General features: G+C 40.5%; 1 pseudogene; it reads right to left on the bottom strand.

The window, feature by feature from the left end:
- Positions 1–16,255: 16,255 nt before the first annotated feature.
- Positions 16,256–36,639, bottom strand: LOC114228180 (mitochondrial import receptor subunit TOM22 homolog; annotated as a pseudogene).
- Between the last annotated feature and the right edge of the window lie 35,450 nt (positions 36,640–72,089).

A 72,089-nucleotide genomic window follows, 5' to 3' on the forward strand; every position in this document is an offset into this window, starting at 1 on the left:
GTGTACATGGTGGTCAATTCTGAACAGTTTCAGTGAAAAGGCAAACAAATATTGTGAATTGTCTTTTACTTTTAAACATGTTGAGCAATATGCTGAAATCTCCAAAATGGGGAGGCTTATTCTGAAAGGCCCAATAAAGCTCTCTGCTGTGGACACCCAAGTCTGGAGCATGTCAGAGATGCAGGTGCGCCCACCACAGCGCACGCCTCGGAGAGACACAGTGGACCAGCCGAGGGGAGCACAGCGTCACTCTGAACTGCTGTCCCTGCTCAGAAGCAGGCTGCCTCTGTGGTGGTACAAGCACATGCAGTGGGTGGACTAGGGCTAAGCAGCTACAGATTTCACTAACCTGAGTGGACATAAACAAAGATTAACATACACAAACACTCATGCCATCGAGACTTACACAGTCAGCCACGGAGACATTCTTATTACCTCAAAGAGAAAAAGAACATATGGACACATGACCCCTACAAGATCCTACATACCAAAAATCACCAGAAAGTTATCTGAAACATAGTAAAATTCAAGTTGTCTATCTCACCAGCTCATATCCCAAGTGTTTCCTGATTCTCCAGGAAATAGCTGTTTTGCGAAGCACATGTTCCACTCAATGATGAGTAAGATAAGTGGGCCAGAGTGAAGTCTATAGTTATAAATTACAGGAAAACAAAGAGAGAAATATAACAGTCAAGGCAAAAAAAAAAGGGTATAAGTCAAAAGAAGAATCATAGTATGATGTTGCTATAAAAGAAACATTTCTGTATTATGTCAAATAAAGTATTTCAAATAAAATACAGCTGAATAATATAATAGAAAAATATAAATAGCAATTGATGCAAACCAGGAAAGAATTAATTTTTTAAAAAATCAATCCATTGATATAAATATTCACCTTACAAACAAAAATGTATGAAGCCACTGCTGAAACAGCATTAGGGATATGGAGGTGGGGAAGGAGTCTTGTTAACACCTAGCAGAATAACATAGAAAAAAATAGAGTGCTAAAAACAAGAGGAGAAAAATTAATAGATATTAAAAACTAAAGATGTTAATTCAACATATGTTATCTCTAAAATGGAGGATGCAAAAAAATAAAACAGAACTATTTTAAGTATAGTACAGGAAAACTTTTTGAAAAAAAGATACTTGAATCTGTAGATAGAAAATATGTGGCATTTTAGAGAAAACATTGATAAAGGACAATAAGATATAACCATTTGAAGCTACAAAAATTATTATAAAAAGTGGACATTTTTTTCTCAATCCAATTGAATAACATAGAAGAGAGAACAATTCAGGTTAGCTAAATACTTCCCAGCAACAACAGAAAACAATAAGAGAAATTCCACAAAATCTTCATGGGAAGAAAGTGTGTGCCAAGAATTTGAGCTTACAGCTTTGCTCAAATGTGAAGGAAAAAGGAACCTTGTCCATACGTTCAAGAATTGTTAAAAAATGCAAGAATTGAAGATACACAGCATGCATGATTTTTTTAAATTTCTTTTTCTGAAATCTAGATAATTATATTTGTTTCTAAAATAGTGTGTTGAAAATTTTATGAATTTACACGTATAATCAAAGCACAATAAAAAGCTGTGGGAATTATGTTGGGAGAAAACAATGTATTTTTTTAATACTAGTCAAACTCAGAAGTAAAAATGACAGAAGATGGGCTTCAAATAAGTTTGTTTATTTCCTCATATTTTATTCCAAAATCAGTAAATAAATCAAAGAAGATATGCTTATGCATATAGTACTGAAGGTTTTAAAATAATCAACTTAAAAAAGGAAAAATAAACTGTAAATCTTCCAAAGTATAAAAATTATAACAAAATGTAAAAAGCAAAAATTAGGTAGATTATAAACAAAAAATATTGAATATATGAAAGAAAATAAGACAAGATAATTATGCAAATACATACAAGTGTGCCTTTTGATTCAAGTGCAGAGTGGGACAATTGTTACAGACACCATATGGCCTGAGAGCCTAAAATATTTACTGTCTGGCACCTTAGAGAAAGTGTTGGCCACTGCTTTGGAGCAGCACAAAATAACCATTAAAGATATAAATACCATGAATCTTTATTCTTCATGTTTCATTATATCAAAATGTATAAATAAAAACACTAATAAATTAAAGTTAAAATAGTCAAAAATGCAATTCTATAATGCGTAATTAGCCTGCCTATCTAACTTCAGGTGGATCAAGTAGCAAAGCATAAATAAGCATAAGTAACACAACTCACAGAATAAATAAAACAGCCCAAACTAAAACAGGATGTGGATACAGGGGCATATTTGTGTAGGCTCAGTAGAGGGCAATCCATTTCTTTCATGTGATGCAGAAATTTGTCTACAAAAAATGTCTTTTGAAGCATTGCTCATGACAGAAAATAAACAAACAAAAATTCAAAAACAAAAGTAGAAATAACCTAAATGTTAACCAAGAAAAGAATAGTTAACATATAAATTTGGTGATAGATATAATGCAGTCATTAAAACTGAGAATTTATTTTCTTCAGAAAAACCCCTACAAAAACGCTAAGTGAAAATATAAGCAAGAAGAAAAATAAAATTATCAACAAACATATATATATATATCTATATAATTAAAGCCCAGCAATGGTTACAGTGGAATGATCAGAATGACTGGTCGCTATGATGCGTACTGGCCACCGGGGGCAGACGCTCAATGCGGGAGCTGCATCCTGGTGGTCAGTGCGCTCCCACAGCAGGAGCGCTGCTCAGCCAGAAGCCAGGCTCACTGCTGGCGAGTGCAGCAGCGGTGGCTGTAGCCTCTCCTGCCTCTGCGGCAGCACTAAGGAGTGGTGAGCCAAGTGGTAAGGAGCAAGCAGGCGGGAGGTTAGGAGCAAGGGGTCCCAGATTGAGAGACGGATATCTGACTGCTGGTTTAGGCCGGAAAAGGGCTAAGCCAGCAGGCAGACCTTCCTGAGGGGTCCTGGTCTGTGAGAGGGCACACGCAGGGCTGAGGGGACCCCCCCGCCCCAGTGCACAAACATATGTATGAAAAATTTCTAAGAGATTACATTAAAAATATTTAAAATTTTTATCTTTTAGAATTAAATTTAGGGATGAGGGTTGGAGGAGGCTGATTATTTAAGTTTTTTTTTTCCCTTATACATTGACAATAAATTCATAATAATAAAAAACGTATTTAACATTTAAATAACATGTGTCCCAAGTAAGTAGGAGTATTGTGCTGGACTTTCCATGTCAGATAAACATGGAAAGTATTAGAACCTAGAGAACAGCTGAGTTTTTTCCTACGATTTCACACTTTAAGCTTGGATGTGGTCTCCCATCCTAAGCTTCTCAGGATCCTGGAGAGACCGCCATGGTGACATCAGTGTAAAGGAAATTAATCATGGCTTCTCTGAGAAAACTTGTTTGAATATAGTTGAAGGCTTCAATTTCCTGCTTTGCTCCTGGGATATCGTGACCAAGAACCAGAACCAGCTGCTTGTATAATTTTGTAATATCCCAATAGCTCACATCCAGAGGCAGCGGGCTGCAGGCCTTCACTTTCCCTCATTTCCCTGTAATGAGATACCCAATTTGGATATCTCATTTCACACTTATTTTGTCTCACTGCAGGTGATGTGGTTGGTGCTCACCACACGCTTATATCCCTAAATGTAAACACATCAGCATCTACAGACTATTCTTATACCATATTATCTGAGTACCGATTTAACAAGAGTTTTTCTTCTTTATGTGTTGTAGAATTTCTCCTTTTTCTCTTAGATAATCTCAACTCTGAGATTCAGTTTTCTGGGGTTTTATGTTTGTTTTGTTTTTATCTTAAGGAAACCTATAATTAGGGGGAAATGCTTATACTTTAAGACCTAATGAAGAAGATATTTATGTAATTTACATTAAAAAGCAAACTACAGCTTGTGTTTTATATCTTTTGACATGTATGGAAACTCAACATTTAGAAATTATAATTTTGATAGGTTTCTGTATCTCCCCACATCAGATTTCAGTACGAAAATGCTTGTAGGTGACGGGTAAGATGCCTTCCATCACATGTGAGCAGCAAGAACGACATGGGAGGTTAGCACTCAAGAGGACTTGTACTACTTCCTGTCTCATTTGGCAGAGGTGAGCAGGTAATGGGCCAATTGCCTTTCACATATGTTCTTTGCCACCTAACTCAAACTTCTCAAGCAAAGTGCTGATCTTCCAGAAGAATGACATTTTATAATTTCTCATCTCCCAAAACCAGGATGGGCTTCTGAGTTAACTACATCTAATGAGATTTTATGTTTAGGACACTTGGAATTGGTACACTGAGGTTGGGGTCAGTAGGCGGTTGGCTTGAAGCAGTAAGACACTACAGTTCTGGAACTGTGAAGTGATTTTCTAACATGTGCATAAAAGCAGAGGGAAATGAAGGAAGTGGGTGTGCAGAAAGAAAGGCAAGGCAGAGACGGTCTACCTGAGGAATGCCAGAGAGGATTCTTCATGGCTTTTTAGTCCAATCCTACTTGCCTCTGAATTATTTATAAGTGTAGAAAAGTTAACGACTTTGATCTTTCTCAAGCCAAAGTGGGAATTGCTATTCATGGGATTAAAATATCAGTGGGAGCTTCAGCTAAGGTTTGATCTAGAAGCCAAATATTTTTCCAGCACCTGATTTTTTTTTATTTTTCCATTCCTTGACCCCACTTCCTTAAAACTTATTTCTCCATCCTTAGACAATCTCATCCCCTACAGCGTGAAAATGGTTGCAAGTATTTCTTGTTGATAAATGCAGGTGAAAATACAGAAGGGGAGAGAAAAAATATCTCTTTTTTACAAAAGTCCATTAAAATTCTTCTTATGCCTTCCTAGCTCAAACTGAGTACTTGAACACAAATTTGAATCTGGCATTGTTATGGACTGAATTTTGCTCCCCCAAATTCATATGTTTAAGCTCTAACCCCAAGTGTGACTTTATTTGGAGACTTGGCCTTTAGGGAGTAAAGGTGAAATGAGGGATCTCTCTATCTCTATCTCTATCTCTATCTCTATCTCTATCTCTATCTCTATCTCTATCTCTATCTCTATCTCTATCTCTATCTCTATCTCTATCTATCTCTATCTATCTATCTGTCTATCTATCTGTCTATCTATCTATCTATCTATCTATCTATCTATCTCTATCTATCTATATCTCTCTATCTCTCTCTTTCTCTCTCCCCCACCCCCACACACAGAAGAAAGTGCATGTGAAGAGAGAGAGAGAAGGAGGCCATACACAAGCTATGAGTAGAGGTTTTAAACCACCCCTGATGACACTTTGATTTTTCACTTCTAGCTTGCAGAATGGCGAGAAAATGGGTTTCTTTGGTTTCAGACGTCAGTCTGCGGTATTTTGTCATGGCTGCCTGAGCAAACTCAGACAGGTTATTAGCGGCGCCAACAGAACTAAGGCTGGTTTGTGTGTTTCATAAAGCATCACTGGATGAGTTTCAGCATTTCACGAACTCCTGAATATTAAATGTAAACAGTTTATTTTCTGAAGTATCTTGACCATGTCCACAATAAAGGGGCATAGCTTTCTTCAAATATTCAAAATATCTGTGACCCACAAACAAAATTTGTGTCCGTTCTCGTATTTCAAGGTGTTATCAGAATCTTCTGGAGGCATATCAAAGCACAGGTTGCTAGGCTCCATCCACTCAGAATCTCTGAGGCAGTTATTGTGGGCTGGGCCCAGTAACCCAGGTGCTGCTGGTCCAGTCACCACAAATCAAGAGACACTGGTTTATATATAATTTTTACTCTCTCTGAACAAACTAAACTTTTCCAGTAATTTCTGACTTACCAAAGACTCGTGGTTTTCAAACATAGCTCTTCCATCAGCTCCTTATTCTTAGAATAAAGTCTGGCTTCTGAATAACTATTTAGATATCCCAAAGGAACCAAAAACATTGCAATAAGCATTCCCCTAACAACTTCCTTTCTCACATATACTCCTTTATGTCCACCTTCCCACCCAACTCCCACACCTGGATTCTGGAAAACACCTTTGAGATCCTTCCGAGGTGAAATCATCGTGCCCCGTCAGTACGTTCTGCTTAAACTGAGATATTTCTTATCGTCTCTGATGCTGTTTGCATGCGGGCACTCACCTGTTTCACCTGTGAGACTGTAAGCTGTGGAAGCTACTCTCCAATCAGCCAGCACTAAGCTGTCGGAGACATCGACTGTCATTCTCCTACTGATTCCGTGCTGCTCACACATGCAGATCCCTAATGTGCAAGCCCATCCCTTCACGATAGTCTCCACTGGCCTTTTGTTTTCTGCTTCGACTCACTTCATATTCTATACGCTACAAAGCTGAGTATGTCCTTCAATTCAGGCCCATTCTCCAGAGCTGATTTCAAGTGGGACTTCTTTCTGAGGCTTCTTTGGCTCAGATCCCACAGGGCTGAGGAGTCAGGCCTCTGCTTTCTGCACCTACTGCAGCATCCAAGTTGTCTTTGGCCTGATTGGTCTCCCCCACTGATGGTACATTCTGGAGACCATGGGTCATCTAGTTGTTGTTAACTTTTGTATCCATCCATAGTACCCGGCATAGTAAATGGCACAAGGTGGGGCTCAGTAAAGAGAGCTTCTTCCCCCTGAATGCTCCCTGTGATAAGGAAGTAATAGCCACGCCCCGAAGCTTTGCTGCCTGTTGACTGATGTCCTGCAGCCTCCTCCCATTCCCGAGGATCAAGGCCTGTTGACCCGTTCACATGCCCTCTTGGTCAGTCTCTCCAGCTTGTCTTTAGAGATCTCAAGGTTAGCTGCGGAAGATTAAATGTCTTGCTCAAGTTTAGACACACCTTTTGAAGAGAATCCACCTGAATGCTCTTCTGAAGATCTTTTACTGTAATAATATAGGATGTTTTGCAACACGTGCATATTAATGATTTCCAAATGATAAAAAAAGTAACCTGAATTTATGCATACTTAGTTCAATTACAGCAGCTTATTCCTGTGGCTACTTTAGGAGGGAAGATAATCATCTGTAGACAAATGCAATTTTGCCACGAATAAGTCTCTTAAGATTAGAGAATTAAGACTGACACTAATTATACATAAGTTATTATTGTATTTATCTCCTTGGTTAGAGAGGAAAATACATATGTAATGATGGTTAAATTACCAGTATTCATTCAGGTTGCAGTTAGAAATCTCCTTTCTCACATCTTGGAGGAATACCATCTGGCTTGAAATATTGAAAATTGCTAAATGCTCTATAATAACAAGAGTACATTGAATTGATTTGAAGAAATTTTTTTTTTTTTTTTGTCTTTTCAGAGAGCAGGAATTCCTTGAGTAATTTCTGTAACTCTAATAATTATATTTCATTTTTGTAAAGGGATAGTTTTCTTTCAATTCCCTCTCTTTTCTATGAGAATACATATTCCAACCAAAGCAGACATCTGGTATTGACTATCTGAATTATCTTTTGCCTGCCAATTTTGTTTTAATGTTTCTGACACTTTGTCATATTGGATGTTGACTCATTGATATACCTCAATCATTCTAAAAACTCCACATAATTATATGGGTAAAAATTCAATTTCTCTTGCTCTCTCTGGAATTGTTTATGGTGATATGGCAGAGTGGAAAAGGGCTGAGTTAAGAAAGAGAAAGGTGCCCTGGCCAGATTGCTCAGTTGCTTGGAACATTGTCCCATACACCAAAAAATTGTGGGTTTGATTCCCGGTCAGTGTACTACTTAAGTTTTGCTTTTAATCCACAGTCAGGGGGTGTACAGGAGGTAACCAGTAGATACTTCTCTCTCATACTGATGTTCCTCTCTCTCTCCTTCCGACTCTCTAAGAAATAAATAAAAACATATCATCAGGTGAGGATTAAAAAGCAAAACAAGAAGAAAGTCTTGCTTCACATTTGTGAAGCCATTGGTAAGTCCCTGAATCTCCAAATAGCTGAACTTCCTCATTAGCTTCCTCCCCAAACAAACAAACAAAAAAACTCTCCATTGCTTTTCATGGAAATTTATAAACTTTGGGAAATATATGACATTACATGGAGTATCTTGGTTTTCCTTCCAAGAACTTGCAACAGTTTTAATTTTTATATATTATGTCTATTTCATATACATCTGCCCCACCTGTTACATATGAATTCCAAGACAGTGCACACACATCCACTTTGTGTGGTAGCTCAAAATCTTGCAGAATGCCTGGAACATGGTGTAGCTCAGCCAATATGTATTTGTTAAATAGTTAAAAAATAAAATTATGTTTTAATCAGCAGCCATAGACTGATATTGTGCTTCATCAGTGGGTGGAGAAGTTACTCTTAAATCTTTTCTGTTTATAGAAAGTGGGAGAAAGTATGGTTAAGTATGTGTTCAGCATTTCTAGCTTTCATGATACACAAAAAACATTAGGAAATTTACAATGAAAAATAATCATTATTTCCACCCAGAGATCATTACATTCTGGAAACTCCTTGCCTTGAAACTATCAGGGAATGTTGGAACCAGAACTTCCATTTGGATTGCCCCACACTATCGTCTCTGCAGTACTGGGATATCAGGCATTTTTAAGAAGGTGAATTTGGGAAGTTATGTAGCTAAACCTTCTCCTTTCAGAGAGATTGGGTACCTGAAGTCCCACTACATGCAGAGACTTGCCTTTCACAAAGGTGTCATTAGGTGGTGGGCATACAGTGTAATATACAGATCATTTATTATAGAAAGCTACACTTAAAACCGATGTAATTGTGTTACCAGTGTCACCTCAATACATTTAATAAAAAGAAAGAAAGAAAGGAAGAAAAAAGAAATAAAGAAATAAGAAAGAAAAAGAAAGAAAGAGAAAGAAAGATTCTTAATTGAAAACAGAACAAAGCAAATATGTCTTTGAAACAGGTGGTGGTCATCTTAGAGAGTTAAATGTCTCCCAAGATCGCTCTCCGGAAGAGTATCAGTCAATTTACATAATGTTGGAGGCAGAGGAAATATATTGGAATAAGTTGCTGTGCAGCCAGATTGGTAGAATAAGTTTCATATCTGACATTTGAAAGGTGAATGGAAGGTATTAACTTCTTTCACATTATGGATTCAAATTTGACACCTTAACCTTAAATATCCAGCAATTTCCCCCCACCTCTCCTTTAAATAAAAATAAAGAGATTCTTCTTGGCTCCACAGACCTTTATGAAAACCTCCGACCCAGGACCCAGCACATAATGTTGATATTTGCATTTGGATGTTGAATTATTCTAACACTGCTAAAAGGTTCCATAGCCCCTTTGGCTTATCTTTGCACCTTTCTCAAAGCCGACTGGCCATATCTGTCAGGGCTTTTCTTTCTCTGTTCATTTTCATCTGCATGTCCATCTCCTCACAGGCACCTTGATATATTGATTGCTTTACTTTGACACGAAGCTTTAAAATCATGCAGTATAATTGTGCCAGTTTTATTCTTTGTCAAAATTTGTTTAGCTACTCTATTTGTTTTGCCTAAATTGTAGAAACCACTTGTCTATATCTATAATATTTTTTTCTGAGATTTTGGTTAGAATTGAATTAAATCTATAGATAAATTTGGAGAAAATTAACATCTTTTAAAGACTGAGTCTTTCAATACATGAAAATGATACATCCTCCAAATATTTAGGTCTTCTTTGATTTCTTTCATTAGGCTACTGTAGTTTCTAGCATAACAACCTGAATACTTTTTTTTTTTAATTTATAGCTAAATATAGATTTTAGCTTAGATTAAAAATAATACTTCTTCATCTATTAGAAGAAGAAATTTCTTATTTATTCCAAATTGTTTATTGCTAGTAAATATAAATACAATATATTTTTGTCTGTTGACTTTTAATATTGTAAAATATTTTTGAAAGTTTCATGTACAAGCTATTGTCTATGTACAATCTATTGTCTGTTAGTAGGAACAGTTATTTTAGTTATTGCTCTAATCTATGTGTCACTTATCTTATTTTCTTGGCTTATTGCCCTGAACTGGACTCTTACTATGATGTTAAATAGGATTAGTGAGGGCAAATACCTAGGTCTTATTCTCTGTCATGGTATACAGTAGACTGAAGACATTAAATATTTGCATTCTCCTTCTATGTGTGTGTCAGACTGAAAATCTTTATATTATTTTCTACCCGGACAAACTTGACTGAGTCCTTGGAATCTTCAGTGACTTCCTGTGCCTCCCCAACCTCCCTGGGGCCAAGTCCAAGTCCAAACAACTCTGCCAACTCAAACCCTGTCCCTTGGGAGTTGTCATCAGAGCTTCTTGGAGTCACTCTTGGTTGAAGGAGTGAGGCGGGCTGGCTCTGCATTAATGAAGCAACAAGAAAAGTGAGAAAGGTCTGTTTTGAAGACCTGCTTTTTCATGGACTCTTCTAGAAACTCCTTCTCCAGGTGAGGCAATGGAGGTAGGGAAGACATTGATCCAGAGTCACTTTGAGATGAGAGTGAGAAGAGCAGGTTAGAGAACAGGCAAGTGCAATCAGCATTGAGTAGCCATTGTTCTTACCTCAATTTTTCTAATTTGAATGGCTTCCTCTCCTTCCTTTCTTCAGTTTATTTTAGCTTCCTGCTTTTAGCTTTAGAAAATTCATTCCACTCTCTACTCGAACCAATTCAACCTAGTTTCCTATACATCACTCTCCTTATGAATAAATCAGTAGATAATTACTGCATAGCCACTCAACCCTGGCTGCTACTGGAATCACCTGAGAGTACTGAATCCCATGCACAGATTATGATTTAACTGTTCTCAATGGGTCCCAGGCATTGGTACATGCTAGGATTTTTCCAAATGTGTTTAATATGTAGACTGGATTGAAGAGTATCTAAATCAGTGATGGGCAACCTTTTGAGCTTGGTGTGTCAAACTTCGCCAAAAAACTGAGCATAACTCGGGTAGTGTGTCACTTTGAGGAAAAAAACATTATTTTGCGATATTTTTATAACATAAATGTATAATTGTTATATATAATTGTATTTAATAAACCAAAAACTAAATATTTAACTTACCTGCTTAGTGACTTCTTTGTTCATCTGTCAGTCGGTTTCTTTTGTTGGTCTTGATATTATTTAGCTTGTCTGGGGTGCCGTGAACTAAGATAAGTGAGGGGGAGGGGGAATTCTTTAACTAACCTGCCTATTAGTGACTTTTTTGTTGCTGAATTTCATTGGCTAAATCTTCAATTGAAGGTTGGTATTTTGTACACCTCAGGCCCAAGCAAGTGCTACTAACTTCATCTGTCAATCTGTTTCTTTTGTTGGTTTTGATATTATTTAATGCTGAGAATAAGGCCTCACAAAAGTATGTAGAGGGAAAAATTGTGAGTAAAGCCATTGCTATATTTTTCAGGATGCTAAAAGTGTCTGGTAGTCGATTCCAGGCACTCCAAATTTCCTGTTCGTAGTGGCACTCCTCTTGATCCTCCAAGCAGTACCTTTCCAGATTCTCAAGCTTTGACCTCAAGTCGACAAACACATGAGCCCAGATACTGTCTTGAAATTCTGCAAGTTGCATCTCAAAATCATCAATTTGCATCCATTGGAAACCATTTAACCCTTTGCACTTGCTTGCTTTTTTCTCGATTCCTTTATTCTAACGCTAACCGTGTCGAGTCACACTCGACATCTGAGTGCAAAAGGTTAATTTCAAACTACTGTAGACTACTACATCAGGATACTTAATTATTTTCATGGTCTGTTCTAGACTTCTAAATTGACTAAATCTATCACTAAACTGGTCAAGTAACGAGTCTAAAACATGCTGGTACTTCATATGCAAGAGTTCCATTTCATTTTGTACAGCTGCACTGGCCTTCTCAAAGTACTTTGTTACTCGAGGAAAATACTTATAAGTTTTAGTTTCTACATCTCGCTTGAAAATTTTAACTTTACTTTCAAAAGCTTTTATGTATCCAAACATAACGTCAATACTTTTGCCAAAACCTTGTAACTTTAAGTTCAGTTCATTAATATGAACAGAGAGATCTGAAAAAACATCAAGGTGTTGACCCACTTATCATCATTAAGCTGAGGAAAGTTTCCCTGACCCTTATCATCAAGAAATACCTTAATTTCTTCAAAGCACTCCACAAAGCGCTCAAGAACTTTGCCTCGGCTCAACCATCTTACATTATTGTACATCAGCAGTCCACTGTAGGTGGAATCAACCTCCAGTAAAAGTGCCAAAAATTCTCGCTTGTGAAGGGGGCGACCAGCTATTAAATTAACTATTTTTGTAACAACTGACATTAAGTCGTTTAAGTCGGTGAATCCTGCCTTGGCACATAAAGCCTCCTGATGGATAATTCAATGAAAAGGCACAATCGGATGTCAAATAGCTTCTGTAAACAATTTGACAAATCCGACTTTTTCCCCCACCATATTTGGTGCCCCATCTGTCGTCACTGACACAACTTTAGAGATATCAATGCTTAGGTCACGAAATGTTTGTATAACAACCTTACATATTTTGCTTCCTGATTTACTTGTTGACACTGATACTAACTTTATCAACTCTTCTCTCATTGTGAGACCATCAGAATATCAACCAATAATGGCCAACTGAGCATGTGATGTGACATCAGTAGTTTCATCAAGAGAGATCGAAAAATATTTATACTTCCTTATGTCTCTCTTTAATTGATGTTGTACGTTTGTGTTCAGTCTCATTATTCGGTCTTTTATGATATTTCTACTGAGTGGTAACTCAGATATTCTCTTAATAATTGCATCTTTATTCTGCATATCGTGAAATAGAACTGGTGCACATCTTAGGAGAGTTTCTTTCATAAATTCTCCCTCACTGAGCACTTTTCCATGCTGAGCTATAGAGTGAGCAATGCTCAAACTTGCAGATGTTAAATTTGTAGAGCCTTTCATAAATTTAAGGATGGAATTAGATTGGCTCTTATAAAGGTGTAGCTGCCTGGAAATGTATTCCTTCCTTTCATCCTCACTTTTTTCCAAGAGCTGGGAATGATTAGTTTCAAAATGTCTATTTATATTCCACATTCTGCTTACTACCGTTTCAGTACATAGAATGCAAAATGATCTGCCATTTTTTTCTATAAAGCCATACATCTTGGTCCATGTCTCTTGAAAGGGTCTGCCACTGCTACTACCACTTCTTTTACTTAACCTTAGTTTTTTTTATTTTTTGGGTTCTCCATCAGGGGGGCAGTGACAGAAGATAGAATTATAGATAGCTTGTTAGGCCTGCAGGCAATTAGGGGTTAACTAGCCTAACTAACCACAAAATGGTGCATATAACTGTCTTTTAGGAAAGGGCAGGGTTAATAAGCAGAAATAGGGGTTAATAAGGATGCACAAGAGTAATAGTGGTGAAATGGAGTCTGCACTATGGAGCAAGATGGTGTTCCTTATGTGAATTAAAATGGCTGCCACTATTTCTAATGGCGGGAAACGGCACCAATAGCACGCCACAAACCCTCGCCTCTCCCAGCCTCCCCCTCACTTATTTCAGTAATGATGGATTAGAAATCCATGACACACCAGAACAGTAGATAATGGTTGCTGTGGTTAACTGTTATTTGGTTACTGGTAATGGCAGGGCCCCCAGAGATGCGTCCCCCCGCTGCGTTCCGCTGCTCCCTGCTCTGCGGGTGGAAGTGAGGGCAAAGATCCCGGCTTAACCGGAAGTCCCAGAACTAGACGCTCTGTGCCGGACTTCTGTTGTTTTGGCCTACAGACCTCCGGCACAGAGTGTCTAATAGGGGAAGATGAAACATTTGCGACTAGAGTCTTGGAGTCTAGTCGCAAATGTTTCATCCTCGGCATGCGGCTGCCTCAGTGGCTGTGTGTCATCAGAAATGGCTACGCATGTCAGTGCTGACATGCGTGTCATAGGTTCGCCATCACTGATCTATATCATGCCTGGCAGGGTGTAGGCCTGGAGGAGCAAATGTTGGGAACCTGCTTTAGGCTCTAACAGCCCACTTCAGGATGTTACCAAGTCTGTGGTTGCATAGACACCACAGGAAATGCTTGCTGGATGTCCAGCACAGTGTTCAGATCCCATAAAAATGTCTATATTTGGAGCCAAAGGTTGTTAAGACATGAATGAACCCTGCATGATTGCAGTCTCTTCATTAAATTTCAACTATATTTATAATGAGATGCAAGTGATTTCTTTTACATTCCCAGTGCTTGGAACTACTGATAACTAGCAATGTGATATATCATACCATGTAGTCTAATGGTCCCAAGATAGGCAAGAGGGCTGGGACTGTAACTAATGAGGGAAGGTTTGTTGGAAGAGCTGGGAATGAACTAAGGCTGGAAATTCAGGTAGGCATTTGAGAGGCAGAAAGGACAAGGTTTGCTTTGTACCAGACATATCCCAGGAACAATAACAGAAAACTACTGTTTACCTTCAGGTTCTATAATCTCAGGTTGATATATAAGAAAGGCATTTCTTTATATCTAACATAATGCTTAGAAGTTACAAAGAACAAAAAAGTTCTGTTTTGATTTTTGACATTCTCTCCGAAAATTGGGCACACAAATCTCAGGTACTCCATTATTTTTCTAAATAATACCTTTGAGTATCTTCTTTATGCCAAGGTATTGTTTAATGCTTTAAATTCTTAGATATTTTTAATTGTTTAAAGTATTACATATAGTATTACATATGTCTCCTTTTCCCCCCATTGGCCTCCCCCATCCAACCCCACATCCCAACACATGCCCTCACCCCCCTAGTGTCTGTGTCCATTGGTTTTGCTTATATTCATGCATACAAATACTTTGGTTGATCTCACACCCCACCCCGCCTTCCCACTGAAGTCTGACAGTCTGTTTGATGCTTCTCTGTCTCTGTATCTATTTTTGTTCATCAGTTTATGTTGTTCATTATATTCCACAAATTAGTGAGATCATGTGATATTTATCTTTATCTGACTGGCTTATTTCGCTTAGCATATTGCTCTCCAGGTCCATCAATGCTTTTGCAAATGGTAAGAATTCCTTCTTTTTTTTACAGCAGTGTAGTATTCCATTGTGTAGATGTACCACAGTTTTCTAATCCACTCATCTGCTGATGGGCACTTAGGCTGTTTCCAAACCTTAGCTATGGTGAATTGTGCTGCTATGAACATAGGGGTGCATATATTCCTTCTGATTGGTGTTTCTGTTTTCTTGGGATGTATTCCTAGAAGTTGGATTACTGGGTCAAATGGAAGTTCCATTTTTAATTTTTTGAGGAAACTCCATACTGTTCTCCACAGTGGCTGCACCAGTCTGCATTCCCACCAGCAGTGCACCAGGGTTCCTTTTTCTCCCTATCCTCACCAGCACCTGTCATTTGTTGATTTATTGATAATACTTCTTAGATATTTTTGAGATCTATGAAGTTAATATTCTACATGGAAGAAAACTAGAACTCAGAGAAAATATTTCCTTTAAGTTGAGAATGACCATATCACTTTCAATGTGAATTGTTTGGAGAGCATTTATCCTCTGAGCACTGGAAAAGTATCTTAGATTAATTTAGTAAAATGCAATTATATCAAAAGATATGAATGCACATAAAAGATTTGATGGAGAGATGTGATAAATAATGGCTCAGGAAAAAGGCATAAACAGATTTTGGTCTGGTAGAATTTCACTCCATTTACTCCAAACCTTGAGGCTTAAATGACCAAATGTATGTAATAAAATAATAAAATAAAAGCAAACCAATGGAGTCAACAATAAAAACAAAATTTAAACTAATAATAAAAATAAGCAAACCAGTAACAAAGAAAGAGGGGGAGGCTCTGTGCTGGTACTTCGAGGGTGTGGTGGATGAGATGATGAGCATCACGGGGAGGAGCCAGGCCGCAGCATCAGGGCTGCCACACCCGGCGGCAGAGGCCTAAATGGGAGAACGCAGCAGAGGCCTCTGTTTCCTTTATTTTTATTTACTTTTTGGTCTTTAAAATATATTAAATATATATATATATATATCTTCTTTTTTTACTTGATTCTTATTGTTGACATTATTACAGATGCCTCCTCCCCCCTCCTTTGCCTGCCCCCCTTACCTCTGGCCATCACCACACTGTTGTCTGTGTCTGTGGCTTATGAATATAGCATGTTCTTTGGCTAATCCCTTAATCTTTTTTTTTTTTTTTCATTTTAAATATTTCATTACAAAAGTGAGCACTGACATTTTTTTTTCTCTTTAGACACACACACACATGTCTAATGGCCAAAATGTGCGGAGAAGTGAGCTCCCGCTTGCCCTCCACAGAACCATCCTGCGGTTAAACTGCTGCCGGCCTCCCTCTTTCCCAGCATACATAGCAACTCACAGTGGCTGCTTTCACACCACAGCTGGGATGCACTTTGTATTTCATACAGTGTGCATGTCAAAACAAAACCGTCGTTAATGGTGAGGGAACATCCTTCCCCTGGCATCAGTTCCTACTCCACCAGCAGACACCGAGGAGAGCTTCTGGTTAGGAGTAACTCAGCCAGAGGCGGGATGGCCGCAGCTGGACTGACCAACCTCATCCAGGCACTCTGGTGTCAGAGTGAGGAGAGAAGTCAGTCGGGGAAGCTTGGAGAGCACAGTTGCAAGCTGGGAGTCTCTCCATGAGACAATGAAGGGGAAATTTCCCAACCAGATGGTTTTGGTGTCAAAAAGAAAAAGAAAAAAAAAAAAAAATAGCAGTTCAAACAGTATTGAATTCTCAAACTTCTCCCACCAAGACAGGTCAAATAGAGAAGTAACAATCTAGATCTTTCCAGGAAGTGAAGGGAGAGCCCCTGGCGTTCCTCCTGACAGCCCTGTGTGAGGCCCTGGGAGTATCTGCCGCTAATGCAGCTGCTGCTGTTGCTCCATTTGCAGCTTCTCCTCTCCGAGGCAACAGGAAGAGCCGGGATCATGAGGAAGTTGTCCCATGCACAAGGCTGCCCTGCAAACCTGCACATCTTTTCAGCCACGGAGGGAGAGATCAAAGGTGGCTACGGCCGAGGACAGGATCCTCTCCGGAAACATCTCCGTCAGGCCCCAGAGTCTCCGGCAGGGTCTCATCTGGCTCGTCTTTATCCTCTTCCAGCTCCTCCTGTCTTCTCCGCATCGCCTTGGGGAGCAATTCTTCAGGTGGCAGGGGAGCTCCAGGACCGGGGGCAGCGACAATGGCGGCCCTGGCTGTCGCGGGGGAGGGAGGAAGTGCCCTTAATCATTTTTTATCCAGTCCCCTCCTCCCCCCTTACCCTCTGACAGCTGTCAGTCAGTTCTATGTAGCCATGCTTCTGTTTCTATTTCGTCCCTCAGTTTATTTTGTTCATTGAATTCCATATATAAGTGATATCATATGGAGTCATCCATCAGTAGATGGGTGGATAAAACACTGTGGTACATGCACACAATGGAATACTATGCAGCTATAAAAAGGGAAATCTTACCCTTTGCAATAGCAGGAATGGACCTGGAGATTATTACGCTAAGTGAAATAAGCCAGTCAGAAAAAGACAGATGCCCTTTTAAAATATTAATGCAAGAAATAGAGTAGCACACTTTCCACTTTTTGCTTTTTTTCCCCCTCTAACTCCATGCCTTTAATCTATGTGACCCACCCACTGAAGGTCATTCTTATGGCAACAATAGACTGTCATTTGCTGGCCTTGGCCAGGCTTAAAGTGTAAGAAATTTGGCTCTTATACTTTATATTTTCTCATAAAAAAGAATGCGTGGTCCCAAATATGGCACCCACCACTCAGGATCCAAAACAGATCCAGGCGAGGAAAAGTTACTATAATAATAGTAAGAATGATACGTTTTTAGATTTGTATTACATTCTCAATTAGTCCTTAGTGGTAGGAAGAGCAGATGGGTCAGCTCCATCTGTACTATGAGAAATCTTAGCTATAAAGGACCGATGTTTGGTTACTAAGTGACTCCTAACACTCAATGACCTTCTCCATGGCTAAAGGCTGCTGCGGAAGTTGGAGCCCACACTGGGTGGATTTTGAGGCTTCAATAGAAAAGTGCCTCTCTCACCTTCAACTTATATTCAATCAGAGTTCCTCCATTGGTGACACTGTCGGAAGCTTTATAAAATGACAATTAATTTTACATCCAGAATAGCTCTTTTCTCCCCACAGAATATGTAATTCAATTATAATAGCATGTGTAGCAATAATGCATTACTTTAGGGTGAGATTGTTTTGCCTCATTAATTAGTACATTCTATCAAGACATGCATCTTTTGGCCTCGAGTGCCTTTAGTCTCAGTCTCATGCAGTTTAAAGAAAATCATTCAAGTAGAACCAGCCGTGACACAAGCACCACAAATGAAAGCACGGGGTCAGGTTCGCTGGGCCTGTCAGTATTTGTCACAAATTAAACAATCATTGTGAATACACAGCACAGGTTGACATTCTTTTCTAAATCCATATTCTGTAACTTTGAATTGGAGATTAAAAGTCAGTGAGAAGATTAATTTAACTCCTCTCAGATGTGAACACATGTTCCATCAGTTTGGTCTTCCTAGCTCCTGTGTCCCAGGTTAGGTACACATGAACCAAATCCATGTCATTTTTGGTTTCTGCTTTGCATTTCAGAATACCACAATGCAGAGTCCCAGCAGCAAATCTGACTGAAAGTAAACAATGTTTCAGCAGCCTCCAACCAAGAGACTGGATAACGAATCTCCGGAGCTTTAAGTTCACAATGAGATAGACGTACAGAGGGAATGCAGCGATTTGGGGAAGTAAAAATATTATGCGCGACTTTAAAGAATGTTAAAGTGAATAGATAAAGATAATAAAAGGGTTCCTGCCAATTGAGTGATGGACTTAATCTTTATATATGAACAATAAAACGCTGCTATTAATATATTTATATTGAGAATATCTCTATCAGGACACATTTTCTCATGTCTAATGTTCACTAAGAACCCGCTCTGCCCAGCACTGTGCTGGACACTACAAAGGTAGGGATTCCAAAAACCCACTGAGCATTAAAATCACAAATGCCTTTAGATTTTTTATTTGCTTGCTTGCAAAACAGATATGTCAGCTCCTTTCAGCACTAAAAAGTAAGAATCTGACTTGGGGTTGGGGGCAAAGGTGTAGTTTATCAATATAATAATCTCGGGTCATCCTGCTGACCCCATCGGCCTTGGAAAGTCCTGCTGCCAGGACAGGAGTAGCAGGGTGTCCCAACTCCTCTGTGCCTGGTTCTAGAAGAAGGCTTCATTTATCACCGATGCACTGGGCTCAGTGACACATCCTAGGGGTGAGAAAACTGGGGCCCCTGCTTTTTTATGTCCTAAGAATTAAGAATGTTGTTTACATTTTTATGTGTTTTAACAAAATCAAAAGAAAAACAATATCTCATGAAATTCATAGTGTCTGTAAATAAAATTTTATTGGAACACAGACACAACCATTTGTTTATATATCACCCTCGGCTGTTTTCACACTACAACATGTGAGTTAGTACTTGTAATAGATGCCCTCTGTGAACCACACACAAAGATGAAAATAATTAAAATCCAATCCTTTGCAGAAAAAGTTTACCAGCCTTTCATCCCATATTCTGAACAAAAATTTGAAGCACATGGTTTACCAAAGCATCTTAGTGAGAAATAGGAAGTACAAAACACATAAAAAAGCCAGTATGGATTTTACTTGTCATGAACAGAAACTTGAACACTTGGTCATATGTTTCCAGAATCCACAGCAAGAGGGGTGCCTCCAGGACAGTGGTTTTCCCTGTGTCCCTGGAACAACAGCAGCGTTGCTTGAGAACGTGCCTGAGATATAAATTCTCAGGCTCAACTCAGACCTACACAATCAGGCATTCTGGGTCGAGGCCCAGCAATCACTGTTTTAACAAGCTTTCCAGAGGGTTCTTGGACACATTGACAGCGTGTGGGGACCACTGTTTGGAAATCACTGGGCTAAGAAACAGAAGCAGATCAGAGAACACTTACCAGCAAGTGGATAGACTCCTGTGCGACCGGGTATGCAGGTCCACCTTTCTGCTCACTGCCCGATGTTGGCAGAATAAAGACATTTCCTGACAAACACAAAAGAAAAGAGAATTCTATTCTGTGTGGCAGGACATAAACTTGGAAGTTCTGTATCTGAGATTGTAGGATAACAATGATTCTAAGTTTTATGTTGACATGAGTTTCTTGACTGAGATTAAACACTGTGAAATTGAACATGCTTCTGACATCTTACATAAAAAGCCAATTTATGGCAGGTGAACTTGGCTCATTCTATATGCAAAAATACAGGATATCATTAAGGTAACTGATGCTTTACAATGATTCTCTTATTTCACACTCTCAAGAGATCTAAATAATTTACTGTGAAGTTTCTTACTTCTTCAAAGCACATTTTTAACAGTTATCTTACCTCCCTTTGAGCATTATAATTCTGCAAAAGACTCAAAAGGAAAAAAAAAACATATTGAAAGATAAGCTCATAATACTAAAGAGTCTCTCTATTAGAAACATTCTCAGGCAGTGACAGATCAGGATTCTTGACTATGTTATGTTTTAGCTTCTCATTTAAAAAGACAGCACACATCAAAAACAAAGACACCCACAGATGTGTCTCTTGGTGGTAAAGATACCATGATGGAAATGCATCTCCCATTTATTGAGCTGTCTTTGTGTGCCATGCACTGTTCTAGGAATTTCCCACCGAGTATCACATTCAATCTTAACAGAAATCCAGTGAGGTAGATATTAATGTCTACCTCTTAGAGGTGAGACATGTCAATTGTTTTTGAGCTACTTGGTGTGAGAGGAGATAATCAAGAGAAGGATGAAAGGGTGTGAAGAAATTCTTCTGAGAACAAGAGGCTAAATGTACCGCACAACTGTCTCAGCCCTGCATCTCTCCAGCAGAGAAGACAGCACAATGTTGTCTGGAGCCCCAGCTCCATTTCCACTTCCCACCGAGGCTTGGACCTCTAGCAACTTGTTCTTAGCACAGACATCAATGGGCTTCTCTCTGGATGGCACTGCCAGCAGCTTGTGGACAAGCAGTGGGCAGAGCAGGAGCTACTGAGCAGGGCAGTCCGTGGCTGCAGGTGGGAATAGCGAGCTGCACGGTGGGCCTCCCTCTCCTCAGCTAAAGTTTTCATAGCCAGTCAATATGTGGGGCCTGCTAGGTCTTTCCGGAGCATATTATTATTAATTTGAAAACTGAAGCTGGTCCCACTAGGTCCTTTTGGACTATAATTTAGTAGTTTCAAGTACACTAGGATTAAAATTGATGGTAGCTTTAATTTGCAGCCCCAAGGAACAAAAACTGCAATGTCATCTCTGTGAGTAGAAAAAAGACTTGCAACTCTGGGCCCTCAGGATCAGCTCACAAGGCTGAAGAATAGAAACAGTGCCTTCTACCACAGATGTGCACCATCTCATCGGAAGTTTGGACCTGAGAGGAGCTGGTGATGGGTGAAGAGGAGAAAGTCAGCTCATTAATCTAGCCTACTTTAATCAACAGTTTGACAAGATGGCTGGCAATATTCTCTACAAGAAAGATCTTTTGTTTTTGGCCCTCTCTAACATACACACTCAGGGGTAAACACATCTATACTAACATTCAGATCTACACAGAAAATTCACTCCTGAAAGCAATTCAAATAGTTTACTGCTAGCAAACTGCCTTGGACTTCACATCATTATCAGTGAGGAAGGGATGGAGGAGATAATCGGAAGTACGACAGGCTCTGGGTATAGAGCTGGGCACATAAAGTGTCACAGGTAATCTCCATACTGGCCCAGTAAACATTATTATCACTGCTTTTCAGAGAAGTAAACCAGCTCACAAAATCAAAACAATGTATTCAAAACCATTCCTAGACTTGACCTTGGGTCTTTTCAGTGACGCCTGCCTCACTTATCTTGTGGTCATGATGGCAAGTCTCTCGGCTCTAGCTATGTCCCTTGAGATTGCTACTGAAACAAATGCTGTCATCACATGCCATTTCTACTTCACTGAAGGCATTTCAGGGACTTGTTTATTCCAGCATATCCTCAACCTGATCCTATCATTGGAAATTTTAAAATAAATTCATCCCTTTGAGCATACAAGAGGTCCAAATTAGCTGGAGCAACCAAACAATTTTGCCTTTAAGACTGTATTATCATTGGGTTTTTAAAGCATGTTATTAATTCTGATGTTTCAAAGAAAGAAAGCACTCTTTGGAATACACACCAAAATCTGAACTCCGTATGTCTGGAGATTTCTCTCCCTCCCCAGGTGGGTCCTGCACAATTATGGAAGATGAGTTCATCTTGTCTTTATCTTCATCATTTTTGTCCCAGAGAACCTTTTGGAAATAGCTGTTTCATCAAAGGAACAATTGTCAGGATGATTATTTAAATAAATACAATAAAATTCTGTTGACCTATGACTTGAGAAAAATATCATGGCAGAGCAGCTTTGGACAGGGATATGCTGCTGGGGGCAGACTGCCAATTTCAGAACAAGGTTTCCCCATGATTTTAAATTCAAAGTGAAGCTACTTTTTTGTTATTATGCATTAATCTCTTAAGTTAATTTTAATGTTCTCAAGATCTAAATCTTTTACAACTTAGAGATGAACTACTATAAAATATTCATTGGTTCTGAATAGAACTGAACAATTTCAGCTCTGTCCTACAAGCTTTTGCAAATGGAAGAACATCTTAGATACCATTCTGATTATAACTTAAAATTATTTCATGCATATTTAGAAGTTGTATATCCATGACTGTTTTTTGTAGCAACATTTATTATTAGCTACAATAGTTTTCAGTTAACAAATCAGCCCTGCCTTGTGACTTACCAGACTCTGTCATCAGTTAAAAAGGTTAATCTTGCTGAAGTCTTTCAGTTTGCAGATGGTTTGATACCATTGTAATTAGCTAGATTTTAATAAGAGTAAAGGAACAAAGGGAATGGCAGACATTAAAGGCATGTCATTTGGGCAGCTTCACCAGGAAGCTGCATTTCATCACACTTTCCAGGGAACTGGACAAAGGGAAGATAGACGCATGCCCAGTAAAGTTGGGGTGACTAGGGAAGGTGCCTGTCAATCACATGTGGGGACAGAAACCATTGGACAGAATGGGCATGGCCAATGCAAGTGGGCAGACATTTGGGAAAAAGTAATCCCCTAAACAATGGGGTTGTCTCTCTTGTTGCTCCTTGGTGCTCTTGGTGCTCTTGGCTTTTGGCTTGTGGGCTCTCTTGCCTGTGTTTCCTCCATAGCCGTGTGGCCCTGTGCATGCCACATGCAATGGGCTGATGGATTGCAGCGGGAAACACAAGCTAAGCCAGCCTGATGCTGGACTGGACCCAGTTTCAATATGGAAAGGGAACTCTGGCCACTGGCTCTGAGTTTAGCTCTGCTGAAGCCCCAGCTGCACTTCTTCTATGACTGGACTAAGGAAATGTGACTTTGGAAACTCAAGGGTGTATTTCTATGAAAATAAAGCTCTCTACTATATTACATCCTCCCGTAGGAGTCTCAGAAAATTCCTTTTCTCTGGACAAGGCAAGAACTCCACCCCCAGCAGCAATTGGGGGAGGCAGGGTATCCAACAAAGGGAAGAACTGTTCATGGGTAGGAGAGGGGTTCATTGCTGCTGGAAGCATGGGTCCCACCATCCATGAGTTTGACATGCTTGGAGGGGATTACTTATTCCCAAATGTTTGCCCACTTGCATTGGCCATGCCCATTCTGTCCAATGATTTCTGTCCCCACATGTGATTGACAGGCATCTTCCTTAGTCACCCCAACTTTACTGGGCATGTGTCTATCTTCTCTTTGTCCAGTCCCCTGGGGAGTGGGAAATGCAGCTTCCTAGCAAAGCTGCCCAAATGACTCGCCTATAATGTCTGACTGTTCCTTTGCTCCTTTCCTATCTATACTAATAAAAGGGTCATATGCTAATTAGGATGAGAGACCTTCTGCATGACCGTCTGGGGATTAATGGCAGAGCACAGGCCGGGTGGGAAACACCTGCCTCTGCTCTGCCATTGATCCCAGAACCCCAGCAAGGTGAGCAGGGCCTCCGTGTGGGTGGGGATCAATGGTGAGCCCAGGCCTGGTGGGAAGGGACTCCCTCTGCTCTGCCATTGATCACAGAGCCCAAGCCTGGTGGGCAGGGCCTCCCTCTGTGCATCATTGATCACAGAACCCTGGCAGGGTGGGCAGGCAGGCTGGGAGGGGGAGTTGGGGGTGAGCAGGCCAGCAGGGTGGGGGGCAGTTAGAGGCGAACAGGCAGGCAGGTGAGTGATTAGGAGCCAGTGGTCCTGGATTGCTAGAGGGATGTCCGACTGTCGGTTTAGGCCCAATCCCCAAGGGGTCCCAGATTGTCGAGGGTGCAGGCCGGACTGAAGGACACCCCCCATGCACGAATTTTGTTCATCAGGCCACTAGTTATTAATAACTAGCTAGTTACAATGGTATAAGTTTTATATAGGAAAGCTCTTTATTTGAATTGTATTGAATACACTTACTTATTCATTGTTATTTTTACCAAAGAATTAACAAAAAATAACTTTTTCCAATAGAAGAAAATATATATCATTTCATATATATTTATTTAAAATTACATTATTTCCAAAATTTAGGACCAGAAACATTTCCAGTAGTGAAACCATTGAGTCATCTTACTCCACTTAATGTGTTATTTTTCATATATTATCAAAAGTATCCTCCCAAATTTCTTTTTTTAAAATATATTTTATTGATTTTTTTTACAGAGAGGAAGAGAGAGGGATAGAGAGTTAGAAACATCAATGAGAGAAACATTGATCAGCTGTCTCTTGCACACCCCCCACTGGGGATGTGCCCGCAACCAAGGTACATGCCCTTGACCGGAATCGAAACTGGGACCCTTGAGTCCGCAGGCCGACGCTCTATCCACTGAGCCAAACTGGTTTTGGCCCAAATTTCTATTAATTAAGTATTATTGTGTGACTCTTTTACAAATAGGAATCTAAGGCTCTAGCTCTTACCTGCCTAGTGTAGAATCTCACAGCTATAGTTTCATTTGATATCTCCTCACCTCCCCCACCTGCAAATCACTCAGTTTCTACTGCATTTTATGAAAGAGAACCTGTACTTCAGGTGTGTATGTCCCATTAATACAACTCACAACCGAGTGAGATGACTACACTAATTCTTTCTTAAAATAAACCTCTTCAGTTGTTAGAGACGTGACACCCTTTAATTTTTTTTATTATTTTGCGTTGATTTTTAGATAGAGTAAGAGGAATGGTAAGGAAGAAAGAGAAACATTAATAAGAGAGAAATATTGATCAGCTGCTCCCTGTATGCCCCCTACTAGGGACAAAGCCTCAACCTGGGCATGTGTTCCAGCAAGGAATTGAACCAGCAATCTCCTGGAGCATGGGACAACACTCAAACAACTGAGCCTCACTGCTCATTCTTAAGGAGGCATCTTGAAGCAATACATGGATCAAATTGTTTTTGTAAACTGTTTTTTGTTGTTTGACACAAACTCCTCTTTCTAGCAAAACCCTTTAGGACACAGCCTTGTTCTTCATGGGGCTATGGACAACTTTAGTGAGATTTAAAACAAGCAAGCTAACAAACACGTTTTCTAAAATTCTGGGTTGCAAGACTTTTTTTTTTTTAATTAAAAAAAGCATGCTCTTGAAGAATGTTGAGTGAAGACATTGTCTCAATATTTAGTAAGGAAATAATTATCTAAATTAGTTTTAGGATTCTGTGAGGATTACACAACCACTATCAACATTTCCCAATAACTTTGATGACAACCCTAATTAGTTAATCTAGACATTTTTTAAAAAGTGAGCCAAACATTTATGTTATCTTCCTATATAATAACAATTTATTTGGCTAGAATTTATCATTTATAAGATGTTTGTCTTCCCTTTTTCATTGTGTAGAAATAACTCCACTGACCTGAAACTGAGTCCATGCTTCTTTATGTCTCACAGAATCTATCTTGGCTGGAACTGACAGAACTTTAGCTGTTATTCTTAGGCGATACTCAAAACCTGTTTCAATGGTCAGTATGTTTAAAAATAAAGAAAACAAATAGAAAAAATGATGACAAAAATAATATGAACAGGATAGACTTCACAGAACACAGAAATAAGATCTAACTATCTTCTGGAACCAATTTCCTAGTCTTAACAACGAGTGTTTGCCCCATTACTTCCCCCAGTAGTGCCCTGTAAATCATGCTCTCTCCTTGGCGTTGGCACTCTTCAAGTGCCATATGTTGTTCTCATTATTGTAACTTGCCTGGGGCTGTTATAATAAGAATCAGATACATGCAGAAATGGAATGAAATAAGAATGTTTATGAATAGTTTTCCCCTAGCTATTGCTAGGTCATAATAAACATGTTAATTCTTTCAATTTTACTTCATAAACACCATCCTTCCAACTTTCACTCAATCTTTTTTGGTGTGAGTGATCATCATAGCCATTACCATCCTAAAGCACTTACTGGATGCATGCATGTGAATGCAATTTGTTATTCAAAGCAAATTACACAGCCTGGAGTTATTCACCTTGCATTCTAATTTTAGGAGAGGGTCTAAGTGCAGGAAAGTGCATCTTCCAACACTCTTCCTTATAAAAGAAAGAAGAACTACACGAAGGAGCTGCAAGTTAAGATGATGGATGTGTGTCTATTTCCTGGCTGTTAGATTTGTAGTTGTGGTCATATAAAGTCATACAAGGTAAACTTTGTAATTATAGACAAGGTTTGGAATAGTTAAGTGAATTATTCAGACATTTACTGAGCATTTATTTTATAACTTAGAACAACAGTTACAATGCAAATAGCCAAAAGAAACTTCCCCTCCCTCAAATTATATACAGATAAAGCCACACAGATAAACCCTATGTCACTGATTTATTCTATATAATCCAAATTTAATCCATACACTTTCCCCACGTTAAGCTTGGGAAGAACATTGGAGTGGAATCACAATGTAGCAAACATCTCATGGTTTTAAATTATGTTTCCTATCCATTGTCTCTATGGTGATGACAATTCAAGATGGTAAATAAAAAAGTCCTTTTAGGAGTAAAAGGAACTTCACAAACTATGTCGGAAGTGCAAGAGGAAGAAATCACAGAAGGACGGAAGTGATAAACGGAGGGGACAGAACCCGAAGGAGTACTGAAGATGCTGGGTTTACAACAATATATTTGGAGAGAGAAGCTGAAGGAATCCTGATTAAAGAAACAGCCTTTATAAAGAAAGGTATGTGTGCTCTTTATCTATTCTGTTTGAAGTAAAATGGTAGTGACAAAAACATGATTCTTGTCACGTCAAGACAAACCCTGCCATTTATCTTCTTTCCAGTGGAAGCTGTGTGCTGCTGCTGTCTACCCACCTTGTGGAGCAGAAAGAAGATGTGGGGATTTCACTTCTCTTCACTCAGTTTAAAATTGACTTTAGAAGCTACCACTCTGCTTTGGAGCATCTTCAGAATTATGGAATTTAATTCACGTCAATTCTCTTTATATGCGCAGCTGTAATGTCACTTTGTGTGGAACTCCAGGATCTCGCATTTTACCTAATGGCTTCACAGTTTTTAATGTGTGTTTTCAAGTCTGAGTGGAAGCATTTTTGGAAACCTAACTGTTACTGTAAGGATCAAGTGAAGAAAATAATAACAATGCTATGAGCAGATTTCAGACAATGAAACCTTCTCCTTTAGCCATGACACAGTAAATCCTGACCTCCTCCAGCAGGCTGGCCAGCATCTACCTTTCCGCATTACACAGACCTTTAAATTGTCACTGTTTAAATATTGAAAAGATAGCCAAAATAAAATTAGAATGAACTCACCATTACTTTTCAAAACAAGAAAATTGTGAGGCCCTGTTGGTGAAACCATTTAACTAGCTCTTGCATCTGTTTGGCTAGTAAATTACCAGTGTGACCAAGGTGGTGGTGTTATAGCAACAGAAGTGGAGAACCTCTCCTCTGAGGTCAGTGCTCCCTACAGTGCCATCTGGTGACCTGGCGTCCCTAGGCTTCACATTTCACCCAGCCGTCCTCCTGCCTTATCTGCTCCTTCCTGTCTCCTTCACTGCACTGATTTCCAGGTGTAAAGATGTAATCCAGGCGTCTTGGGTAAGGAGTGTGCAGTTCTCCATCTACCCCTGTGCATCAACTTATTTCCTTTTGCTCACAAGTCCTCTGTGGGCCTCAGCTTTCTCCCTGCAAAATTCTGTAAGACTCATTCAGTTGGAAGAGCCTGTGAAATAAAACTTTAGAACCCAATCAACTGGATGAAAATGAAATATCTAGAGATAAGATATTTAGTCATTTGGTACCTTTTATATTAAATTATTATATTAACTAGATGCCCAGTGCATGAAATTCTTTTTTTTTTTTTTTTTGGTGTTTTTCACAGTTGTTGTTTTATTTTTTGGTGTTTTATACCTGATTAAATCTGATTTCTAGGAACATTAGCATTTTAAAATTAAAATTTAGATTTTAAGTAAGAAAAAAATGACTTGGTTGAACTAAGACAGCTCTCCACTTTCACCCAGTCTTCCTTTCCAGGTGTGAAGGTAAGGGTTTCACTGTAAAATCATCTGGGGGGACTGGTGGGCAGCCCCTAGGCCTGGCCAGCAATCAGGGCCAACCAGATTCTACGCCTCCCTGCCTCCTCCTTCCCTGGCTCCCTCAGCAACCTGAAGCTGTGCTGGTTGCCCGCCATGTTTTGCTATGCCCCCTGGTGGTCATTGAATGTCATAGCAAGCATTTGAACTCCCAAGGGGACACTTTGCATATGAGCCTTATATATATACTAGAGGCCCAGTGCACGAAATTCCAGCAGTCGGACATCCCTCTCACAATCCAGAACCGCTGGCTCCTAACCACTCACCTGCTTGACTGCCTGATTGTCCCTAACCCCACTGCCTGCCTGCCTGCTGGCCCCTATCTTGATCTCCTGCCAGCCTGATTGCCCCTACCTTGCCCTCCCCTATCAGCCTGGTCACCCCAAACTGCCTGTGCCTTGGCCCTCAGTCTGGCCTCCCTCTGGAGGCACCACCCCCATAACCCCAATGCTGCTGCCACTGCAGCTGGTTATGGCTGCCTGAGCCTTGGCCTTTGTAGCCACTGCGGCTTTGTCTGGAAAGATGTCCGGAAGACAACCACTCTAATTAGCATATTATCCTTTTATTAGTATAGATTTGGGGACCATTACAACCACGCAGAACTTGAAGAAAACACATGGCCCTGGTCAGTTTGGCTTAATGGATAGAGCATCGGCCTGTGGACTGAAGAGTCCAGGTTTGATTCTGATCAGGGGCACACATGCCTGGGTTTCAGGCTCAATCCCCAGTAGGGGGCCTGTGGGCAGCAGCTGATCTGTGATTATTATTATTTTTTTAATATATTTTATTGATTTTCTCAGAGAGGAAGGGAGAGGGATAGAGAGGAAGAAACATCGATGAGAGAGAAATATCGACCAGCTGCTTCCTGCACACCCCCCACCGGGGTATGTGCCCGCAACCAATGTACATGCCCTTAACCGGAATCGAACCTGGGACCTTCCAGTCCGCAGACCGACGCTCTATCCACTGAGCCAAACCGGTTTCGGCTGATCAGTGATTTTTATCATTGATGTTTCTATCTCTCTCTCCCTCTCCCTTTCTGAAATTTTAAAAATCTATATTTTTTAAAGAAAACACATGATCTTCACTTTGGACTTTGTCATCTTACAATATCCTTTGTGCAGTGATTTAACTTCCCTCAACTTTCCTTTACCCACCTTTAAAGTGCAATCTATTTTGGGGAAGATGATCAGGAAAGTGATTCCAGTGGGTAGAAGTTTTTTTTTTTTTGGAGGGGATGGGTCATGAAGATATTTAAAAATTGAGCATGGTGATGGTTGTACCACTCTGAATTTACTTTAAAAAAACAGTTTATTGTACACTTTAGGTGACATGTACAGTATATGGGTTATATCTCAACAAAGCTGTTCTTTTATTTCTTTTTAAATAAAGACCAGTCTTATAATCAATTGCAGATGTTTTCAGAGGCCCCTCAAGATTTGCTCACCATGTCCCAAATCACGGCTGTGATTCCCAGTTGCCTCCAGTCCTGGTGGATCTGGATGGTGTGGTTTGCAAAGGAGAAGGTGGCAAGAGGCTTATGGAATTTCGGCAACCCCATTTCCCCGGTCTCCTCATAGGGCACCAGGGCCATTCCCACTGTGCCAGCTCTGCTCCCTTTAACCTGTTGGGCAAAAGAATCCTGCGTGCTCTGGCCAGAAAGTGCATTCTTTCTTAGGTGGCCCGAATGCTTTTCTTTAGGTCGTTTTATGGATTCAAAAGAATAAACAGATGTGGAAAGCTTTTGTCAAAATCCTTTTACATGGTTCTTCCAGTCTCATGGGAAATGAGATGTGGCTCTGAATTCATCCCAAAGTGTGTCTTTGGGCAAAAGCACCCAGAACGGCACAACTCCTGCAGAATGCCCCACACACTTTGCTGTCAGGACTCAGGGGGGCTTGAGGGTGAGCGAGGCGGCGGTGCCAGCACAGGACCTGGGAGAAGGTAGCGCTTTCTACACTGCCCAGGCCACGTGGACTACAGCAGTACCTGCCCAGGTGGGCAGGGTGTTTCTGCTGTTTTGATTTGGTCTGGCCTCCACCCCGTCAGCCACGGACCTGTGCCTGCACTGAGACTGAATGGTTTGATGGCCCTACTTTTTGGTGGACAGTGGATGCACTCCCAGAGACTGGCAGTTAGACTCTGGCGGCTTCTGAGTCTCTTGTAGGGAGAGCCTAGTCCTAGGTCAAGAACAGACTCAGGCATCCTCAGCCAGGAGGCCACCTTGGGCTAGGGGCCGCCACAGTTTGAAGGCTGGTCAAGCCCCCGAACCTGGTGGGGGTCTCCTCTGGGGTGCTGGCAGGCCTGGGCTAATGGCCGCCCTGGTTTAGAGACTGGTCAGGCCCCTGATCCTGGCAGGGGTCTCCTCTGGGGTGCTGGCAGGCCTGGGCTCTGGCGCCGCAAAGGGAGAGGTCCCTGAACCTGCTTCCGACACACCTAGGCTAGGATACATCTTGTAGGAGGCGGCTTCAATGCCGGGGGCCGGTGACCAGGTCCTCCGGAGCCTCGCTTTCTGGGCTGCAGTCCCACGTCTCCCAGTGCCCCAGCCTCGGATGCGCTCCCGCAGTTGTCCCCACCACCAGCCACCTCAGTGCAGGCCACAGCAGCTGAAGCCAGCCACTTGGAAGCCAGGCCACCATACCCACCACCGCTAGTAGCTCTTTGCTGCTCGCTCGCTGTGCCCTGTCCGCTGGGGTGGGGGAATGCTCCCAGCCCAGAGGCCCTCCCTCCCTCGGCAGCCTGGCTTGGGAAGCTGGCCTCCTGCTGGGGCTACGATGCCAGTGTCCCCACTCGGCCACTATGGGTGTGACGCGGACCCCACGGAGGCCAACCTGGAGAACGCGGACCAGAGATCTGCATCCGGCTGCTGCAGATGCCCTTGGTGGTCGACTACCACCCATTCCTTCCACGGGCCCCATTGATCCCTCTCAGCACCAGCCATTTAGGCCAGGGGGGCGATCGCCCGGGGACCCCCGCCCCGGGGAGCAGCTGGCTCGGCCTGGCTATGCCCCCCCCAGGTGGCGATCACCCCCGGGACTCCCAGGGAGCTCCTGGCTCAGCCCGGCCACCCCCCCTCAGGGAAGCAATCGCCCCCGGGATCCCCGGAACTAAGAGGATTGGGCGCCGCCATCTTGGTCTTCTCAACAGCCGGATAGGCCACCCGGAGTCCCGCCCCCAGCCTCTCGCAGGCCCAATCATGGGCATAGTGGAGGTGCGGTCAATTTGCATGTTTCTCTATTATAAGGTAGGATATAGATCTCAGGTATGTCTTTATTCCCAACCAATCTTTTTTTTTTTTTTCTATCAAAATGTTAATTAGCAGAAAATCGACAAGTCTGGGTAATACCTTTTATCTTCTCCGGTCTAAAGACCTCGCAGAACTACTAGGATGCCAAGTAGCCAGTTTGAAGAGAGAGAGAGAGAGAGAGAGAGAGAGAGAGAGAGAGGGAGCGCTACCCATTTGTGAGCCCCTCCTTTGGGTCGAATATTGTCAACACACCCTGCAAGGTAGCTAGGATTATCCTGAGTTTTCTAATGAGCTGCTAGAAAGTAGAAATCCTATTTTATTTGAATCTGGAATCCTAGTGCTCCAATGCTGGCACATGTTGGTGTCATTTTTTAAATAGGAGAAGTGATAGAGTAGGCAGTTAGGCCTGAGCAGAGCGGGAACCATAGTCCAGCTAGGGACTGTCACCAGGGTGGAAAGTATCAGCTGCCTAGCAAAGGACAAAACTGGGAAAACAAGGATTATCGCCTAGGACCTCACCTAGCAAAGGACAAAACTGGGAAAACAAGGATTATCGCCTAGGACCTCACCCCCAGGGCAATCTTTCCTCCCCTGGTGTGTTCCTATCATGCAGTTTGACCTCTTTAAAAGAGGAACAAGGGTCTGGATAAAAGCTTCATATGACTCAGCAGAGGTCGCCAGGACAGGACTCACTTGGCCATCTGGAAGAATGAAGTAATCAGCCCCTCCCAGCCAAAAGGAGTCCTTGCCAGCATCCTGGAGCAGCATTTTGAGCCACCTGCTCTATTTTTTCTTTCAAGTGTACTTTTGCTTTACTTGATGAATAAAATTTCTCTTGCATAGAGTTCTTGACTCTGAATTCTTTCTTAGCTGAATTCAAGGACCGAGGTCTAACTTCACTTTCCCTGTTAACAGCGGGGAGAAGAGTGAGTCATTAAATAGCTTTCTCTGGGCTCTGGGCTAACAAGGAGGCAGAGAAGGGACAGATCATCCAAAGCACTCACCCTTAACCACCGCCTTCTAGCCAGAGGCTTTGTCCTCACATCTTTAGTCAAAGCCAGCCAAGTAGAGCTAAGCATCATCCTTAAGCAGAGGGAAAACAAGGAAAATTGCAGTGTTTTAAACCTTGAACATACTTCATATCCAAACATCTCACTCATTAAAAAATAGCTCTATTTGCTGACAGTAGATCCAGTGAAAACATGAGTATAAAGTTTTTACAACCAAGTCCCATTGTCTCAGCTCTATGTAGTTATGGTGATCTATTTTTCAGTGAACTCACTGAAATTAGAACTCACCTATGTCAAATGCACTGTATTTAAACAATAACTTATTCTACATGTTATTTGGGGATACACATGATCTCCTGGGTGGTGCTGATGGTTCAGATAGCAGAATGCCATTAACACTAGCTGGCCATTCTTTAACAATGTCTTCTATAAGGCACTTACCGCTAATATAAACTACTTTTATTTATTTATTTTTTTTTATCACCATTTATCCCCCCTTACTCTCTTCTACCTCCACCCCCCTATTCCCACAATCACAAAAATATATGGATGATTCATGGACTTGCTGATATATAGATTAGGCACTCAGAGCAGGTGACAAATTGATGAGTTTGTCACTTAACATTGTTCAAATGACTGAAGAATCCAGGAAACGTGGAGACATTTGTCAAACATGAGCAAGCACATTGCCTCTGTCCACATATCCTCACAAACAGACAGAATCAAAAGGTTTCCCATTACAGCAAACTCATTCGCTCAGTATTTCACTCACTCATTTATTCGTTCTTATGCTTTTATGTTTCCCCTCAATAATGAACACTTTTAAACACTGGAACCTGTCTTATAAAATTTAAGGATTCAAAGATGAGAAAAGCATAGTCATTTTCTTAAAACCTCAACCTGGACAAAGAAAAAGTGACAAAAACAAAAATATAGGGTACACTATAGTAAATACACTGACAGAGATTATAAATAAGATCATAAAGAATTACAGCATAGGGACAAGACACTGAACTCAGCTGGGCCATGTGGTGTGTGTGTGTGTGTGTGTGTGTGTGTGTGTGTGTGTGTGTAAGCATTGGAGTGAATGGTTGATTTGCAAGATGCTCTGTCAGGGCAGGCTTACTGTGACATTGATATCTGGATGAGCCTTAAAATACATGCTAAATTATGTACGCAAAGCAAAATGAAAAGTAGGATTGTCAGTCTAATAAGTACACCAAATGAGGTGACTAAAAGTATGAGATTTCCTTGGAAATATAAGGAGTAACTCATACAAGAAAATAGTAAGGGGTTGCTTATTGCTAGACCATAACATCAAAGCAAGAATTTATCAAATAGAATTCTGTCTCAGAAATATAGAACAAAAACACAGGTAATTTTTGTACCATTTTAGGAGTTTTTATATTTATTATGTAGTATTTGGGCAGCAACTTAAGTATTGGAAGCAGGGGAGTGGCATGGTCACTTTAGGTTTATAGAAACACAGATCTATAATACCTTCCCTATTTGGGTTTACAAAATTTCAAGAATCTTAAAAACTTTCTGCAAACTCATCCTCTCTAATAAAAGAGAAACATGCAAATAGACCGTACCTTTGCTACACCCATAAGCCACGCCCACCAGCCAATCAGGGCAAGTATGCAAATCAACCCAACCAAGATGGCAGTTAATTTGCATACCCAGGCCAGAGCGAAGACTGAAGACAGCGTAGAAAGAAGCCAAGCGCTGCAGAAGGGAGCGAAGCTGCGGAGAAGCAAGCAAGCGGGGTGGCGGAGAAGGGAAGCAGGTGGGGCAGGGAGAAGGAAGGGAAGCAGGCAGGGTGGGGAGAAGGGAGAGAAGCTGGAGGGGCTGTGGAGAAGGGAGGGAAGCAGGCGGGGCAGCAGAGACCGCAGCAGGAAGCCCTATTGCAGGAATCTTCTGGCAAGGGGCCTCTAGTCTATAATAATAAAAGAGTAATATGCTAATTAGATCAGACAGCTGAATGACCTTCCAGACGTCATTCTGGATGTCCTTCCTGACAAAGCCATGGTGGTGGAGGCCGAGGCAGTTATGGGTGATCAGGCAGGCAGGCAGTGGTTAGGGGTGATAAGGCAGGCAGGCAAGTGGTTAAGGGTGATCAGGCAGGCAGGCAGTGGTTAGGAGCCAGCAGTCCCAGATTGCAAGAGGGTGCAGGCAGGGCTGAGGGATCCCACCCCGTGTGCACAAATTTCATGCAAAGGGCCTCTAGTTTTATGATAACACTTGACCTGAAATAATGCAAGCTCTTTATAGACCTTATTTGTCCCAGATAGAGTGAATGTTAATTTGTTTTGCTGAAGAAATATTAAAAGGTTCTAATATAAGATGCACTCTAGACCTTACTGGCTTATCACAAAATAAATGATACAATAATAAACTACTAAAGTACTCACTTCTGAAATGAGCTGGCCTATAAGTACTGGATAAAGGAAATATGACTAGACTACCCTAGGAGCCTTGTAGTTAGAGGCAGACAAAATAGTCATCAGTTAACATTGAGAAGATTAAATTCTCTGTCAAAATATTTAGAAAATGGTACATCAAATCTTCTGAAACATTAAATAAGTACTAAACCCAGAGTAGGCCCTAAGAAATGTGTGGAGTATTTTTTGGAGTAGGGTGCTTTTAATTAAAACAAATACCACCCTCATTATGTGGTGAGGGCACCTGGGGAAGCAAGAGCCTTGGTGATCTTGTAATTTTTCTCGTCCCAAGTGAGACAATCATACCAGAGACTTGTCTATACTAGTAAACACCTCATATTCCTCATATTTCTTGGGTTCATATTTGTAAACTGTCTAATTATTACATTTTCCTCAAGCTGCCCAGGCAAATGGCTGAGCCTCCTTAGCCTTATTGTACTCTTCTGAAAACTGAGTCTGAGTAGGTGGCAAAGATGAACCCAAGCCTTGTGCATGCAAATACCTAAAAAACAAAGGCATTCAAAAGGAGCCTGCCCTGTTTTATACATTTTTACTCTCAGCATCCAAATTTATGATGGGGGCACTTTAAAGAATCAGTTTATTACTGGGCTTTCTGCCTCTAGTATGGCCTCTCTGAAAACAATTATCTCAGTTGTGGCCAGGTTTTGTGAAGCATTATTGTGTATATTATACTTTGACTTACTGTGTAATTGATCTTTTTATTTATTCTGGTATTTTTGCTCACTTCACTTTTTTGTATAGTGTCTTTACATGGGTTCATGCTGGTACATATCTGTTTATTATACATCTCGGGTACCTTTTTTTTTTTTTTTTCCTCATTCATTGGTAACAGACAGTGGGAAAGAGAAATCAAGGAAATGACCTGACCCAGGACTGTTTGATTATCTTTCATAACCTCTTAATCCTTGTCACAGAGCCTAAACTCTTGGAAGCTGGACTCCTCTCTGGACCATCAGGAATTTAATTGGGTTTAAATGATGCCTTTTATGTCACAGGTCCTTTATTAATCTATTGGGCATTTATTTATCATTAACAAAATAAGATATTCAACTTGATATGCTTTTTATCCTCAATTCTGCAACTTTCTTCTTGTGAAAATGCAGTGCCTGCCTGTTTCTTCATTCGGGAGCACCTTACCTGCAATGTCAGGAGAGAAAGCTGTGGAATGCTCGGGGAATGTTTCCACTCACCAAAACCTGTTGATCTTAACGGTGGATTCTCAATAAGCAAACAACATTTGGAGTTCCATGTTTCGAATGCCTCTGTGGCTTGAATTTGTTTTCAGCTTCTTTACTTGACCAATTTTCACTAAAGTTAGCAGAACTTTATAAGTAGATTATGGTTTGAAGTTGGTTAGCTTTTCATAGTTCATGTATTTTCTGTTTCTCATTTTTTTGTTTTCACCTGATTTCAAAGAGAAGAGAACTTATTTAGATAACTTTTATTTGAAGCCTAGAGTGACCTTTCTAAAACAAAATCCTGACTCCTTCCTTTATGACCCTTCAGCGACCCTGCTCTCTTCAGGGTATGCCTAAACTCCTTAGGTTGGCCTTAATGTCCTTCTTGACCTAAAGCCTGCCAACATCCAAGCTTCATTGCTCAAAATCCTCGCATCACATTATAGGCTCAGCACATCCCAAGTCAAAACCGCTCACAATTCCCTGCAGGTATCCAAGTCCTGATCCTCCTAGGCATTGTCATCTGTCTGGAATTTCCTTTAAAGTAAGACTAGATGATTTTAAGCTGCTCATGGGTATAATGCTGAGATAATTATTCTAATAGTAATTATTTATAATGGGATGTATGGTAAAATAAAAGTTATTTTTTTCTCCAGGGAATTAGTTTTAAAGGTTTTATTCATTTATATTTTAAAAGAAAAAATATTGTAAAAGAAATAAGGTCTATTTACTTGTTCATTCTCCCAGTAATCTATGATAATAAAAGCTTAATATGCTAATTAGACCGGACGTCCTTCTGGACAATCTTCTGGATGAAGTGGAGCTGTGAAGAAAGCCTGGGCCCGGGTGCCAGAGGGAATCCGGTGCCGGCAGCCAGGGGAAGGAAGGCCTATTCTTGCATTTATTTCATGCATCAGGACTCTAGTGTATTAATAATAGAATGAACATAGAAATAGCTGGTATAGAAATTATTGATCATCACTTAATTTAGTATTAATTAGAGTATCAGCAACTACTCAGTAATTAAACCCCAATTTCATAAGTTTATTTCTTCCCTCTGTAATAGTCCATTGTAGGTGTTCTCGTTTTTGTAACTTAACACCATATGGTGATTGAGGGACCTGGCTTGCCTCCATTTTATGGTTTTGAAATCATTTAATGCTTCAGAATTTTCCACATCCAGATACAAGATTAATAAAGAAATAGTATAGACAACACAGAGTCTTCAGAAATACCCCAAGACTACAGCAGTGTGTTAAATGTGTGCTACATTCCACCATAATATCTAATCACAGGGACAAACATGCATAAGAGAGTTGAGAAGTTTCTCCCTTGACTGAGCATCTTCTCATGGGCATGAGAAGAGGAAATGAACATGTTCACCATTTCTAACATAATTCCATACTCGGTCATATATTTCCTATCATTTCATCTTTCAATAAATTTCTCTGTGGTAGTAAGTTATTCAACTAGAACAACCCAAGCCAAGCCTCCTTCCATCACCATTTTTTTTCCCTTTACCTTCTTTGATCTCCCACCGCCTCCCTTCCCTCTGGCAATATCATGCTGTTACCTATGTCCATGAGTTTTACTTTTTTGTTGTTGCTTATGCACATCAATTCCATATAATATAGCTTCTCATTTTTAAAGTCACCCAAAAGTTGCAAGCTTTCACTGTCGATGAAAGTCAAATAATAAGTCCTTGCTTGGCTCTAGTGATCTAAAATGGGGCATATGGCATTCTTGGCCTGTTGCAAGTGCCTCAAAAATTGAACTGCTGATTGGCTTAAGGCCCACAACTGCAGACTGGAGAAGGATCAACCTCTTCCACTTTTGCTTGAGTGAAGATGTGTAGCCCACTGATTTGCTAGGTTGAAATTGTATAAAATGTTCCTTTAAGTCCACATTTTGTTTCTTTCTATTAATTTTTACATTATGGATAAAATACAATATAATATACAATATACAAATAATGTATTATAGAACTGTATACTTAAAACCCATATAATTTTATTAACCAATGTCACTCCAATAAATTCAAAGCAATAAATAAATAAATAAAATTTAAAAATAAAGAAAATGAGAATTCAAAAGTAAAGTTGACAGAAGAAGGTGGTGCCCACGGGGAGGAGGGGCAGTGAGAAAAAGAGAGAGAATGAGAGAGGTAAAGGTAGAAATGTGTGTGTGTGTGTGTGAGTGAGAGAGAGAGAGAGAGAGAGAGAGAGAGAGAGAGAGAGAATTGATTTGGTTGACATGTTTTGGGCATCTGAATCAATCTCTCCTGATGTCTACCAGTTGGATTTTTATTTTGCTTATGTGTATCATGACCTATTTCCTATCATATCAATTGAAATAGAAAATCAAATTAATATTATTGAGTTTAAATTAGCAGGTAAATATTCTGGAATCTAATTAGGAAAAAAAGTTACCTATAAAAACTAAATGAAACATGAACAAACTATTAACACTCCAGATAAAATTGCTACTGGACTTTTATTCATTGATAAACATGCTTCCATTTAAGTAAAATGCTGATTAAGTTGTCCAACATCTGACGAAGAAAAAAGGGGTGGAAAGAAAATGAATCATTTGTCACTTGAATTTGGAAGGGAGTGTTTGATTATTGTTTTCTAGTGGTAGAAAAATAGAGTTAAATAATACCAACAATTTTCTTACCTAATACAAATTGGGTCTAAACAAAAACTTGATGGTACATAATTAGTTGGAGCAAAACAGAACAAGAAGTTATACTGCCATTATGCAAGATATTGAACTATGAATTGTGTGAATGAGTGAGTGTGTATGTATTTTATAGATTATATTTACAAATATCAGATTCTTCTCTATCATGATATGCATGCTAACATTCCATGATCTTGTTGGCTCACATCTGGTTTGGAAAAAAAGAAAATTATAGGTAATATGAAAACATCCTATATAATAAATGGCTAATATGCAAATCGACCAAACAGCAAAATGACTGGTCACTATGATGCACACTGACCACCAGGGGGCTTATGCTCAATGCAGGAGCTGCCCTCCAGTGGTTAGTGCACTCCCACAGGGGGAGCACTGCTCAGCCACAAGCCAGGCTCAAGGCTGACAAGCGCAGTGGCAGTGGCAGGAGCCTCTCCCGCCTTCATGGCAGCGATAAAGATGTCCGACTGATGGCTTAGGCCTGCTCCCCATGGGGAATGGGCCTAAGCTGACAGTCAGACATCCCCTGAGGGCTCCTGGACTGCCAGAGGGCACAGGCTGGGCTGGAGGACCCCCTCCCCTGAGTGCACAAATTTTATGGACCGGGCCTCTAGTTTTTATATAATATAAAGTGTTAAATACATGACAGATATTATTACCATGGTTATGATTATGCAAGATAAAAATTAATTTTATAAAAATTCAAGTGTGGGATAATATTTAAATAGACTAGACAAAAGGAATAATTTATAAAGTAGCATTAAGAAGTAATAACTAAATGATTTAAAAAGAAAGTTATCTGCTTTCAAAATGCACTTGAGCCTATAAAATAAATTTTCCAAAGAGAATTATTTTGTAGATACTAAGAATTATAAATGTAAATGTGTAATTACATTATTGATATTATAATGTCTTTATTTTTTAAATCACCAGCATTTATGCAAAACACTAAAAACTGATAAAATAATACAGAAGATATGGTGCTGCCTAACCACTGTAGAAATCAGAAAGAATAAAAAATTTAAACATGGAAACTTATAAGAGGTGTAAAAATATATTTAAACATCCTGTAAAGAAGAAGAAAACAGTATTAAAAAAAAATCCCAGATTGCCTCTATATGATTCATATTATATGTGAGACTTTTCCATCATCTGAGTTTCTTTTATTTCAAACCCTTTTGCAATGAGTAAAGCAATTTAGCAAACAATTTTAGAGATGGTTGCAACATCTCCTGCTAAATTGTCTTGTTTTCCCCCACAAAACACTTACATAGCACAAATATGTTGTCAGATCAATAGTAAAATACTCTCTAAATGAAAACTGAAGACCATTAATCAAACCTAAATCAAAGTACATGGCTTAACTTTACTCTGTTTGGAGATTAAATCTAAACATTTAAATACACACACCATAAAATATATGGTTTACAATATTTTCCATCTATTCAATTTCTATATGACAGTAAGATTGCCAAATTGGAAAGGTTATTTTATTCAGTCTTACAAATTACTTTACAAAGTACTTTGTATGCTTTAATAGTGAAAGGACAAAGCAGAACTGGCTATCCTCCATCTTGCAGAGCTAGTCAGTCTGATCCCTCCTCCTCCTCTGTGGGGAGTGGCCACAGGAGCATCAGGAATGTCCTAACTTCCCCAACCACTGCCTGAGTGGACCAATGAAGCTCCAGAGACGCAGCTTAGGTTCTAATAAGGCATAACCACAGGGCATCACTGTTGACCAGTCAGGAAACAATGGGGGATGGCTCCAGCCTCAGAACGTAAGGCGATCTCTGTAACCCACGTCACTTCCCTAAGTCCACCCAAATGACCAAACCTTTATAACCCATCGTTCCCCCGGAGTTTGCTCTCTTGTCTTGCTGCTGCGCCAGAAAGAGGCTGGGAGCCAAACCCGGGTTTGAATAAAGACTCTTTGCTTTTGCATCGGAGAAAAGGCTCCCTGTGGTTGATTATTGGGGACCCTGAACTCTGGGCATAACAATAGCAGAGACCAATGCTAAAAATAACCCTAGAGGAGGTAAGAATTGAAATATAGAGGTCTGAGGGGAGTCAGTCACAGTCACATGGAGGTGAAAGCCTCAGGCTGTAGGGTTCCCCAGCTGCAGGCCCTCCATCTCCCAGGAACTGCCCCATTCTCTCTCCTCCCAGGCTCTCGGCCCCTCACCTACCTCCAGTAGGTCTCATCAAATAGACTACGGAACAAGTGTCTGACTCAAAATCTACCATGTGTTTTTGTTGACTAAGGCCCTGCCTTCTCTCTCCTGTCCCATTTGGGAGTGTTTGACTTCTGCCCTCTCCTCCCCCTCATGCCAGTATTTACAAGCCTTTTGCCTTCTTATCCTTTTTAAGCTACATTCTGGTTTTTCCCCTCATTTGCCTAGTCTTTTCCTCTAGCTCTGAATTTCTTGGTGATAGTCACCTCCATATGAACCAATATACTTGAGATTGATCCCAAGCCTAATCTGCCAGTGCTTATAGGATTTCTGGCTTCACATTCCTTTTGTTTAAAATCTACAACCTAGAATTAGCTCCCCAGAGTAAACCATCACCAAGAGCATATAGGAATCTTCACCTTCTACTAAAATCTAAGGCACATCTTCCATTTTTTTTGCTCCTTAAAATTAAAAGAAGGCCAAATAAAATAATATTTATCATCATATTACTCAAATACGTACCTCTTATTACAAAAAAAGACTTTACTAATAATAGTTATAGTCATGATATATAAAGTAAATTGTCTGAAACTAAGACCTCAAATTTCCATTGAAATATACATTGATGATTATAGTGGAAGAAAAAGAAAAATGTAGGAGCTATAAGCAGTTTCTATCCAGGAAGCAATAAAACTGAATTTATTCTTTGCGAAGTTTTCATTTATCTAGAGTTGAGGCAAGCTTGAAATGAATCTTTCAGTAACAAAAAGACCAAACAAGTACATACTTACTCATTATTATTGACGACCAACATGAAGTAACCCTGAGTGTATGTGGCTGACAGAAGAGTCTGATGTGACTTGATAATGTCCACAGCTTTATATATGTTTTATCTGTCACAGTTAGACTTTGTATACCCTGTAGGGATTTTTATAGACATGCACAGTGTGCAGTGTGACAGGTATACTGTTGCAGGATGTTGACATGCATGTGCTCTTGTTTGAGCTGTTAGCCTGGGAAATAGAAACTGAGATGCAAAATGCAGGTAAAGACTTTGAAAGAGGCTTCCTCCTTCCTGGTAGAGAAGAGGTTGTGACAAGGAGTTTCAAATAGTTTGCCATGATTCAACCTGGATTGAAATTTAAATTACCTACATGGCATTATTTAGGAAAGCAATGATGTTGGACTATGTATTTTAATGTTACTGCTATACTAGAGGCTGGTGCAGGGATTCGTGCACCAGTGGGGTCCCTTGGCCTGGCCTTCTCCCAATATTATGTCACTTTCTCTCTGTATCTGTCTTGCTTCTTTCATCTCACTTCACCCTAAGTTTGGTAGTAACTGGTGACTTGTGGGCATTTAGCTGCAAAATGCAATTATTTAGCAAACAGGATTTACTTAGTCTGGAATCTAGAAGCAAAAGGCTTGTAAATACTGGTATGAGGGGGAGGAGAGGACAGAAGTCAAACACTCCTGGGCCTCCTGCCCAGGCCCTTCTGCCCAGGCAGAGTCCTGTTGCGGCAGAACCTCCTTCTTCCCACCTGAGCTGCTCCTTCGTCTCCTTCCCTCCCCGGAGGTTGCCTGCTGCCACTACTGTCCACCTGCCTGGAAGGAGGGAAGCCTCTGCTGGTTTCCCTGCCTAGAGTGGTAGTGGGAAAATTTGCTGCCTTGACTGGAAATCGATATTAAGCAGATGGGCTGGTGTGGGTGCCAGACATTGGGGCCACAACAAGTAGGTCCTGCATGTCTCATCATTTAGCTAATCGAGTTGAATAGTTTCTGTAAGGGCCAGACCCACGACCTCTGCTATGGGCCAGAGGCCCTGTGAGCCAGACCCGAAGTGGGGAGCCAAATGGGCTAGAGGCCCTGTGCATGGATTCTGCACCAGTGGGGTCCCTCAGCCTGGCCTGCGGGAATCAGGCCGAAACCAGCTCTCCGACATCCCCTGAGAGGTCCCAGATTGTGAGAGAGTGGTTCTTGGGTGAGGCACCTCAGAACTGGGCTCCCTCCTCTCTGGTTCCGGGTGTATCACCCGAGAACCGCAGCTGCCAAGTCACCACAGCTTGACAGTTCCTGCACTGAGCGTCTGACCCCTGGTGGTTAGTGCGCATTATAGCTACTGGTCAGAGCATCTGCCCCCTGGTGGTCATTGTGCATCATAGCTATGAGCCATCTTATCCTCTTTAATAAAAGAGTAATATGCAAATTAACCATCACTCTGCTACACAAGCCACGCCCACCAGCCAATCAGAGCAAGTATGCAAATAAACCCAACCAAGATGGTGGTTAATTTGCATACATAGGTGCCCTGAGCGGATCTCCTGCAACAGATCGCAGGTAGCTGGGGTCCGCTCCTGGTGTACAAGTGGACCCCCTGCGATTGATGACAGGAAGCTGGGTGTCTGCTGCTGCACCAGGCTGAAAGCCTCTGCCGGAAGCTTTTGGCATGGGGCCGGAGCAGACTCCTAGCTCCCTGTCATCAATCGCAGGGGGTCCGCTTGTGCACCAGGCCGAAAGCCTCCACCAGAGCAGACACCCAGCTCCTTGCTATCGATTGCAGGGGGTCTGCTCCAGCACCAGGCTGAAAGCCTCCACCGGCTTTCGGCCTGGTGCATGAGCAGACCCCCTGTGATTGATGACAGGGAGCTGGGAGTCTGCTCCGGCCCCAGGCTGAAAGCTTCTGACAGAGGCTTTTGGCCTGGTGCCGGAGAAGACCCCCTGCAATCAATAGCAGGCAGAAGAGCCCCTGCAACCCATCGCAGGGAGCTGGGTGTCCACTGCAGCCTGGTGCCGGAGCAGACCCCCTGCAATCGATCACAGGGAGCTGGGGGTTGCTTCGGCCTGGTGCACCAGTGGACCCCCTGTGATCGATTGTCTGGGCAGGGAGCTGGGGGTCTACTTTCCGCCTGGGCAGGAGGGGACCCCCTGCAATTCATCGCAGGGAGCTAGGTTTCCACTCCTGCCCAAGAGGCTTTCTATCTGGGCAGGCCTGGGCAGGGTTGAGCCGGTGATCAGAGGGAACTGGAGGGGCCTTCCCAGGCCTAAAGCTTCGGCCAGAGGCTTTAGGCCTGGGCAGGGCCCAGCTGTTGATTGGTGTGAACTTTTCTGACTGCACATTGGCTAAGCTTCCTGTATGCCACTGGTAATATTCTTAGTAATTTGGGTAATAAGAATCCAAAAAGGTGATCTAGGGTTTTTCCACCACACTTTTGGAGAAAAAAATGAAGGTCCGCTGCTGGAGGGCTAAGAAATGTCATATTCTGCTCTAGCCGGTTTGACTCAGTGGATAATGCCTCGGCCTGCAGACAGCAGGGTCTGGGTTTGATTCTGATCAAGGGCATGTACCTAGGTTGCAGGCTCCTCCTTGGCCGGGGCCCAGATCAGGGCTCATGCAGGAGGCAACCAATCAAAGTGTTCCTCTCACTTTGATGTTTCTCTCTGTCTTTCCCTTTCTCTTCCACATTCTCTAAAAGTCAATGGAAACATATCCTCAGGTGAGGGAAAAAAAAAATAAAGAAATGCATATTCTATGAAAGACAGATCATGAAAATGCCTAAAGAAAGTTGTCATTTTTTCTTGGTGAAGGGACTGGAGTCCTTGTTGATAAAAACACCTTGGTGGCTGCGGTGACTAGCAGTGGCTGCAGCAGCAGGGTGATGGGGCTGGTGCCTTCCCCTGATCAGCCCAGTTGTCTCCCACAAAGGGAGGCCAGACTGCAGCTTAGGCCCGCTCCCCGTTGGGCGCGGGTCAAAGCCGTCATTAGGACGTCCCCTGAGGGCTCCCAGTATGTGAGAGGGACCCCCGACCCCCAGGGCATGAATTTCGTGCACCGGGCCCCTAGTAAATATATAGCTATATAGATTGGCTTGAAATAGGATGAGATGACTTATGGATAAAGTTTTACCTGAAGGAAAATTATATTTCCAACATAAATATCCTGTGATGAAACATAACTTTGGATGGGAAATAGGGAAGCTGTACATAAATTAAAGGAAGGGAGAAAAACCTTCCACCCTAGGGATTTAAAGATAATTGATTTTCTACAGTGCAAGTATTCATAAAAGAAATCACATTGTGGGCATTAGCTGATTCTCCAAGCAATTGAAATAATTTGTTTAAAACAATTCTGAATATTTCCTGTTCGAAAACTTACTTGTGAACAATGGCAACTAATCCTTTAAGTAGCTCAGGCCAAAGATCTTGGAGCCAGCCTGGATCCCTTTCTTTTGCTCACAGCACACATTGTCTTCAAGCAGACAATGGGCTATACAAAGTATAAACACTTCACAACACTCTCACTTTGCACCTGTTGCCCATAGTCTTTTGTAGTCACATGTCTGTCAACGTATTACTGATCATTTTAATCTGTCCAGGCAAGTGTGCTGCTCCAATACCCACAATGTCTCCCATTTCTCTCAAATTAAAAACCACATCCATTACAATGGTCTAAAAAGTCCATTATCTGGATCCCCATTACCTCTCTAAACATAAATTCCATTTTCTCCTTTTTGTTCATTCTGTTTTTATCACTTTTGACTATTTGCTTTTGTTAAAAAATGCTAGTCCAGGAGTGATGTTTGCAAAAAGGTGGACTAGAAACTCCAGAAACCTGGTTCCTCCATAGAAACATTAAATAAGCAATTAGACATTGACTAAAATAACATTATAGAAGCTTTGAAAAAAACACGCACACTATAGGAACTAAGAGAATGCTCAATTTAAAAAATATGCAAAGAGTAAGAAATTTTTTTTTGTGTTTTTACTCATCCTTGTCCACCTCTTCCCTGGCAGGACATGGCAGTGTGAGAGGAGCAGCAGGCTGATCCCTAGTCTCATCTATGAAACACAAAGAGCAGAAGAGATGAAATTGTAACTTTATACCCTGTGTGCAGGTTGCCTGAGTGATTTGTCTGTGGCACCTAAATCAGAGCTCAAGTGTCCATAAGATGTGGGTGGCAGGGGGCTTGGGTTGTGAAACTAAAAAGGGGACTTGGACCTGCAGAAACCTGGGGAAAAGAGGTTAAACTTCACCTAACAACACCAAAACACACATTTTTCTCAAGTGAATGTGTAATATTATCTAGTATAGACTGTATTTTAGGCCAAAAAAACAAACAAACAAATCTTAATAGATTTATAAGAATTGAAATAATGCAGAGTATCTATTTCTATCACAATGAAATGAAACTAGAAATCAATAGCAGGAGGAAAATGGAAATTTAAAATTTAGAATATGTAGAAATAAACAATACACTGTTAAACAACCAACAGGTCAAATAAAAGATTATAAGTAAAATTTTAAAAATATGTTTTTTATTGATTTTAAAGAGAGAGGAAGGGAGAGGGAGAGAGAGAAACATCGATGTGAGAAAGAAACATCCATCAGTTGCCTCTCATATGCACCCTGACTGGGGATGAACCCACAACTTTGGCATGTGCCCTGACTGTGAATCCAACCAGTGACCTTTCTATGCATGGGACTACTAGTAAGCTCAACCAACTGACCCACAACAGCCAGGGCAAGAAATTTTTAAATATCTTGAACAAATAAAAATGAAAACATGAATGATTCTTGAAAATATCATGTTAAGAGAAGTCAGAGGGAAAAAGTCAAGAATCATAGGCATTCACTCATATCTATATATATATAAAAGCCTAATATGCAAAGTTTCCCCTCATGAGTTAAACCGATGGGATGCTCTCTATGACATGCGCTAAACACCAGGGTGTGGCAAGGAATGAAGGAAGGCCCCCGCTGACAGCCAGCAGCCACTAAGGACCCTACCTGTGCATGAATTTTGTGCACTGGGCCTCTGGTGTTGGATATAAAACAGAAATCAAAAAATGAACAAAAAAAGAGGCAAAAACTCAGAGAGTGGTTATCAGAGGAAAAGAGGGAGGTTATCAGAGGAAAAGAGGTAGATGAGGGTAAAGGGAGTCAAATATATGGTGATGGAAGGAAACTTTATTTTGGGTAGTAAACACACAATGCAATATACAGATGATATATTGTGGAATTGTATACTTGAAACCTACATAATCTTATTAAGTAATGTCACCTCCCAAATTTAATAAAGTTTTTAAAATATAAAAACAGAACACATTGAAACATGGGATACAGTAAAGACACTGCCAAGAGAGAAATGTATAGATGTAAATGTTTACATTAACAAAAAAGGAACCTAATTCAAATCAACCTAATTTTATACCTTAAGGAAATAAAAAGTAAACAATTTAAATCAAAAGCTATCAAAACAAATAAAATAATAATATTTTAAAAATTAGGCAGAGATCAACAAAATAGAGAATATAAAATAGAGAAAAATCAAAGAAATCAAGTGGGTTCTTTGAACAGAGAAACAAAATTGACAAAACTTTAGCTAGATTGACAAAGAAATAAAGAAGAAAGACAATGGAATACATAAGAAATGAAAGAGTGGATATTCCTACCAATTTTACAAAAATAAAATGTATTACAGGAGACTGTTATAAACAATCAGATAACATAAATGAGATTATTTCAATGGGTAGACAAGTTCCTAGAAAAACAAAACCTATTAAGACTAAATCACAAATATATAGAATATGTAAGTAGATCTTTAACTAGTTAGTAGATTGAATCAGTGGTCTACAATCTCATAACAAAGAATACCCCAGGACCTGATAGTATTACTAGTGAGCTCCACCAAACATTACAAAATAATAATAATACCAATTCTCCTTTAGCTCTTCCAAAAAAATGTAATGGGGGGAATACTCCCAAACACCTTTTATGAATCTAATATTACACTGATATCAGAACCAGACAAGCATATTATAAAAAAGGAAATTATAGTTCCCGGTTTCAAAACTTACCTCAAAGTTACAGTGATGAAAGCAAAGTGATATTGGCATAAATGTAGAGATATAAGCCAACGAAATAGATTAGAAAGCCTAGAAATATACCTGCTCATATATAGTCAAACAATGTTAAGCTATTGTGTTAAAGCCATTTAAAAGGGAAGAATGGCCTTTTCAACAAACAGGGTTGATAAACTGAATATCCATATGAAGAAGAAGAAGAAGAAGAAGAAGAAGAAGAAGAAGAAGAAGAAGAAGAAGAAGAAGAAGAAGGAGGAGGAGGAGGAGGAGGAGGAGGAGGAGGAGGAGGAGGAGGAGGAAGGAGGAGGAGGAGGAAGAGGAGGAAGAGGAGGAGGAGAAGGAGAAGGAAGAAGAGGAGGAGGAGGAGGAGGAAGAAGAGGAGGAGGAGGAGGAAGCAGGAGGAGGAGGAGGAGGAGGAAGAAGAGGAGGAGGAGGAGGAGGAGGAGGAGGAGAAGGAGAAGAAGAAGGAGAAGAAGAAGGAGGAGGAGGAGGAGGAGGAGGAGGAGGAGGAGGAGGAGGAGGAGAAGAGGTTTCCTTATTTTATATCATAGGTGAAAATTAATTCAAATGGGTCAAAATGTAAACATCCGAAAAAGCTCTGAAACTCTTAGAAGAAAAGATAGAACAAGAAGCACAACATTTACATTATCAATGACTTTTTGGATATGATACCAAAAACACAGGTGACAAAAGGTAAAGTATTTAATCAGCAGAAATTGTAAGCAAAGTGAAAAGGAAACTATAGGATGGAAAAATATTTGTAAATCATATATATAGTGATGCATTAATATCAGAATATATAAAGGACTCTGACAAATCAACAGCAAAAAAACCAAATAACTCAATTTAAAAATAGGCAGGAACTTGAATAAGTGTTTCTCCAAAGAGGATATACAAATAGCCAATGAATACGTGAAAAAATGTTCAACATTACAAATCACTAGGAAAACTCAAATGTAACCTTTATACCTATTATGATGGCTATTAGCAAAAAACAGAGCAGAAAAAAGGCAAGTGTTGGTAAGATTGTGTAAAACTTCAAACCCTTTTGCATGCCGTTGGAAATGTAAAATTGTGCAACTACTGTGTAAAACACAATGAAATTAATCATGGGATCACAATATGATCTAGCAGATCTGGGTAGATACCAGAGAATTGAAAGCAGGGACATGAGCAGGTGTTTGTATTCCCACACTCATCACAGCATTACTCACAGTGGCTAAATGTGGAAGCAACCCCTGAGTGTGCATCAGTGGGTGAATAGTCAAACAAAATGTGGTAAATAAATACAATGAAACATGTTTCAGTCTTAAAAAGGAAGGAAATTTTGACATATAATAAAACATGGAATAACCTGGATAATACGCTAATGATATGCCAGTCAGGAAGTGACATATATTATACAATTCCTCTTACGTGGCATACCAAGAGTAGCCAAATTCATAGAGGCAGGAAGTAGAATAGGGGGTGTAGCTCAGTGGCAGAACATTTGACGGCAGAAAGTAGAATGGTGGGTACAAGAGGCTGACAGGAGAGGGGAATGGGAAGTTGTTTAATGGAACTGAGTTTCAGTTTGAGAAGATAAAAAATGTTCTGGAGATGGATGGCAGTGATGATAGCACAACTTGTGAATATACTTAATGCTATAAAATCATATATTGGAAAATACTTAAAAATTTCAATTTTATATTATAAATATTTTACCACAATTTTTTTGAAAGGTCAGTAAGATCTCACCTCAAAGTATTTGCACTGCCTTTTGCCTCTATATGGAACACTCTTTTCCTAATTTATCTACACAATAATTTCTTTAGCTCTTCCACTTTTTGCTCAAATGTTGTTTTTCAATGTGTCTAACCCTGAGCATGCCATCTAAAATAACAGCATCCTACCCAGAAATGCCCAAGTACCTAAACCAAATCTATTTTTAACAATTTTTATTACATGAAACCTAATCAATGATTTACTTATTACGTCCACCACTTTTGTATCCCCCTCCTAGAAGACATACATGAAAAGATGTTCTCCCTATGAGAGCAAAGATGTTTATCTGTTTGCTAACACATGCATCTCCAGCATTCATGATAGTGCCTAGCCCATAGCGGATGCTTCATAAACCTTAATCCTCAACATTGAAAGGAAATCTTACATAATAAAAGCCTAATATGCTAAGAGTCCAGTTGTCCAGTCAGCCATTCAGCCAATCCAAGTGTAATATGCTTATGATATGCTAAGGCCGCTCAACTGCATGCTATGATGTGCACTGACTACTACCAGGGGGCAGACAGTCGACTGGTCGACCAGTCGCTATGACGTGCACTGACCACCAGGGGCAGATGCTCTGACTGATAGGTTAGCTTGCTGCTGGGGACTGAGCGAGATGGGCCGGACACATCCTGGAGCCCTCCCATGGTCCCTCCTTGGATGACCAACCTCCTGCATCCCTCCCCAGCCCAGATTGTGCACCAGTGGGGTCCCTCAGCCTGGCCTGCATCCTCTCACAATCTGGGAACCCTCAGGGGATATCAGAGAGCCGGTTTTGGCCCCATCCCACAGGCCAGGCTGAGGGACCCCACTAGTGCACAAATTTGTGCACCAGGCATCTAGTTGCTGTATAATTAACTACACATGTGGTGTCATGCCTAGGCCATGGGTACAGAGACATACCAAGTCCACTTACAAGCTACTATGTAGGTTTTACATTCCATTCTCATTGAGACTTTATCAAAAGGTCTTTCATGGTATCAGCTGATTTAAGGAGGCAATAAGCAACAAACTATGTCCATGCTTGAAAACAGTACAGGAAATAAACAATATTCTAATGGACTAATAGTCTAGGAGGGTGGTTGCCAAACAGTGGTCTGCAGACCACTGGTGGTCCGTGAGGTCTGAAAGGTTGTTGACCGCTGGTCTAGGAAGTCTTAGAGATGTTTTCAATGGAAGACTGTCGGAAGCACAAAGTTCAATAACCAGAGCCAGATGGTCAAGGTGTAAACAATAACTTGATTTCATTTATGACTGTCTCCAGGGAGTTCCCAGAACTATCTGGTATTGTGGAACCTAGTAGAAAACTGGCTTCTAGCAGTTAAGGATGTCATCCTAAAGCCATTGTGTTTTGGTAATATTACCAGAAATATTACTTCATAATCTGGTAAAAAAAAATAAAATAATCCACTTAATCTCATAATAATGCTAGTTTATTTTTATAAGTGGGAAACCTTAAACCCAGAAATGTCCTATTACTTTCCCAATTATGTTGAACTCCCATCTATCTGATTTCAACATAAAATCCTCCAAGTTGAAAAACTATAGATTTTACTTTTTAATTAAAAAAATATAAACTTTAGTTCTAGAATATCATTTTACTTTCATGGTAGTAAGTATTAAATAAAAATTATAATACTAATAAAACTTGATGAATCAGTTTATATATACTTATGTACTATACATGCAAAAGTAACAAAGCAGTCAACAATAGAAAAATATTTAAAAGATATAAAAATATATTGAAAACAGGTAACATAATTGATAAGATATATTTTTAAAAATATATATTTAATGAACATCTTTTGAATATAGTCAATTAATTTTTCTAAAGCATTTATCTCTGAGATTGCAATAAAATGTGATATCACCAAATATATATTTCTGTTGCAGAACACAATGCATGGGGGTGTAACTTGATGATTTACATATTAATTTTCTCATATCATTCTGAGGAATAGAAAAATGGTTTAACATAAATGCAGTTAAATGTGTCATTTTATATTGACTCAATATAGTTCCCCAAATTTATTATTGTTATAATCAAATTGTTCCTACCAATTTCAGAAGCATTTGGGAAAGAAAAGTGTATTAAGTTGAAGAAGAAATAAAACTTCTCTCAACATAACTAACGTCAACATATTTTTATTTTTATTGTATGATCAATTATTTTTAAAGGTTACAAAATAATACAATAACTTTTTTGATTGATACTCCTAGCCAATTTTGTAGCAGTTTGGGAGGTAAGAAAAATTTCAATAAAAACAATTATAATAAATCCTACCAGCAAGGAAAAAATAACTAGTTTAACTGAGATTTCTTACTGGGCTTAAAAAGGCATGAAATTAAAGTCAAATGAAAAAGCATTACAATCTATGGCTATAGGGTACCCCCAAATTTGATTGCTTTACTCTATTTCAGGACAAGTTTTAAGCTGATTACTTCACCTTGTGTTACACAAAACAATTATTTTATGTGAAGACTTCTGGTGATTGCCTAAATGGTTGAATATAAATGTGCCTCCTCTGGATAAAGACACCCTTTGGCTAATGTATAGAAACTAGACAAATATTACTTTAATCCTAATTCAGGTGCCTATTTGTACTTCTGTTCTTGTCAATTAGATAGACTTTGCTATCTTAATCTGTAATCCTGGGCCTTCCTAGACATAATCATTCTGTTTTAAATCCTGTTATGTTTTACAGTTAGTTGTATGAAATTGGGTATAATTCTGTATATGTATGCATAAATACTCTAAGAAAATATTTCTTACAATTAAGTAAGCCTGTTTGAATAATGAATGAATGCCTGTTTAATATTTTTTTAAATCCACATCTATGTACTACTAATTACAAAATATATAAGTAAAAAAATATTATCCAAACAATTTAGGCCTTTGCTTGTCCCATCTCTGATGTCAAAATGCAGTAACCAGAGGGTCAGGCAAAGTTGCCTACAGGAAGCAGTTTTGCATATTAAAGGCACATTGGGAGTTAACTGATTGAGCAAAGGACAGGGTGAGAAAGCAGTGGATTAATTTCCAGGAAAGCCATCAGAAAGAGAAATTGCACCACACACACAGGAAACTAATAAACTACTTTAAAGTTGCCGACCAATAACATTAAGGCCTGAGGAAGGTAAGACAGGAGAGATAGGAGGTACCAGAGAAGCAGAACTGTGGAGGGAGCTCAAATTACATCTGTGGGCCAAGCAGAGCCATTGAAAGTTTTTAACCAGGGAAATTATGTCATTGAACAAAAATAATTAATTTTATTAGGTGAAGCAAGCAAACAAACAAACAATCAAAACTTCCTAAAATATCAAAAACATATTTTATGATATAAATTTATAATTCTTAGAAATTTTTCTCTGCTATGTAGCTGCTGCTCTGATCACCTATAATAATAAAAATGTAATATGCAAATTGACCAAATGACTGAACAGCAGAACGACCATCTGGATGACCTTCTGGATGACCATGCTATGACACCCACTGGTGCCAGGCCTGCCAAGGCGGGTGTGATGCGATTGGTCAGGGGGCCCGGCCATTGCCTCATGATCACCCTGCAGAGGGAGGCCCAGACCACTGGCCATCAGGGCGATCAGTCAAACAGGGGGCTCCAGCATCGCCCCAAAGAGGGAGGCCCAGGACACCAACTGCTGGGCTGTGGCGGGTGAGCATGGCCTCCCTCTGCGGGGGCAAGATCTATCGCATAATTGCCCTGCAGAGGGAATCCCAGGCCACAGGCTGGCGAGGCGGTCAATCAGGGGGCTCCACTTATGCCCCAAAGTGGGAGACCCAGGCCACCAATTGGCAAGCTGCGGTGGGTGTGCAAGGCCTTCCTCTACAGGGGCAATCCATTGCGGAGCCCTGGCTGGGTGGGCAGGGCCTACCACTTTGAGTGATCCATCAAGGAGTCCCAGCTGGGTGGGCAGGGCCTACCTCTTTGGGGCAATCAAATGTGGGGCTCCTGGACTGAGAGAGGGCACAGGCCAGGCTGAGGGACACCTCCCCTGAGGGCAAGAATTTCATGTATCGGGCTTCTAGTCCTATATAATAAAAGCCTAATATGATAAGTGCCTGGTCATCCGGTCGGCCACTCAACCAATCAAAGCATGCTAAGGCCGCTCAACTGCTCATTATGATGTGCACTGCTTGGGTTGGGCTGATAGGGACTGAGCGAGATGGGCCAGACATGCCCTGTAGCCCTCCCATAGACCCTCCCCAGCTGGCCAACTTCTTGCATTCCTCCTGGCCCCAATTATGCATCAGTGGGGTCCCTTGGCCTGGCCTACACCTCTCACAATCCAGGATGAGGGCCCCCCCGAGTGCACCAATTTTGTGCACTGGGCCCCTAGTGTGAATATAATTGATAGCTGTCAACTAAATGATCAAGGAATCAAGAAAAACTCTATGAAGTAGGTGAAAATCTCAGCTATACCTTAAAATCTGCACAGAATAAACAGGCTCAAAAGAAAACTAAAATTAAATTTAAATGACTATATATTTCTTAAATCATTAATTGAAGCTCCCATCCAACTGTCCATGCACCCAAGTGTCTATAATTGATAATTTTATTTAAAATATCAAGCTCCTCCTCATGTCCATGCCCTGTACATGCTTTTCCTTCTCATTATGTTTAACTAGAGGCCCAGTGCATGAAATTTGTGCATGGGGTGTGTCTCCCTCAGCCCATTCTGCACCCTCTCCAATCTGGGACCCCTCAAGGGACGTCCAACTGCCCGTTTAGGCCCTATCCTACCAGGATCCTACCAGGATCGGGCCTACAGGCAGTCGGACTTGCCTCTCACAATCCAGGACTGCTGGCTCCCAACTGCTCACCTGCCTGACCTCCTGATTGCCCCTAACTGCTTCTGCCTGCCAGCTTGATCACCCCTTAACCACTCCTCTGCCATGCCTGATTGCCCCTAACTGCCCTCCCCTGTAGGTTTGCTCACCCCTCACTGACCTCCCTTGCAGGCCTGGTCACCCCTAACTGCCCTCCCCTGCAGGCCTAGTCCCCCCCAACTGCTCTCCCCTGCAGGCCTGGGTCCCCCTCAACTGCCCTTCCCTGCAGGCCCAGTCGTCCTCAACTTCCCTCCTCTGCTGGCCTGGTCCCTCCCAACTGCCCTCCCCTGCTGGCCATCTTGTGTTTTCATGGGGGAAGCTATCTTGTGTGTTGGAGTGATGGTCAATTTGCATATTACTCTTTTATTAGATAGGATAGAGGCCTGGTGCACAAGTGGGGGCCGGCTGTTTTGCCCTGAGGGGTGTCCCAGATCATGGTAGGGGTTCCCTTGGGGTGTGGGGTGGCCTGGGCAAGGGGCCTGTGGTGGTTTGCAGGCCGGCCATGACCTGGGATTTGGGATTTATTTATCTTCTATAATTGAAACTTTGTAGCCTTGAGCGGAGGCCAAGGCAGGCCAGGAAGTTTTGCTTCCTCCATTGCCTGGGGAACCCAAGCCTCCTGCTTGCTCCGTGGGTGCAGCCATCTTGGTTGGGATAATTTGCATACTCGCTCCTGATTGGATGGTGGGCGTGGCTTGTGGGTGTTGCAGAAGTATGATAAATTTGCATATTACTCTTTTATTAGATAGGATAACATATTTTGAGGTATAACAAGTTATCTCAGGCTTATCTAGTATACTTCTTGTTCTACATATGGTAAATTGGGTAATTGGACCCAGTTCTACCACAGGGTTTTCCTCGAACCAACAAACAATTCTCTGATACCAGTAAACATCCAAAATTCAACTCAATCCTGACACTATCTACCCAAAGATAGTATCAGAATGCAGGTTAAAGGTTCAGTCTTAATTCACTCTAACAAGAATGTCCCCTGTCCTATGCCCCAAACACACCTCTTAGACATAGCCACAAGCCCAGTTTACCTGTGCTTCTGACTTGCTGGTCACAGATTAGAGGTTTCCATGATACCCTCCAATTCAGAATGCCAATAACAAGCCCAGGTTGTCACCTGTACTTCTTACTGACTGGCTATAAATCAGATGTTTCCACAACTCCTTCCTTGGGTTAAATTAATTTTCTAGAATGGTTCAGAGAATTCAGCTAAACATGTTACTTACTAGATTGTAAAATGATATAACTCAGGAACAGCCAGATGAAAGTGTGGAGTTTCCATGATCTCTCCAAATGCACCACTCTCCCCAAATATACTCACTGATATGAAAGCTCAAAAACCCATCTTTGGGATTTTATGGTGACTTCATTACATATGCAAAGTTGATTAAATCACTTCTTATTGTAGATTAATTCAATCTTCACTCCCCTCCCCCTTCTGGAAAGCAGGGGGTGGAACTAAAAATTCTAGTCCACTAATCACATGGTTTGGTCTCCTGGCAACCAGTTCCCATCCATAGTTTCTTCCCAAAAGTCACCTCATTACCATAACAGAAGACATTTAATACTTTTAACCAGCAGAAAATTCCAAGTGTTACTGGAGCTATGAGCCAGGGATTTTGTCTGAAGACCAAATATACACAATATATATATTTTGGTCCTCCAAATGGCCAAATATGATTTTCATATAAATCAGAATATCAGAATATTGCACCTGGAATTGACTACTTATTTAAGAAGTCTTGGTTGCTTTACCTAGATTACTATGCTATCCTGGTGCAAGGGATACCCATTGTTACTGAATTAGTCATTATTTTTAAGTCTTGTCAGTTGAGAGTTAACATATATTTTTTGAATGGAAAAAACAATTATGAGCCCATAGTGACATTTGAAAATCTTAAAGTTGATTAATATATATATATATATATATATATATATATATATGGCATGACTGCATTTATACACAATTCAATAACATGCAATATTAAATAGTTTCATTTGTGCATGCATTATAATGTGGTAAGCCTGGAAAACAAAGCAGATAAGTAATTTCCATTCCAGGCAAGATATTGTTACTTCTGGAGGAGGAGAGGTTGTAATCCTAAAGAGGAATTCAGAAGCTTCTGGGAGTGCTGACAAGCTCCTTCCCTACATGGAAGTAGTTACATAAACTGTTCACTAGTTTTAGAGAAGTTGATTAGGTTGTATATTTGTCCATACAATTTTCTGTATTTCTTAAATTTCACTGTATGGGAGTTAATATTAAAAATGTTGCTGTGGACTGCTCTTCTCAACTTTTCTTAAACATGACTGATTTTAGTCATCCCAACTTTCTTTTCCCAAGTATGTCAGTGCTATTTTTGAATATTGCATGCTTTCAAAATTTCATGCGCAGGGAGATCCAAGATGGCAGCTGATGGGACAGCAGACTGCAAGATAGTATGTGAGTGAGAGAGCTAAATGAGAGTCTGTGGATGTGCAGGGGAGGGCCTGTATTTGTGAATTGGAGACAGTTTTATTCCACAGTACTGTTGGGGACTGGCGAACCAGGCTCCCCTGGCTGGGCAGCATCTACTACTGCTGAAATCTCTCCTGGAGTGGCTGGCCTGTGCCACAGAGCCTGTGCCATCTTGAAGGGGAGAGCAGTTGTCCTTGGAAGCCCAGCCTTACTTTGAACCAGGGAGACCTCATATACCTCCCTGGACCCTAAAACCACAATGCCCAGGGACCAGCTGCCCCAGCTGCGAACCCACAAACACCAAGACTCCAGCCTCCCTGGCCATGGGTGCCTAAAAAATTTGTAGAGGGGGAGACAAAGGGGCAGCTGAATATGGGGTCAGGTCCTGTGCCTTCTGACAGAGTAGATAGAAGGAATAGCTAAATCGAATAACATCCACCTAGAATTGGTGAATTAAACACATTTGGTGAGGCAATCTGTGTACAGTAAGGTCAGAGTTCACCTGGAGAGACTCAACGCAGGAGAGAGAGAGCTACATAACCAGACACCTTGAGAGGAGCGGAAATGGAGAGACAAAGAAACAGCCCTCATACAAAAGAAAAGGAGGAATCATCAGAAAAGGAAGTAAATGAAATGGAGGCAAGCAATTTGTCAGAGAAAGAATTCAGAGTAATGGTCATAAGGATTCTGAAAAGGATGGAAGACAAATTCACCTTTTGCACTTGGATGTAGAGTGTGACTCAACATGGTTAACATCAGTAGAAGCTCGAGAAAAAAGCCAGCGAGTGCAAAGGGTTCAACAACATGTGTAAGAATCAAGAGGAAATGAAGAAGAAACAATAAGAAATGAAGAATGACATCGGTGCAATAAATAATACAATAGAAAGCATCAACAGTAGACTAGAAGAAGTGCAGGACTGCATTAGTGAACTAGACGACAAAGAAGGAAAAAAATACACAAGCGAAGCAGAAACTGTAAAAAAAAAAAGTTAAAAAACAGGAGGAGAGCCTAAGGGAACTTTGGGACAACACAAAATGAAACAACATCTGCATAATAGGGGTACCAGAAGGAGAGAAAACTGAGCAAGGAATAGAAATCCGGTTTGAAGAAATGACAGAAAACTTCCCTGATATTGGGAAGAAAAAACTCACACAAGTCCAAGAAGCTCACAGAGTCCAAAACAAGATGAATCCAAAAAGAATGAAATCAAGACATATTAAAATTAAATTGGCAAACACCAATGACAAAGTAAGAATCTGAAAGGCTGCCAGAGAGATACAGAAAGTTACCTACAAGAGATTTATCATCAGACTATCAAATGATTTCTCAACAGAAACACATAAAGTCAGAAGGGAATGGAATGAAATATATAAATTCCTGCAAAGCAAGGGTCTGAAAGCAAGAATACTGTACCCAGCAAGGCTAACAATCAAAGTTGAGGGTCAAATCAGGAGTTTCACAGACAAAAAAGGACTAAGGGAATTTATCACCACAAACCAGCAATGCAAGAAATGCTAAAGGGTCTGCTATAAAAAAAAAAAAAAAAAAAAAAAAAAAAAAAAAAAAAGAAAGAAAGAAATAAGAAGCAAAGAAGGACACAGGGGTAAAGAATAAAAACGGCAACAAACAAGTACCTAGCAATAATAACTTTAAATGTAAATGGAATAAATGCCCCAATCACAAGACACAGGGTAGCTGAATGGATAAGAAAAGATGACCCATAGATCTTCTGTTTACAAGAGACCCACCTCAGAAAAAAGGACTCACACAGACCGATGGTGAAGGAATGGAAAATGTTTTTGAGGCAAATGAAAATGAAAAAAAAGCTGGGGTAGAAATACTTATATCTGACAAATTAGACCTCAAAGTGAAAGCCATAAGAAGAGATAAGGAAGGCCACTTTATAATACTAAAGGGAGCAATTCAACAAGAACATATAACTCTGGTAAACATATATGCACCCAAATACATTAAAAAAAAATCTTCTGGAAGATATCAAGGGAGAGATTGACAGCAATAGAGTCAAAGTGGGGACTTTATTACCACACTAACACCATGGGATAAATCCTCTAAACAAAAATCAGCAAAGAAACAGCAATCTTAAATGACTTACTAGATTACATGGACTTAATTGACATCTTCAGAACATTTCACCCCAAAGCCACGGAATATAAGTTCTTCTAAAGTGCACACAGGACATTTTCAAACATAGATTACATATTGGGGCACAGATAAAGTCTCTTCAAAGTCAATAAGATAGAAATCACATCAAGCATCTTTTCAGATAACAATGGCATAAATTTAGAAATCAACTACAATAAAAACAATGAAAGAACATCAAACATCTGGAGGCTAAATAGCATGCTATTAAACAACTGGGTTACCAAAGAGATCAAAGAAGAAATAAAAAGCATCTTGGCAACAAACAACAATGAAAACACAACAATTCAAAATCCATGGGACACAGTAAAAGCAGTCTTGAGAGGGAAGATCATAGTTCTACAGGCCTACCTCAAAAAAAAACAACAACAAAAAAGAGAATAAATGATCTAACCCTACAATTTAAAGAGTTAGAAAGAGAGCAACAGGAAAAGCCCAGAGTAAGAAGAAGGGAGGAAATAATAAAGATCAGAGCAGAGATAAATGGCATAGAGACAAAAAACAAACAAACAAACAAACAAAAAACAATACAAATGATCAACAAAACCAATAGCTGCTTCTTTGAAAGGATAAACAAGATTGATGAACCTCCAGCCAGGCTCACCAAGAAGCAAAGAAAGAGGACCCAAATAAACAAAATCAGAAGTGAAAGAGGTGAAGTTAACAACCGATCTCACAGAAATACAAATGATTATGAAAAAAGTACTATGAACAACTCTATTCCAACAAAATGGACAACCTATTCTGAGAAAAATACAAGCTCCAAAAACTCAATCAGGAAGAATCAAAAAACCTGAATAGGCTGATAACTACTGAAGAAATTCAAGCAGCGATCAAAAATCTTCCAGCAAACAAAAGCCCAGGTCTAGATGACTTTATAGGGGAGTTCTACTAAGCATTCAAAGAACTAAAACCTATCCTCCTCAGACTACTCCAAAAAATTCAAGAGGAATGCACACTTCCAAGCTCTTTCTATTAAGCCAGCATTGCCCTAATTCCAAAACCAGATAGAGACATCACACACACAAAAGATAACTAAAGGCCAATAACATTGACGAACATAGATGCTAATATCCTCAACAAAATTCTAGCAAATCGGATCCAGCATTACATTAGAAATATCCTACACCATGACCAAGTGGGATTTATTCTGTGGATGCAAGGATGGTACAATATCCACAAATAAATAAATGTGATACATCACATAAACAAATTGAGTGACAAATACTACACAGAGTCATATCAATAGGTGCAGAAGAAGCATTTGACAAAATCCAACACATTTCTCCATAAAAACTCTCAGCAAAGTGGGAATAGAGGTATCATACCTCAACATAATAAAAGCCTTATATGACAAACCTTCAACCAACATCTTACTCAATAGGCAAAAACTAAACTAATTTCCCCTAAGAATGGTAACAAGACAGGGATGCCCACTTTTACCACTCTTATTTGATATAGTTCTAGAAGAGCTAGCCATAGTGATCAGACAAGAAGAAGAAATAAAAAGCATATAAATTGGAAAAGAAGAAGTAAAACTGCCGTTATTCGCAGATGACATGATACTGTACATAGAAAACCCCAAAAACTCCATTTAAAAAAACCTACCAGGCCTAATAAATGAATTTGGCAATGTAGCAGGATACAAAATTAACACCCAGAAATATATGGCAATTTTACACACCAATAGTGAACTCACAGAAAGAGAAACGAAAAACAAAACACAACAAACACACACAAAACTCACACACAACAATCCCATTTACCATCGCACCAAAACAATTAAGATACCTAGGAATAAACTTAACTAAGGACATTGAAAAAAGAGATAGAGGAACACATAAACAAATGGAAGCATATACCATGCTCATGTATTGGCAGGCTCAACATCATTAAAATGTCCATATTACCCAAAGCAATCTACATATTCAATGCAATTCCCAATAAAATACCAATGGCATATTTCAAAGATCTAGAACAAACTCTCCAAAAGTTTGTCTGGAATAAAAATAGACCCTGAATAGCCACAGCAATCCTGAGAAAGAAGAACAAAGTTGGAGAGATCACAATACCAGATATCAAGCTATAATACCAAGCCATGGTTCTCAAAACTGCCTGGTACTGGCACAAGAACAGACATATAGACCAATGGAACAGAACAGAGATCCTCGAAAAAGACCCAAGACATTATGCTCAGTTAATATTGGACAAAGGAGGCAAGAGCATGCAACCGAGTCAAAACAGTCTCTTCAATAAATGGTGTTGGGAAATTTGATCAGATACATGCAAAAAAATGAAACTAGATCACCAATTTACACCATACACAAAAACAAACTCTAAATGGCTAAAGGAATTAAATGTAAGATGGGAAATCATAAAAATTATACAAGACTCCATAGGCAGCAAAATAGCAGACATATGTCGTAGCAATATCTTACCCACACAGCTCCTAGAGCAATGGAGACTAAGGAGAAAGTGAACAAGTGGGACTACATAAAAATAAAAAAGCTTCTGCACACAAAGGAAACCATCAACAAAATACAAGAAAGCCCACTGCATGGGAGAACATATTTGCCAATGCTATTTCAGATAAGGATTTAATCTACAAAATTTACAGAGAACTCATACAATTTAACCAAAGGAAATAAATGATCCAGTTAAAAAATGGGTAAAGGCCCTAAGTAGATACTTTTTGAAAGAAGGCATAGAGAAGTCCAAGAGAAATATGAAAACATGCTCAAAGTCACTAATCATGTGAAAGATGTAAATCAAAACAACAAGGAGGTACCATCTCACACCTATCAGAATGGCTATCGTCAACAAATCAACAAACTACAAGTGCTGACTAGGATGTGGAGAAAAAGAACCCTCTTGCACTGCTGGTGGGAATGCAGACTGGTGCAGTCACTGTGGAATACAGTATGGAGTTTCCTCAAAAAGTTAAAAAATGGAACTCCCATTTGACCCAGTAATTCCTCTTCTAGGACTATATACAGAAAAAAACAGAAACACCAATCAGAAAGGATATATGCACCCCTATGTTCATAGCAGCACAATTTTCAATATCTAATATTTTGAAACAACCCAAGTACCCAGCAGCAGATGAGTGTATTAAAAACTGTGGTACATCTACACAATGGAATACTATGCCGCTATAAAAAAGAAGGAACATTTACCATTTGCAACAGCATGGATGGAACTGGAGAGCATTATGCTAAGAGGAATAAGCCAGTTAGAGAAAGATAAATATCACATGATCTCATGCATATGTGGATATAATGATCAACATAATTTGATGAACAAAAATAGATCCAGAGACAAATATCAGGGGAGGTGAGGGGGGTGGTTAGAGAATAATCAAAGGACTTGTATGCATGCATATTAGCATGAACAATGGACACAGACACTGGGGCATTGGGGGCCTGCCTGCGGTGGGAATGGTTGGTGGGGGTAAATTGAGGAAAAAGGAGACATACTTAAAACTTAAGATAATAATGAAAAAAAATCATGCATAGCCTCTGGAGCTTTTTGGAGAAATTATACTAAAATCTTCTAATAAATAAGTATGCTTTCATTTGTGAGATTATTTTATTATGACTTGTTTAACACTATTGGTACCCATTCCACTTTCTCTCATTAACTAAATTATCAAAGTTCATCAAAGAAATATCTGGCCTCTACTACTTTAATTTTCATTCAATTTATTTTAAATCAGATTATTTGCTGGACATTTTATATGTGCCCAGTTCTATACAAATCCCTTCATAAGTAGTACCCCCTCCCTCATGCTAAGGACGTTTTGAAATGCATTGTTGATTAAATATATTGTTGGGAAATTGGACTATTTGGAATTTTTTTTTGCATTCAAAGTTTATAACCAGCTAAAGTGTATATGCCATTTTTATTTTTTAGTATTTAAAATGATAAGAAATGAATCTGGTTTCTGTCATATACCTTACTTATAATATGTGTATGGTTCTTTAAAGCAAAGATAAATATTAGTTTTCACTGCATTGAAAAGACTCAGAGGAGCAGATCACATATATTTTTTGTTTGTTGATTGTGTTGTTGATTAGAAGTAACTGGTAAATGGTGGAGCTGGGATTTGAACTCTGGGCATAGTTATCTTCCTTGTTAAGAAAATACCTTTTTATTGATTTTAGAGAAAGAGGAAGGGAGAGGGGGAGACAGAGAGAGTTAAACATTGATGTGAGAGAGAAATATCTATTAGTTGCCTCCCATAAGCATCCCAACTAGGGACTTAACCTACAACCTGGTCATGTGCCCTGACTGGGAATTAAACCTGCAAACTTTCAGTGCAAAGTATGATGCCCAACCAACTGAGCCACACTGGTCATGACAATATTCCTTTTATTTTAAACTAGTGGCCCGGTGCATGAAATTCATGCACATTGAAAGCAAATTAATTAGAGGAAATATTTTAATATTGCTATTTGCCCTTTCTCTATAATAAAAGTGTGAGAGATAAAAGGAAATGAGTATAATGCATATGAAAATAATACATAAATTTATTAATAAATAATAATTACAAAATGTTATAACAACAACAAACTCATAATATAAAAACAACATTGATGCAAATAATGACTGATAAAGTGATTAAACTTATTCTAATATCTCCTTGTATACCACATTAAGAGTGAAAACACTTTCAGAGTGCTTGACTATTTCCCTTGTGATGAAGTATTTACAACTTTAACTTTAACGTCACATGCTCTTCGAACTTGAGAGAAAGCAACATATAACTGACTATGTCCGAAAACAGGTTCAGGTAGGAATATTCCTACTCTGTCTAGAGTTTGTCCTTATGGTTTATTAATAGTCATTGCAAATGCTGGCATCACGGGAAACTGTCGTCGAATTAATTTAAATGGGAGGCCAGTGTCAGAAGGGGACAAATCAATTCTTGGAATCAGAACAACCACTCCCTCTGCAGATCCTGTTAATTCTTCAGCTTCTAAATGTTAGGTCGTAATCTTCTGATAATAAATCTGGTACCATTACAAAGACCCCATTTACTATTGAGATTTCTCAATAGCATGATGATTGCACCCACTTTCAATTTTAATTTATGGCACAGCATTCCTGAAGGAGTAATACTATTAAGAAATTCAATGGGAAAATTTTCCTTTTCAGCATCATCTATTGAGTCAATGGAATCATCACTCAAATATGTGTGAAAATCTCCATCAAGTACACCCAAAATTTCTTCATTTAATTTTTGAACATGCTCATTTTTTGGACAAAGAATTGCACGTTTACATATATTTTTAATATTATCAATTGATATACTATTTCCAAAGGTGGCTTCAATAATAGATCCATTATAAATCATTTCATGGGGAATTTCAATAATATCCATTCCTAAATGAAAACTGCTATCAAGTTTGCCATCTCCAAGTTTTACTAACCATTCACTATAAGCAGGATCCTCTGATTTCATATTTGTTGTAAGAGACAACTTTCTGAAACATCCCCAAACATCACAGTACTTTAAACTCATGTGTACTATGGCCGATCGCATATTATGCGGCACAACACTGACACATTGTCGAAAATCCCCTCCGAGAAGGAGAACTTTCCCACCAAATGTAACATTCAGATTCATAATTTCTCTTAGTAATCTGTCTATGGTGTTTATAGCATGAGTGGATGCCATGGTGCATTCATCAATAATGAGAAGTTGGGCCTTTTTAATGGTTTTAGCAACTTCACTCTTTATATCGAGTCTAGAAATTGAAGTTTCATTTAATGGAATTGGTAATTTATATTGGGAATGAAAGGTTCTTCCAAAATTAAGTAAATTTGCAGCAATTCCTGTAGACGCTGTGGGTAAAACAGTACCACTACGACCTCTAATATAATGTATTAAAACTTTATACAGATATGTTTTTCCACTACCACCTGGACCATCCAAGAAAAAGCACTTGGGGTGTACAGTTTGATCTTCGATGGCTGAAGTTATAGTCTGAAAGGCTGCCAATTGTTCATCATTCAGAGAATTTATCAAAACTTCTGCCTATTGTCATTCGTACGATTCATCACATGTATTTGCATCCGTTAATAAAGGATAGTCCAGAAGCTTGAAATGTGAACATTTCATTCCATGCAATGTGAATACATCCTGAATTTCATTAAGGGCATGCATTTCACAGTTCAAACAGGCACCTTCTCTTCGTTGCAATTTCCAACAGAAATCTTCAATAAAATGAGATTTATTCTCATCCCATAATTTGTCTGCAGCAGAAGGACATCCAAACACACATATGTATGCAAAAAGTTGCCGCAGTTGTTTGGGCATATTAAGGATGATTGCATCGTCAATCGTATCTTTCCAGATAGTGTCCTCAAGTAATAATCCTCGGTGTTTAGCAGCTTCATGAAATGTATCATAAGTTACACCTCCTACAGTTCGCAGATCCTCAAAACTTATCACACCTTTTACATGCATAAGCAAAAGTCTAAGGTAATATCGTTCTGGTTCTCTAAAGCTCACAGTGAACAGTCTACCTAATACTTTATTTCTACCCTTTCGGCATTTTTTCCACAAAGAATTATTAAACACATAATGCTGTGGAATCTCCCAATAATAATAATTACGTGCATCAGAGTCTTCTATATTCAATAAGAACCAAGCCATCAAAGTTGAGTTATGTCTTTTAGCCCTATCTAAAACTTCAGCAAAATCATCGGCATGAAAATACAAATTCTGATAATTTGGCAAATGAATAGCTAATCTTTTTTTTATTTTTTTTTGTAAAAATATATTTTATTGATTTTTTACAGAGAGGAAGAGAGAGGGATAGAGAGTTAGAAACATTAATGAGAGAGAAACATCGATCAGCTGCCTCTTGCACACCCCCTACTGGGGATGTGCCTGCAACCAAGGTACATGCCCTTGACCGGAATCGAACCTGGGACCCTTGAGTCCGCAGGCCGACGCTCTATCCATTGAGCCAAACCGGTTTCGGCTGAATAGCTAATCTTGTGATTGCATGAGATTGGTCATGCATTCCCATTCCAAAAAGTCTCCAAACAGCCTCAGGAGCACTCACATACCTGGAGTCAATGAAGTCCTGTACTTCATCATGATTGATAATATTTTTTTTAGAAATTTGAAGATTTGCACAATCATGATCTTTATAGATGTATTTAAATAGATATTTGACACTTCTAATTGATGCACAGACTTCAACATTTATATGAAAGTTATATTTGAGGCACAAATACGGGTTATAAGGGACAATCCAAGTATTATCGACAATTTTATTTCCAACTAGAGGCCCAGTGCATGAAATTCGTGCACAGAGAGAGAGAGGGTGTGCCTCAGCCCAGCCTGTACACTCTCTAATAGGAGACCCCTCGAGGGATGTCCGACTGCCCATTTAGGCCCGCTGGGATCGGGCCTAAATGGGCAGTCGGACATCCCTCTCACAATCCAGGACTGCTGGCTCCCTACTGCTTGCCTGCCTGCCTTCCTGATTGCCCCTAACCGCTTCTGCCTTCCAGCTGGATCACCCCCTAACCACTCCACTGCCAGCCTGTTTGCCCCCAACTTCCCTCCTCTGCCGGCCTGGTCACTCCTAACTGCCATCTCCTGCAGGGTTGATCACCTCCAACTGCCCTCCCTTGCAGGCCTGGTCCTTCTCAACTGTTCTCCCTTGCAGGCCAGGTGCCTCCCAACTGCCCTCTCCTGCTGGCCATCTGTGGTGGCCATCTTGTGTCCACATGGGGGCAGGATCTTTGACCACATGGGGCAGCTATATTGTGTGTTGGAGTGATGATCAATCTGCATATTACTCTTTTATTAGATAGGATAGAGGCCTGGTACAGGGGTGGGGGCCAGCTGGTTTGCCCTGAAGGGCATCCCAGATCATGTGGGGTTTCCCTTGGGGTGTGGGGCGGCCTGAGTGAGGGGCCTGTGGTGGTTTGCAGGCGGGCCACGCCCCCTAGCAACCCAAGCAGAGGCCCTGGTATCTTGAATTTATTTTCCTTATACAATTGAAACTTTGTAGCCTGGAGCGGAGCCAAGCCAAGCCTGGGGCTCCCTTCGAGGCCCGCAGCCATTTCTGCTGGGGTTATAATTGAAACTTTGTTGCCTTAAGCGGGTGGGCCAGGCCAGGGTGTGGGGAAAGCTTAGCTTCCCCTGTTGCTGGCGGCAACCCTGGCCTGCTCTCTCAAGCTCCATTCTGCTGCCATTTGTTTGAATTTGTTTACCTTCTATGATTGAAACTTTGTAGCTTGAGTGGAGGCTTAGGCCTGGCAAGGGCAGGCGGAAAGCTTGGCTTCCTCTGTCACCTAGGAAACCTTGCTCTCTGTGGCTGTAGCCATCTTGGTTTGGGTTAATTTGCATACTTGCTCTGATGGGATGGTGGGCGTGGCTTGTGGGCATGGCTTATGGGTGTATGGAGATGAAATCCATAATACTGTATTTGTGTGACACCATCCGAAGGATGTAAAGTTCCAGTACGGTGATAAACTTGTCCGTGTGTTCTAAAACAGTATGGCCCATACCCTGATGGCGATGCAATATTTGCACCCATGGGAGCAAAAGCAAAAGAACTATTTATGGATAGAATATTTTCCATGATATTTTTATGGTCAGTTTGCATATTTGTCTATTATTAGATAGTATAGACATCGCACTACCAGATCTTCGTTTGTATTTGGGATATCCATCAATATTTCCAATGGTCACATTTTGAAATTCTTTCGGATATCCCTTTGAACCTTTTCCATTTTCCATACATGGACTATTTGGATTTTGTATTCCACGTGGTCCATGTACCATATTTGATTTTACAATTTGAAAAAGTCGAGGACACTGGTCCTCATCTGGAATTTCTGCCTTAACAATATGGTCAATGTCATCTTCTGAACATAATTTGGACTCACTATCTAATATCAATAATATGTGAGTGTGAGGCAGTCCGAGTTTCTGAAATTCAATGACATGAATCTTAGCTATTACTTTGCCAAATAAATGGAATTTGCATACATCATTTAAAAGAGCATTCAGCTTAATATTAAAAACTCTGGTTACCAAGTCAGGTCTGTTTTCAACTTTTTGCCAGCATTGTAAATTGTTTGTAATATCTGCCCATTTAGGGTTGCATGTCATGGTTATAAATAAATCGGGCTTGCCATACTTCGTTACAATTGCCATAGCATCCTGATATCACTGCTGCATATTTCTTGGACTACCCTCAAAAGATGATGGAAGTATTATCATTTTACCAGTCGGCACATTGTCATTTTCAGATCTAGTTTTGAGATAATCCATCAAACCACTATATTTTTCAACTCTCAACTTAGATTGGTTTGCTTTAATGAAATTTATCTGATTTGCCTCCATTTTTTAATATGAATCCACAATAAACTGTTTAGTTAATTTTCCTGCATTTAAAATAGGATTGAACATGTCTCTCACAGAGATGAAATCCATAATACTGTATTTGTGTGACTCATGTCCTTACATTTTGTCTAGTATTATTGTCGATTACACTGTTGTCTTTGAGTCTTAATGCAATGTCTGTTCCCCAGCCTTTTTCACCATGTGGAAAAAGAATAGGATATGTCATTGCATCTAATGTAGGAAATAGGATACTGATTTGTTTCATTTTAGTGGCACTTGGATTATTGGGATTTGGTTTACAATGAATGAGCAAGTCCCTTTCAAAAGGAATTTCTCCATCTTCGTTTCTGAATAGTACAGCAACCTCGGTTACATGGGGAGAATTATATCTAACTGGGTCACTGTTACGATCATATTTAATTGCCATATTTACTTCTGTGGGAGCTATACCTTTTGCTGCTACTTCAGATTGGGATTCCTTTTCTCCATCATGTAGCATTTTGTACGATTTTGTTAATTCATTTATTTCATGCATGAGGTTACTGATGTTGATCATGAGTCTTTCTGAGCAGCCCTGGTTCTCTGGCATTGCTAATCGTTTACTGGTAGCTTCGGCTGTATCCAAAATATAGAGTTGAGCAAACTTCCGAGAAACACCATCCGAAGGATGTAAAGTTCCAGTACGGTGATAAACTTGTCCGTGTGTTCTAAAACAGTATGGCCCATACCCTGATGGCGATGCAATATTTGCACCCATGGGAGCAAAAGCAAAAGAACTATTTATGGATAGAATATTTTCCATGATATTTTTACTGTCAGAATCTTCGTTTGTCATTAATCTTTTTAAATATGCCAGGTAATCTGGAAAATATTGGAAAGACTTTCCCTTTGCTACAATGTCGAGTAAATTTCCCATCAGATGGTTTTTCATCAGAGAAATTTAGTGATAGGCAAAATTCACACCTAACAGTCATTCCACCACAACTATGTTCGAGAATTGCATCCTCATATACTCCATTATTGCTGAGAAGGCAGTTCCTACCAATGTTGCTAGTACTTGTTGATGACTGTTCTCTAGACCTCTGTCTTCGCCACCGCCTTCTTTCAACTTCATAGGCATGTTGGTCTTTAGACATTTTCTGTCGAAGATGCTGGTGTTTTTCGGCTTCAGAGCAACATTTTTCCAATAGCTGCTCTTCAGATACATCTGTCGAAGGCGTCGCCTTCTTTCAAGATCAGATGCCCTTTGCTCTTCAGACATTTTCTATCGATAACGTCAGCATCTTTCTGCTGCAGAGCTACGTTGTATCAACAGTTTTTCTTTGGACATAGTCCCACCACTCTACTGCCACGGTCTGAGATACAGGTGAATGAGTCTTAATGGTGTGACCAACGGCCTTTGAGCTGTGTGACCAACAGCTGATTCTGGCTGTTTCTGTGAGGGTGGGAATTCCTCCTACCGGTTGTTAATTTCCACAGGTGGGATGTGGAAGCTGGGGCTCCAGAGGGAGTAATGCCCTCTATGCTGCCAGCTTTCTCCCTCTGTTTGACCCCACAGGCGGGCCTTGTTAGAAGTTGCCCAGGTCCCCTCGGCTTGGACCCCACCAGCAGTGTGCTGCGCTGCCACACACCACCAGCCTGGGTCCGCGATCCGGGCAAGCAGCAGCCTAGGGCTTTGCTCCCCGCTGCTTTCCTGGGCCCCCATTGTGGCTTGGACCTGGCAGGTGGTGCGATGGCAGCTTGGATCAGGCCAGTGGCTAGGGCGCTGACGCACACCACCTGTCCCAGTCCATGATCAGGCTTGGCTTGGGTCCCGCCTGTGGTGGTGGGTGCTGCACGGCTTGGCTTGGGTCGGTGCCCGCCGACCCCAGTTGCGATCAGGGCTTGGCTTGGGTCCCGCCTGCGGTGGCGGGCGCTGACCCATGCCGCGTGCCCTGGTCCACGACTGGGGCTTGGCTTGGGTCCCACCTGCAGTGCCGGGTGCTGTGGGGCCTGGCTTAGGTCAGCGCCCGCCGGCCCCAGTCTGCGATTAGGCCTTGGCTTGGGTCCCGCCTGTGCTGCAGGGCTTGTGCTGCAGGGCGGGTGCTGCAGGGCTTGGCTTGGGTCAGCAATCGGGCCCTGGTCTGCAATTGGGCCTTGGTTTGGGTCCCTCTGGCAGCGGCAGGTGCTGACCCACGCGGCCTGCCCCGGTCCCCGATCGGGCCTTGACTTGGGTACCGCCAGCGGCAGTGGGCGCTGCCACCTCCCCCCTCCCCGCCATCTTTGCTGGGCTAATTTGCATAGCACCCTGATTGGCTGTGGGCATAGTGAAGGTATGGCCAATTAGCATATTACTCCTTTATTAGGTAGGATCTTATTCATTATTAGATATTACTCCAACTTCCTCTATTAGCCATGCCTGTTCCAACCATCCTACTAATTACCACAAATATGACCCGGTCCAATTTGAAAGCCAAGCTTTTGCCAGGATCCATTTAGTGTTTCAGACCCTTGTTGATACTGGACACTGGGAAAATTGGGATTTCAAATAGTGGATATAATCTAACATACTGACTAAAGCTAGAAACATTATCTATAGATATAAAAGCCAAGTGACCAGAACGATGGAATGACCAGAATGACTGGAATGACCGGTCACTATCACACGCACTGTGGAGGCCAACTGGCCTGATCTGGCTCTGATTGTCCTCCAACCTCCTGAAATCCTTCCCCCCGCTGGCCTGGCCCCCGATCATCCCCTCTCCAATTAGGGGTAGGGCTGACTGGACAACTACCCACAGCCCCTCCCCCCACTAGCCCCACCCCTGATCACTCCCCCACACCCCGATGGGGGTTGGGGCCAGCCAGCCAACTGCCTGAGTCCCTTCACCCAACCAGCCCGGCCTGATCGGCCCCCTTCAGGGCAGGCTGGTATTACCCCACCCATGCATGAATTTTTGCACCAGGCCTCTAGTTTATTTAGAAAATAGGCAGCTTTGTTAGGTCCTTCATTGCCATTAAAAATGGAATAAAATCTAAGTTTTAGTTTTTTTATTTATTTTTGAGGCAGTATATAGTAGTAAAGAAACTTTGGTTTGAAAATTGGGAAATATGATTATATCCAGTCCGTGGTGCATATGTGAGGGAGCAGGTAGGTAGGCACCTGGGCAGCTTTCCACTGTTCCAGGAACAAACCCCCACTTCTCTGCATTCTGCTCAAGCCTT

The sequence above is a fragment of the Eptesicus fuscus genome, chromosome 11, assembly GCF_027574615.1.
Source record: "Eptesicus fuscus isolate TK198812 chromosome 11, DD_ASM_mEF_20220401, whole genome shotgun sequence".
In the NCBI taxonomy this organism is placed as follows: domain Eukaryota; kingdom Metazoa; phylum Chordata; class Mammalia; order Chiroptera; family Vespertilionidae; genus Eptesicus; species Eptesicus fuscus.